Here is a 60,948-nt window from a genome sequence, read left to right on the forward strand (position 1 = left end):
TCTATCTTTATCTACTTATATTTTTACGCTTACATCTATATCATCACGAAAATAAATAGTCGTCTGTTGTGTTACCTATTATTCCTTGTCAGTAAGTGCTAAAATTATTTTGGTGTCGACTTCCGTTTACCTCTACAATCCGAACACCTGTGAAAACCGAACAAAACGCAAAGTCCCGTGGGTGTTCGGTTTGGACAGGTTTCACTGTATATCAAACAAAATGATATAATAGTTTTAAAAGTGCAGATAAATTCAAGTGAGATGACGCTTGCAAAGTATCTGAAGTAGCATATTATGATGATGCGTCATATCTAGAGATTACAGAGTTTTGTATGTCGGTGTTTGTTTTTGTTGCCTTTCAGCGTGTCTGTTGTTCCGTTTTTCCTCATATAGTTGATATGTTTCCTTCGGTTTTATTTTGTAACCGAAATTTGGTTTTCTCTCAATCGATTCAAGATTTTTGAACAATGGTATACTACTGTTGCCTTTATTGACTTGCAGTCAAGCTAACGTTTTTATATTGTTATTCTTCTGCTGATAACCAAAAGAAATTTACTTTTCTTGATTTTCTCTCACTTGACGTCAGGGTAACTGATAACTTATTTTTAAGGTAATACTCCCACTGGTCGTCAGGTTAATTTGTTTTCAAGAGAGATGTTTAGCTAGCTTTAAAACCAGGTTTAATCCACCATTTTCTACATAAGTCAGGAATATGACAGTTTTAATCCATTCCTTTGATGTGTTTGAGCTTTTGATTGTTCCTTGAAGTTCAGTATTTTTGTGATTTAACTTTTTCATGGTAATCCTCCAACTTGTCGTCTCTCACTTGCGGTCAGTTTCACTTGTTTTTCATGGGTATTATCTGTCTTGACGTCAGGGTAACTTGATTTTTATTGGGATTCTCTTATCTTTCGTCAGGGTAATTTGATGTTACGGTGAAATTTTCACTAGTCGTCAGGGTTACATTGCTTTGTAAAAAGAAATAACTAAATTATCGACTAAGAGGAAGTAAACGTCTGATACATCAAATCAGTTAAAGTTTACAAATCAAGCTGCTTGCTAAATATGGAAGTCTGTTCTGAGGGTCCTGAGATATTGGTAACCCAAATGTGTGATGGACAGAAATATGATGTGTTTACAGTATAACTCCCTCTCTTAAGTAGGGGTATAAAAACATACTTTAAAAAAAGGCTACAATAATATACCGCTGTTCGAAAGTCATAAATTGATTGAGAGAAAACAAATCCGAGTTAATAACTTAAACCGAGGGTAACACCAACAATAAGAGAAAAACAACGAAACTACAGAAACACTGAAGTGCAACAAAATACAAACGACAATGCAACACACACAGAAACGAACAATAAGATAACAACTGTCATTTTCCTGACTTGTACAGGACATTTTAAGAAAAAAATGGTGAGTCGAACCTAGTTTTGTTGCTAGCCAAACCTCGAACTTTTATGGCAATGTTAAATATACAAATATATCACTAATATGGCAACATTACATGACAGGAACAAGTAAATGCAAGAACATCCAGGACAGTAAAATAAACAAACAAGAGTACACACGCTGAAATGTCTCGCCTTTTTTTTTTTTTTTTACTAATTATTGATATTATGTTGATAGTCCTAACTATAGAGCTTATTACAACTGTCACATAAACTAAACATTAACCAAGAAAACTAAACATTGACCAATGAACCATGAAAATGAAAATGAGGTAAAGGTCGGATGAACCATGCCAGGCAGGCATGTACAGCTAACAATTCTTCCAAACAATAAATATAGTTGACCTATTGCTTATAGTTTCAGAAAAACAGACCAAAACACAAAAACTTAACATTGAGCAACGAACCGTGAAAATGAGGTCAAGGTCAAATAGAACCTGCGCGACTGACATATAGATCATAAAATATTTCCATACACCAAATATAGTTGACCTATTGCATATAGTATTAGAAAAAACGATCAAAACTCAAAAACTTAACTTTGATCACTGACCCATGAAAAAGAGGTCAAGGTCAGATGACACCTACAAGCTAGACATGTAGACCTTACAATCATTCCATACACCAAATATAGTAGACATATTGCACACAGTATAGGAAAAACAGACAAAACAAAAAACCTGAACTGTAACCACTGAACCATGAAAATGGGTCAAGGTCAGATGACACCTGTCAGTTGGACATGTACACCTTACAGTCCTTCCTATACACCGAATATACTAGACCTATTGCTCATAGTATCTGAGATATGGACTTGAACACCAAAAATTTAACCTTGTTCACTGATCCATGATATGAGGTCGAGGTCAAGTGAAAACTGTATGACGGGCATGAGATTCTTTCAAGGTATGCATATACCAAATATAGTTATCCTATTACTTATAATAAGAAAGAATTTAACATCACACAAAATCTTAACTTTTTCTTCAAGTAGTCACTGAACCATATTGAACATGTGACTGACGGAAACTTCGTAGCATGAGGCATTCATATACAAAGAATGAAGTATCCAGGTCATCTACCTTCTAAAATATAAAGCTTTTAAGAAGTAAGCTAACGCCGCCGCAGGATCACTATCCCTATGTCGAGCTTTCTGCGACAAAAGTCGCAGTCTCGACAAAAAACAATGCAACTGCACATTTAAACTTGATACTCTAAGGTCATACTGTTTATACATATGAAAATGCCTGTACCAAGTCCGGAATATGACAGTTGTGTTATGTTCGCTTAAGGGAGCTACCATTTGATTTTTATGGGGGGGCTAGGATGAAAAATGTTGTCCTGCTTTTTTTTTAGTTGTAATCCCTGTCCTGCCTTTTAATTTTTTACTCTATTCGGTCCTGCCTTTTTTTTTACTAGTTTATCCTGACTTTTTTTACACAAATTGTCATCCTGCCTTTTTTTTACCAAGTTGCTCATCCTGCCTTTTTTTCCCCCTCAAAACTCCTGTCATGCCTATTTTTTTCAAATTTCATCCTAGACTTTTACAGATGGCTCAAACTATATATGTAAAAGAATATAAAAAAAAAGAAAAATGGGGGTTAATGAGCAAAATTAAGGCATTCAAATGGATAAAAAAAAAATCTGTTGTCTTTTCATAGCTTTACCACATACATCGCATGGACGATCAGGCTGGTTAAAAAAGAGGCTGTAAAACGGCGTGTAAAATATTACTCAAAATATTTCAGTTAGAAACTCCCCTGTCAATTTGGACCTAAACGTGTTAAGTACGTTCTATTTTGATTGTATTAGTGAAAATTGTTTGCAAGATTTGGCTTAATTTGATCACTGGTAGGGACATTAACTTAGTTCAGACCGTTGAAATCATTACATTAACCAACATTGCTGCTCCGTCTGTTAACTTTTGCTTGTTCCTTTTTATAAGACACACTCCATAAAATTACTTCTAAAAGATTTAAAAAAAAACAACGTATCATTATAACACCGAGTCTTCTATTAAAAAGTGTGTCAACTAGAACGAAACATATACTACACCTGGAAGATATCAGTATACACTTATGAACGCACCCGAACATCCGGCATCAATTCTCCACAATGTACACATTAAAGTCATCATGGTCATGACAAAGACAATTTCCATAACCTTTTCTTAAGGATGTACTTAGGTGAGGTTTTGGAATTTGTGTCAAATGTTCAGACTCCTTGGTGTTTTTCCATACAATACAATGTAAAATATCTTGCCCAATAACACCCATTTATTTTTTCATATAAGACTTTTAAATAGCTCATGAAATGTCATTTACCAAAATTTTAGAAGATTCTTGATTTTCTTTCTTTTGTTTGAGACCCAATTGATACCAATGCAAATATAAGGTAAAAGTCCGAGTCAGCCTTTTCCCGCCATATTTTAAATCTCAAATATCTCGAAAAGGAGGTCCATGACATATCAATATTTTTAGCTAATCTTTATCCTTAATTGATGCTCTACCAGCTTATAGTATCAATTTTAATTTCTTAATTTAATCATTTTTACCTAACCTCACCTAAGTACATCCTTAAGGAAGTTCGCTTGTCATGTTTTGGAATTTGTCAGATTTTCGGAATCCTCTGATTTTATCCATTTGAATGCCTTAAAAATTTGTCCATTGACGCCCATTTTTCTTTTTATAAATCTTTAACATGTATAATGAAAAGCCATCTGTAAAAGTCTTATAAAATTTTAATTATTTTTTAATAGTTTTTGAGAACTTAAACTTGTCAATGATAAAGCTATGAAAAGTCAAGAGAGAATATTTCCCCGCAAAAATGACTATGGCTAATATCTCACCAAAAATCACATTGACCTTTTTTTTTTTGCTCTTTTGATACCTTTATCCATCCCCTGTCAATATAAACTAGTGTTTTGAAAAGTTAATTATTTTGAAAATGATAAGCGAACTCCCTTGATCCACAGGATAGTTTAGCCGATAATCCAAACTCCTTGTGCAAGTCAAAACATATTGATATATGTACCAACAGTTAGACCAATACATGCAAGCATAAAGAGTAAGGGTGCAGAAAAATTTGGTTTCATAATAACAGACTAACGAAATAAAAACATTACGGTCATTATAAACATTCTATACATTTGCGTATACTTCTGGCCCCCAAGGAGCCTATATCGCTCGCTTGACATTTTTTTCAAATTATGATACAATACAACAGTATCATTTTTGTTGGAACCTGTTTTTTAACAACAAAAACTCTTATAATGAGTCAAGTGATGGTCATTTAATTAACTTGTGTTGCTCATGATGTTGTTGTTCGATGTTTCAGTCTATTCATTTCATTATTATCAAGTATGTATCTGTATACCCCACAAGGGCTCAGAATGAAAATTATATATGTCTTTAATGTTTTTTTAATTCATTTTGTTCAAATCGGCTTTAACTAACCACAAAAATGGGTATCAAAACTCTTAGGCATTATTTTTTTAATTGGAAAGAACATATATGTTGAAATTCTAAATATTGAGCATCTGCTTTATTATTTTTTATTTTATTATTTTTATAGACGATATTTGACATTTTACCCTAATTTTTAGTTGTGTAGGCATGTGTTGTGGGCGGGCACAATCAACACAATTTTAAATTAAACATCAAAAGTATAATTGTTACCAATTTCGGTCTAGTGGCTTCGGAAATAAATAAAACCTTAATGACGACAACGAGGGATGCCAAGTGATCGCATAGCTCACATGGCCCTAAAGTGTAAAGTTGGCTTATTAAGGAGCTAGCATTATTTTGCTTTATATCTTGATTTTTATCTAAAATTGAAAAGTTGGGAACAATGAGCTGTTGAACTCATGCTCCCTGTCCCCATTTCACTATTTATGAGAGCCTCAAGATACAAAAAGAAAATTAACACTCATAAACCGACAACGATCTGACATTGCCATGGCAGAATGCGCAAAGCGACCAAAAGACAATCAACATCCGTCCAAATCATTTTGCAAAGAACTCGGCTCAAACCGGAGGGCTAAGGGCCGTCTTAGACTTGCAGTGAGGTGATTTTTTTTGTTCCATGTTTAAGGCTTTAATGTGACCGAGATTAAATTCAAAAATAAAAGCGTCGTTCCTTTTCTACTTGTGATTTTTTTGTTCTGCATGTACTGATTTAGCCATGCATGTAATGGATTAATACCCATAACCATGATAACCTTTGTTTTTCTAATTCTTTAATATTAATTGTGGGGAACTAAGGTTTCAATGTTAACTCCCTCAAGCAAGGTTATATGGATTAGGCTATTTTTTATGTCCTTTTTCGTTAAATCACTCTTCAACTGTATATGTACTTGTACATCCTTGGCTGTTAAATATTCAGCTTTGAGCGTTTCTTGATGAAGGTTAATCCAGAAGAGCGCTTCTAACACATGAACATCAAAATGTGCTGTTTTCGTTTTTTTCTATAACAGTATATACGAACACATCATTGAGAACTGAAGACTGTACATCACGAGCTCCAACTAAAACTAGAGATTAACTTTGGTGCAACAGAAAAATAATCAGATTCTCCTCCACATGTGGCACTTCATTAAATTGACAATACAACATTACTATTTAATAGGCTAAAATTTGTCATGCTATTTTTTTTTTAATTGGCTCTTACAGTTTTTATAAATTATAAATAGTTTTCAACATATTCAAGATAAAAATAGTATCCTATCATGAAATGATTTTTTGTAATGGGTCAAAGGCCCATTAAAGGCTAGGAGAGTTAAAAAGACATTTGAACCATTATTGTGTGATGTCTTATAACCAGCTGTTGTTTCATATCAATTTGTTATTAAAAAATCACCAAACAGATGTCAATAGTTGAATATGTACTAATACTGATCCTTTAAGATTATCATGAATTCATGTCTAGTTCTTGTTTTGTGTTAAAGTTTTTCAAAATTTACTTCTCTGTGTAGTGTTTTGCATACGGTTACATGCAAGTGCATTGTCAATTATTGTTTACCTTTGGTGTCTTTTAGTTTATACAATAATTGATTCTCAACTTATAAGGTCTGAACTACTTCAGTTCAACATGAGATAATCCTTGAGGGTTATACAAAAAAGAAGATGTAGTATGATTGTCAGTGGTGACCAAGGAAGAGCACTATGACTTTAAGGGAGCTACCATTTGATTTTAATGGGGGGAGGGCTAGGATGAAATTTGAAAAAAAAGGCAGGACAGGATTTTGAGTAAAAAAAAAGGCAGGATGAGTAACTTGGCAAAAAAAAAGGCAGGATGACAATTTTTGTAAAAAAATCAGGATAAGCTAAGAAAAAAAAAGGCAGGACCGAATAGACTGAAAAATAAAAAGGCAGGACAGAGATTACAACTAAAAAAAAGGCAGGACACAATTTTTCATCCTAGCCCCCCCCCCCCCCCCCCCCCCCCCCCCCCCCCCCCCCCATAAAAATCAAATGGTATCTCACTAAGATGAAGAACAGCAATTAAAGCATTGTTGCTTTTTGTGAGTTTTTTTTTTTGCTGTGCATAATTCTTCTCATGGATGGGTACCCAATATCCTTTGTTTTTATTTTTCTATTATGTGTATAACAGTAATACCTTGACTACACTACAGTTTCAGTGAACTTATAAAGTATTATCATACAACTTGACAGCATTATAATGTCAACATATACACAGACTTTATCACTTTATGTTTATTTTCAACATTTACATCTGATTTACTACATGTACTAACTAAGGCCATTTCCAGCCATGGACATCACAACCAAAATTGACCTTTTACTATTCAGGTATCTGCAATATTTTACCTATTCATTGACTTTATATAAAATAATCACTTTAACATTGTTGTGTCACCCATTTTCTCTTTTGGTATTTATTACATGAATCTCTGTGATTTCGGTTGACAAACGACCATAATAAGTACGGTTTGAATACCTTGATGACCATATTCGTATCTATAAATATAATTTGGTATATTTAATGATGAGATTATGTCCAATACTTTTCATCTAGTGCATCCAACCTTTCTTTCATTCTTCTGGTATGTTCAGAGTTCCAAAGGTGATATGCAGTTCCTTTAACATTTTGATTTTCTTTCTCACTTTCGTTCTTTAGCAAGGGACTCGTCAGCTCACTTTGATATATAGAAAGAATTTCATCTGGCAGTCTTTCTTGAAAACCAGATTTTTCAAATCTGATAGCTTCAAATTCATTTTCTAAATCTTTTTGCTGAAAATCCATAAAGTTTAAGGCCATCCATATACAGATCACAGTTCCATTATTCAAACCATTATCACTTGTATCACTGAAGAGTTCCATATCCTGAGACTTCAACATTCTGTCATTTTCTACATTATACATAAGAATCTGTACCTTTTTATCTGTGGCCAGGAATGATGGCATAAATAGATTTTTTAGCTCAGGATTATCCTTTGCTTGATAGAATGCATTTGTTATAGTTTGAGCAAATACTTGATCCAATGTATTTTCAACATCGTGTTTCCTCATATGTATTTCATTGTATACATTACCATTAAACTCTGAACCGTCATCCCAATCTCTTGTTTCTGTAACATTGTCGTCTATTTTGACCCTTTTAGCAACTGGATCTGTTAACTCATATTCAAATTTATCCTCTCCACATTCATCAACTTCAGTTCCTATTTTAACAAGGCATCTGTCTACTCTAATATCTGGATGACCATGCCACACATTATAATTACCTTTAGAAGTAAAATGAAAGAAACTTTAATCATGTTAATATAGGACTAGTACATTTGTTCGAGAGGTTTGTGGCTTAAGGTAGCACTCCACAGTTAGAAAATAAAATTAAAAATGAGCCACAAAATGTTTTATCATCTCCTATTCCTGGATTTCTAATACATTAACCTTACTGTTTGTGTTGTACATGTGCATATGTATGTAATCAGTATATTCCATAGATTTGATTTCCAAAAATTAAAAGAGTGAAAATTAATTCCTTGTATGTGTATCCATGGCAACATTCTGCATTTATTTACCATAAAATATTGCAAAAAGGGGGGTGGACATGTCACATATTCCCCCAAAATTTGGATCAAACTAGAATTTCAATGACATTGAGTGATACCTTTTTAGAAACTGTTTTCATAAATCTTCCTAATGATCAAATAAAAAATGGGGGTCTTTCGCCTCATTTTTTTGAAAATCCAATCACAAAGTTTGTGCGATAAAAAGTTGGAAAAAAACATTACAATAATTGCCGGACCAATGTATGGTAGGGACATGCAAATACCGACTGTCATACAGAAAACAGCCTATATTACATACATTACATAATCTTGATGTTCATATAAACCCAATACAAAGGCTATTTTAATACTCAGCTATCCAAAAATGAATTTTATTGCACACTAGCTCTCATATTTGAAAAATCCACAGGGGCCAAAATGCGAAACTACACACCTAACTGTGGAGTGCTACCTTAAGGTGAAATTTTTCCCCTCCTGCCTCAATTTTTATTATATTTTCTATGTTCTACTAGCTGTTACGATGAAAATGGTACCTTAGTTTTTAAAATTGGTTCAGTAATAAAGATTTTATGAAGGTTAGCAGTTGATGTTGAAACGCGACAAAAAGTGATTTAAAAAAAAATGCTGGATCATAGTGAAAAAACTTTAAGTCTGTCTCATTTTTGGGGTAAATTCCTAAAACTTTTCCCATTATCTTATTTAAAATCATAAAATTACCTTAAAAGAGGACAAATTGTACAATTTTTAGGTATTTGAAAGCACTTATAGGTCAATTTTGCTGTAAATAGCATACCTAACCTTGGTTTAGAAGCTCTCAAGCAGGGTATAAATTTCTAGCAGTACTGGCATCATTAAATTTAATTAATGCCAAATTATAATATAAAATCCTGCTAAAAATGTTTATTTGACTTATTCGCATTCAAAAATATAAAGTGATACATTCTGAGGATATCATATAAAGCGCAATCTTTGGTTACATTGGCGAAGCTAATGGAGTACAAATTTAAGACCGCAACATGTCTAAGTGTCAAAATGTGTATATTTGGTTGCTAAGGACAGTTAACAATAAAATAAACATAAATTGCATTCCTAGCAGATTTTTTACCTTCAGAACTAAAACAAGAACATAAAAGACTAAAGATTTGTGGTAAATTTTATCTTAAAAAGTGCATTTCTGTGCTTTCTGATGTGCCATAAGGTAGCACTCCACAGTTAGAAAATAAAATTAAAAATGAGCCACAAAATGTTTTATCATCTCCTATTCCTGGATTTCTAATACATTAACCTTACTGTTTGTGTTGTACATGTGAATATGTATGTAATCAGTATATTCCATAGATTTGATTTCCAAAAGTTAAAAGAGTGAAAATTAATTCCTTGTATGTGTATCCATGGCAACATTCTGCATTTATTTACCATAAAATATTGCAAAAAGGGGGGTGGACATGTCACATATCCCCCCAAAATTTGGATCAAACTAGAATTTCAATGCCATTGAGTGATACCTTTTTAGAAACTGTTTTCATAAATCTTCCTAATGATCAAATAAAAAATGGGGGTCCATACCTGCCAACTTTTGAAAGTGCCCATGGGGGTTTTAGCCTCATTTTTTCATATAAACCCAATACAAAGGCTATTTTAATACTCAGCTATCCGAAAATGAATTTTATTGCACACTAGCTCTCATATTTGAAAAATCCACAGGGGCCAAAATGCGAAACTACACACCTAACTGTGGAGTGCTACCTAAACTGAAACTGATCAACTCACCAAATGCAGCAACTGAGAGATCACAATTTTGTTTCTATAGCAGCATATTTTTAAAATAAAATTTACCTTATACATACAAGGGTTTAAATTTGGTACCCAAATATGAGTTTCACCTACAAAAGACTCATCAGTGACAATCTAATCATGAAAGTTAGACCAAATAAAGTACAAAGTTGAAGACCATTTAGGATAAAAGTTCATAAATGTTTTGCCAAATTGAGCTTAGGTGATCTAATATAAATTTTATAAGATGTTGCTATAATTTTGCAGTCATTCAAAGGCAGTGCATGCATAAAAATGTATGTATACCCTCATATTTTTTGTTGGACCTATTCAGTGCATTTTTATATAATTATATAAATATGTTGAAAAAGAATGAGTACAATGATTACAATAGAAATAGACCTGAATGTTGCCATTTCTGTCTTACAATTTTTGTTGAGTGATCACCTGAATACTGATGTTTAGACAATCAAATAAAACAGACTGATAGAAATGAACAAGTTGTTTTAGTAATAAAATGAAACTCTGCTTATATTTTTTGAGAAAAATGCCTCAAAACATCCAATTAAAATTTTAATCAATTTCAAAAAGTTGCTTTCTAATTTATCATCCAAAAGCCACAAAACATAAGCAATCATAAAATCTATATTATCATTTAAGGTGGTACCTAACACTCCAGGGAGATAACTCTGTAATATCAGCTAAACCTTTTAATTACGTTGCCTTGTGAAGGCAATATAAAGCTTCACAATGATCAAAATTAGTGTTTGTCAAACTGCTATATAACCAGTGTAATTTTTCTGATAAAACGCTTGGTTCAAATTTTTTTATTTTTTGATATTTTTGTAAAAGGGTCAAAGTAAATAATTTGTCAAAATTTTATGAAAATTAAACGAGCCAAATTAATTTAACATGTTTAAGTCAAAGTGTTGGGTACCACCTTAAATGCAGGTTTTTGATTGAAGCATTGAGAAAACAATTTTTTTAAGAATCCCTACGTTGTACATGCAACAATATATAGTGAAGATGACAGTGAGCAAAATATAACCCTATCAGACAATGAAAACAAATTCTATGCTTCAGGGATATAGAAAATTTAAGGTATTCATGTATTGTCAAAAATGCAGCAATTGCCCAACAGATTAAATCTTCCATAGGAATTATCATAATAAAATTACAGAGTGACTCTGTAATTATTTGAAATTTGGTCTGAGACCAAATTTCAAATAATTACTTAAACATGTAAAAGCTGGAATCTTCATCTAGGAAATAAGAAATGTATGCTAAGTAGGTATTAAATGTCATTTTGGTTAACTTTTGTGTCACTTGGTCTCTTGTGGAGAGTTGTATCATTGGCACCAAATTTCAAATAATTACTTAAACATGTAAAAGCTGGAATCTTCATCTAGGAAATAAGAAATGTATGCTAAGTAGGTATTAAATGTCATTTTGGTTAACTTTTGTGTCACTTGGTCTCTTGTGGAGAGTTGTATCATTGGCAATCAAACCACATCTTCTCTTTTATATTAAATTTAAAAAAAACAATATATGGTTAAACAAGAAGAGAATGCTGGGAGATATGAAAATAGTTATGATACAATATAACATTTAAAAATTCAATACCAAATATCATACTGGTATTCAATATACCAAAATTCCAAGCTGTGTACTAATAATATGCAACAAAAGTTTTGGATGGTTGAATGGATAAACAGAAGGACAAAGAGATGAATTGAAGAACAAAAAGACAGACAAGGCAAAAAAACACCCTTCCGTGATATATACATGTATTGCACATATTGAACAAAATACATACATATATTATAAATATGTTGATAAATCAAGTACATATGTACATTGTATATCATTTCTTACCAAAAGCTGTATCTCCCAGTTTAAGATCTTTACCACATGCTGGACATTTTCCTAAATGGTTTGGAAACTGTTTATCATTCATATAACCTGAAGAAGTTAATGGTCCAAACAAATGATGGCTAAGAATTGCCTGTATTTCTGTCACAGTGTTTGCCTTTTTAACTTTTAACAATAGACTACTGTTGTTTTCTGAAAAAGAATGAATGAACATGATGAATGAATAAATCTTTATTGCAAAAGCATAAACATGCTATGGCAAAATTAACAACATGTATCACATAATATAAAACATGTCATGAATAGACAGCAAATAAAGAGCTGCGCTATAATCCAATGATACGCCTGTTGCCCTTTTAGTACGTCTTTATGCTTTAATTGATTTTTTTTTTGTACATTAATTAGGCTGTTAGTTTTCTCATTTGAATTGTTTTACATTTGTCAAATAGGATCTCACATCAATAGATATAAACAATTCACCAAAGTTTCATAAAAGTTGTTGAAAGTGTTTATGAGTGATTGTCCCAAAACAGGAAAATCCCTCTTTTTTAAGCATAAGCAATGATAAGAGGCGTCAAGAAAAGAATTTAGTAACAAGGAGTATAATTGAAATTAGTATCAAGAAAGTAAATCTTTAGTATATATAATCAGATGTTTAAATTGTAAATAAACTTTCTCGCAGCTCTCTTTTCTTCTTGTCACTAATATTTTGCTTCATGTGGATTCTTGATGCTTCTTCAAGTTCTTGTTCATTTGTTGTTGCTAAAATACTTCTTGTTGCTACATGTAATTAGAGAGACCAAGAAATATGTGACACTTGACGCTTGACTTGACTGCTGTTACACTAATATGGCTTATATTTTACAGGAACAGCTGAGATGTCTAGCAATGCCAATGGTAGAAAAAGAAAGTAATTAAACTAGAGGCTCCAAGGAGCCTGTGCCGCTCACCTGATATTGTTATTTACAATTGATGCATGAAATGATGCAAACGTTATACTTTTGCTTTAGTTTCACAAAATATCAGTCAAAAACTGCATTTTCCCCCTTTTTGAAACAAAATACCCTCATGCTTAATGTGGCCAAGTTTGGTTTAATTTGGCCCAGTAGTTTCAGAGGAGAACACAGAAGATTTTTGTAAAAGTTAACGATGAGGACGACAGACGACAAGGGACGACAGACGCCAAGTGATAAGAAAAGCTCACTAGGCCCTTCGGGCCAGGTCAGCCAAAAATAAGATCTAATTTATGAACGAGGTTATACATGTACAAGATGTACAATACTAAATAAAAACGGTCAGGGGTAGTACTTAAACAAGTGATTTCAAAATCACTTCTTTGAGTGGTTTCAGCTGTGAAATATTAAAAAATTTCACACAGACACAGACAAAATCACTGAAACAAGTAATTTGAGAAGTTAAAATGTAATCACTTCAACAAGTGTTTATAACATTTTTTGGATATATTTTTCCCACAAGCTTGATTTTTTTATTGTTAAAATAAACAGCTGCGCCATGAGCGCATGATACGCCCAACGTCGTGTGGAGGTTTTATGCAATAATCATAAATAGTTTCTGAGAAAGTTTAAAGCAATAACCACATATTGTTTTTGAGACACGGCAGGACATGTGAAACCCCCCACCCTGTTTTTATTTACAAAAAACTTAATATTACCAAAATAAAATTTTGAATAAAATCCAAAAAGTATACAGATCTTTAGATTAATATAACAAAGAAGTGTGTTAAGTTTTAAGCAATAATCATAAATTATTTTTGAGATACGGCGCAACATGTAAAAATAACCTCCCCTGTTTTACAAAATACTCAATAACTCAAAAAACAAATTTTGAATCATCACCAAAAAGTATACAGATCTTTAGACTAATATAACAAAGAAGTGTGTAAAGTTTTAAGCAATAATCATAAATCGTTTTTGAGATACGGCACAACAAGTAAAATCAAAGAGCTGAATAGCTCTGAGGGGAAAGACGGCCCTTGTTTCTATTTTATTATGTTTTTGGAAAAGGGGGGGGGGGGGGTATCTTTTGATAGTTTACATATGAAGAATGAAAAAGAGAACCGCTAGAACATGTAGAAAGGTTGACAATATTGAAATCAATTGTTGTTTATGTAATTTCATTTCCTTAGTTTAGGATTCAATTTGGACCAATGGAAGTGATCTGCATCTTCTAAATCTAAACATTTGATTAAAGTTGATAGCTAATTATCTAAAACTCAACTGAATTCTGTCATTTCACAACAACTACAATATTTTTTGAAATCTTGATTGTGTACCACTGAACTGCAGGCTAGGGCCATTTTCCATTTTTTGTGACAGTACTCTTGGATTTTAAAGTTTTTTCTTTAGAAAGTGTGGACTGAAAAATCTATTCAGTTTTAAATTTCCATTGTTAAAGTTCTTAGTTACAACTCTCATCACAGGGAAACAGGTACTAATAACAAAAAACAATATGAGTGATGTAAACTGTGTGAAGCTTGTTTCGAAATCATAATTTTGAAATATTTGTAAATATAAATATGTTAAAACTATTAAAATGCAATTTTTTTTAATTTTTTTTACCATTACAATGATTATGTAGGTACACAAAAATTTAGTTTTAATAGAAGACTACTAATCCAATGAAATGTCACATTTGAAGTGTTTAAATACTTTAACTTTTATTTTAGTGGATAATTACTCATCAATTGAGGTGCTCCTGAATTGGAGGAAGATTCTCAGAATTTTTACAGAAACAAGTGGTCTCACTAATTAACAACAAAAAGAATTTTAGCGACAAGAAGCGACAAGAAGAATATGTTTTTCTTGTCGCTAAATAGTCTTCTTGACGCTTCTTGTCGCTTTTTGACGCTTCTTGTCTCTAATTAGTGAGACCCGAAAAAAGTAATAAAATCGTTTCTTTCCCCTGTGTCATGTAACCCCACGATCTTTGTTTATTTTGAAAGTTGTTGACCTACAAATTAAAGTATTGCATGTTGATGTTTAAATCATCTACAGTAAACAATATTATGTTTAGATTTAACAAATACAAATTTGTGATTAGTGCACGATCTCTAAGAATGATTTAAATAACCAGTGAACTGGTGAAGGATATCCCTGCTTCTTCCAAGAATGACGTCACTATAAAATACAATGTAGGTTGGATATATTTAGAATATCTCGTCATACTAATTTTTCCGGATTGTTAAATAAACGTAAATAGTGTAAAGGAGAGTTCAAGATACGATAATTTCGTGAGAAACAGAAGGGAAATGTGTAAAAAAAAGTGTTTAAAGTCAAACTATTCATTTCTGGGTCTCCTTCTCTTCAATCTAAGTAAGATTTGTTGGGGGTTTTCCCACACTATAACATGTATAAAAACAAAATGAATGATGTGAGGGAGTGTCACTCTGGTCAACCCCATAGGGGATTGACGGCTTGAAGCCGTCTTTCCCCAAAAAACCCTCCCCCTTTTTTGAATTTTGAAGCATCACCACAAAGTATACAGATATTGAGATTAATATAACTAAGAAGTGTTTAAAGTTTTAAGCCATAATCAAGAATCGTTTTTGAGATACAGTGCGACATGTGAAAAAAACACACACCTGTTTTAGTTAAAAAGTGCCGTAACTCAAAAAGTTTAATTCTTATTTTCACCAAAAAGTATAAAGATCATTTGACCATCATAAGAAACAACCATATTAAGTTTCATAAAATTTGAATAAGTTGTTCTCAAGTTATGATGCTTATGCCGGACAGACAGACGGACAGATGGACGGACAGACGGACATTTGTATAACATAATACGTCCCGTCAAAATTTTTACGGGCATATAAAAACAAGAATCCCATTGAAAAAAACAACTAGGTACATGCAGACATTGTCTTTTGTTTGATAAGCCTGTCAGTTTTTCAGTTTATTTAAATATGCAAAAACTGGAATTATTTGTAGATCAGGACATAAACTTAAAACAAATCATTCTAATTCTAAAGAAAACCAATCACGTCACCTAATATTGTTGAGCTTTGTCTGAAAGTAAGAGTAGTTTAAGAATATTTGATAACAAAACAATTCCCAAGGGTACTTTTACATTATTATCTTTATTTGCAAAACAAACAAAAACCAATTTTGGTTATAGCAAATACATAGACAAAACAAACATAATGAAAACTCGACAAAATTATAATAGATATGATAAAAACAGTTATTGGTCTCCTTTCCTCAGTTCTAATGACTCTTTAATAAAAGTAACAACTACTTTTACATCAATTGGTGTTGATGGATTTACTATAATCACAAGTTTATCAGTAAAATTAAGTGTATGAAAATTTACATATTTTTGTATAAATATATAATATTTTAGAAAGATTTCTCTTTTAACATGTTTAATTTTATTAATTTTACAGTTAAAGAAAATTGAAATTCATCGTCTAAAATATTACATATTTAAAAGCTTTAGCGCACTAACTTACTACCCAAGAGCACTGGTGAAATTGATATCCAAAGATAAAGGGATAATTGATTTATGTAGGGAAATTATAGAAAGGTTTGTGAAAATATGGAAAATCAATGAAATTAGCATTTGAAGATCAAAAGGAAACACCAAAATTGCTTAAATAGGTGATAACTGAATTTAAAAAAATCACTGAAATACAAAATGTAGGTGATATCCCCGAGGAACCAGTAATGACGCACCTAACGTTGTGTTTGTCTCTGCATTTAATCTACCATTTAAAAGAAAAAGAAACACGGAATAGAATGAAAGATTGATCACTTGTTAATGTATTTCAATCATTAAACAGTTGATTTTTGAAACAGTAAAAGCAATAAAAAACATGTTTGCTAACATTACAAACGGACTGTCAACTTATGATGGGTACCAGTAATGACGCACTATAAACAAACCAGTAAAAACCACTTGCAGTGTACCTGATGTTCGAAAAATTGCTTCAATCCGGATAATTTAAAGTTAACACTATTCAACAAATTTAATTTTAATAACAAATTTTGACATTTACAGTCACTTTTATGATCATGTTGATAGCAACACAATTTTTTTCATTAATTTAATTGTAACCTATATTTTATTTCAAATTTTATATAAAATTGTTCAAAATTTATCAAAGTGACATATGTATTCCATATACTTGAAAATAAGAAGTAATTGCATTCATAAAACAACATTGACATTAAAACATTTATCAATGTATACTTCGTACAATGAATGAAAAAAATCGATAAACAATAGAAAATTATATAAGCGACGATCATTTGTTCTACAGTGATTCCCGCTTAAATGTAAAACCATGTCACATGACAGTCATATGATTTGAAAAACACAAACTGGGGCAGCATGTGCATACATACTTTTGCCGGCCAAAGTGGATTTAGGACTGATAATCATTCTGGGAAGGGTAAACTGTTTTTGACCTTAATAAAATGGCAGAAATTGCATTATCTTTACTAATTCAAGCAATAATAACATTTCTGGACAGAGTTTGAGGCATCTATGTTGTAGTCATATGACCTTCACCATCATGTTATGAATAGTAATTATCGATGACGTCACATCTTTTGTTTAGAAATATAAAACCCAAAACTAAATTGGTGCGTCATTTCTGGTCCGCGTCAAAACAGGTACCAAGACGATAATAAAAAAACAAAACGGACTTGTTTAAGTAGCACCCCTGACTGAAAAAATGCTCTTTTGGGAAACTTGACATACCATCTTGTAAAAATTTAAACAGCCTAAAAACGCAATCTCTTAAAGTTTCTTTGTTTTCTCCACAGTAACTTTCTGTAATTTCTTCAATAGCTTTCGCCCAAAACCAGTAACACGGTAAACCTTCTCCGACACAGTACTCAACGCTCGAATTTAAAAATGATTTCTTGTCTTGTGCATTTGTATCTAATATCTTTATGTTATGAAAAAGTCTATTGTTAATGAATAAATCATTTTCAACTGAATAATCACTAAAGCACTGCCTAAAAATATTTTCAATATTTCTATTTTCCATAATCTTCGAACTTTTTAGTACTGGGGAATGAAACTAGTGACTGCAACTCAAAATCAAACCCCCTCCGATGAAGGAGCACCTCATTTGACGAGTAATCCTAGGTGGTATATACGCAAGTTAAATCCTTTATGTATCCCAACTCGTACCGTCTAATTATAGATATTTATTTATGATCGCAACTTGGAACTCGAGATACCGGTGCCATTGACGGAACTCAGAACTTTTAGCCACTCGATGCATTTGAAGGGGGACATATAGTTGGAACCCCCTCCCCCCTTTATCCTGGGTTGGGAACCCCCCCCCCCCCCCCCCAATTTTTTAAATGGCTGGATCCGCCCCTGGGTGCTAGTATTGGCATGCATTTGTCTGACTATTGTTGTAGATTGAATGACGCTCATTAGATTTCTTAGAAAGGTCTAGGAACACCATGCAATCATTGATGCATGTCTTAAAGAATTAATAGCCTCAAAATCAGAATTGAAAAACGACTGAATTATCTTCTACATGCTTACGTGATTTCTACAGTCGAAATTTCCAAGATATCGCATATATACAACTAATCCGGATAATTTAAAGTTAACACTATTCAACAAATTTAATTTTAATAACAAATTTTGACATTTACAGTCACTTTTATGATCATGTTGATAGCAACACAATTTTTTTCATTAATTTAATTGTAACCTATATTTTATTTCAAATTTTATATAAAATTGTTCAAAATTTATCAAAGTGACATATGTATTCCATATACTTGAAAATAAGAAGTAATTGCATTCATAAAACAACATTGACATTAAAACATTTATCAATGTATACTTCGTACAATGAATGAAAAAAATCGATAAACAATAGAAAATTATATAAGCGACGATCATTTGTTCTACAGTGATTCCCGCTTAAATGTAAAACCATGTCACATGACAGTCATATGATTTGAAAAACACAAACTGGGGCAGCATGTGCATACATACTTTTGCCGGCCAAAGTGGATTTAGGACTGATAATCATTCTGGGAAGGGTAAACTGTTTTTGACCTTAATAAAATGGCAGAAATTGCATTATCTTTACTAATTCAAGCAATAATAACATTTCTGGACAGAGTTTGAGGCATCTATGTTGTAGTCATATGACCTTCACCATCATGTTATAAATAGTAATTATCGATGACGTCACATCTTTTGTTTAGAAATATAAAACCCAAAACTAAATTGGTGCGTCATTTCTGGTCCGCGTCAAAACAGGTACCAAGACGATAATAAAAAAACAAAACGGACTTTTGTTTCAGAAAAAGGGAGAAGGTTTGGATCCATTAAAACGTTTAATCCCGCTGCAAATGTTTGCACCTGTCCTAAGTCAGGAATCTGATGTACAGTAGTTGTCGTTTGTTTATGTAATATATACGTGTTTCTCGTTTCTCGTTTTGTTTATATAGATTAGACCGTTGGTTTTCCCGTTTGAATGGTTTTACACTAGTAATTTTGGGGCCCTTTATAGCTTGTTGTTCGGTGTGAGCTAAGGCTCCGTGTTGAAGGCCGTACTTTAACCTATAATGGTTTACTTTTTAAATTGTTATTTGTATGGAGAGTTGTCTCATTGGCACTCACACCACATCTTCCTATATCTATTGTTTAAGTAGCACCCCTGACTGAAAAAATGCTCTTTTGGGAAACTTGACATACCATCTTGTAAAAATTTAAACAGCCTAAAAACGCAATCTCTTAAAGTTTCTTTGTTTTCTCCACAGTAACTTTCTGTAATTTCTTCAATAGCTTTCGCCCAAAACCAGTAACACGGTAAACCTTCTCCGACACAGTACTCAACGCTCGCATTTAAAAATGATTTCTTGTCTTGTGCATTTGTATCTAATATCTTTATGTTATGAAAAAGTCTATTGTTAATGAATAAATCATTTTCAACTGAATAATCACTAAAGCACTGCCTAAAAATATTTTCAATATTTCTATTTTCCATAATCTTCGAACTTTTTAGTACTGGGGAATGAAACTAGTGACTGCAACTCAAAATCAAACCCCCTCCGATGAAGGAGCACCTCATTTGACGAGTAATCCTAGGTGGTATATATACGCAAGTTAAATCCTTTATGTATCCCAACTCGTACCGTCTAATTATAGATATTTATTTATGATCGCAACTTGGAACTCGAGATACCGGTGCCATTGACGGAACTCAGAACTTTTAGCCACTCGATGCATTTGAAGGGGGACATATAGTTGGAACCCCCTCCCCCCTTTATCCTGGGTTGGGAACCCCCCCCCCCAATTTTTTAAATGGCTGGATCCGCCCCTGGGTGCTAGTATTGGCATGCATTTGTCTGACTATTGTTGTAGATTGAATGACGCTCATTAGATTTCTTAGAAAGGTCTAGGAACACCATGCAATCATTGATGCATGTCTTAAAGAATTAATAGCCTCAAAATCAGAATTGAAAAACGACTGAATTATCTTCTACATGCTTACGTGATTTCTACAGTCGAAATTTCCAAGATATCGCATATATACAACTAAGAATTATTGGGCGCACTACATAAACCGACATATCGCGGAACAACGAAAATGACAAATTAAAGAACAATGGCATTAAAACTGAGTAAATGCTGATTTTTTTAAATTTCAAAATGAAACTTATTCATTCAGAAGATGTCGCTTTGGAAAACCGTTTAAAAAAGTTGACTGTTTTGGATTGTTATCTGAATCATTATAACAATATTTTTTTTCACGTATCGAAGGTAATATGCTGTTAACGTTAATTCAAGATCATTCAAAGCCAAAGGCCCTCATCCTCCCCAAAAAAATTAGCACTGCCTCCCTACCCAAATGTTTAATAAAGCCTCCAGTGGCGGATCCAGAAATTTTCATAATTTTCATAAGCCCACTGACTGACCTAAGAGGGGGCTCGCTGCAGTCACGCTTCAGTGATTCCCTATATAAGCAACCAAATTTTTTTCCAAAAAGGGGGGGCCCGGGCCCCCTGCCCCCCCTAACTTAAATTAGTCTATGTAAAATAATTTTCCAAAATAAAATTATTTTACCTATAAAAAAGAAGGTGTGGTATGATTGCCAATGAGACAACTGTAGGTCATCGTACGGCTTTCAACAATAAGCAAAGCCCATACCGCATAGTCAGCTTTTAACTAACTTAATGATACTAACCGATATCTACCTCAATTAATCCTTATGGTTTATGTGACGTTTCTTATTAGGGTAACGTCACAGTGTTTGAATGGCCGCCTAACAACAACGTCAACAAGAAGGCTTCATCGGGGGAGAGGGTCGGACGCGTTATACAGCATGGGGATTCTAGAAAACAGTAAGTATTATGTAGCAAATAATTCAAGTATTCATTATCTATCACATGTTATTATATATTATGTACAATATATTATATCAAACAATGTATACGTACCTAGAACAAGTCTAAATTCTGTGTGACAGTGGCGGATCCAGGGGGTTGGGCGGCGGTTAGACCCTCCTGTTTGGACGATCAATGCGTTTGAATGGGAACATATAGTTGGAACCCCCATTTACTCTGGTTGGGAACCCCCTTTTAAAATAGCTGGATCCGCCCCTGTGTGAAGACTGTGAAGTCCTACAGTTTACTGAATTTTGATATAAGTTGAACTTTGGGTAAACATAGTTTTAAATCATGTAAAAAGCTCATTCATTATACTGTAAGCTTTGACATTTTTCAATAGAACTTTAAACTTACTGTTTTTTTTTTTTAAATTTACATTATCTTGGATCATCTTGGTGAGCTAAATCTGGTCTTGTCTCAAAATAAATCTTAGAGTTCGTCGTATGTAATGGTGCTTTTCAGTCGTTGTGGCTTATGTTATCTAAATATTTTGGTAGGGGTTTAGTGCATTTGTTATTGGATTACTGTCACACTGGCATGTGTGCTTAAACTTTTTTAAGGGCTCCAACCCGTATAGATGTATTACTTACCTTATCCTAACCAATACCTAACGATAGCCTAACCCTTATATTTCGTTTTCAGGCGATATATCGGAAGACGATTTTGTGGTCCTGCTAGAAGACCGTGCATTTGTGGATTATTTCAACATATATTTAAGTCTACCGGTATGTATTGAATGCAATGAAAAGAAATTATTCAACTAAGTAAATTATAAACATAGGATATGATGCATAAATTCATTACACATAATATCTGCATGCACTTACCAAACTGATGCAATGAATAATGTATAGCATACGTACATCCTGATCGTCGGATAGAACTCGATCTTATATAAAGTTCTGTCAAATTGTGATTTTGGTCTATCTTTTCTGTTCATTATTTGGCTTTCTGTGTTGAAAAAAGACAAACAACTGTTAGAACATAGTTAAACAAACTTTTGAATGTGATTGTATGAATTTATAAGTATAGATTAAAATACTGTGTCGGTATTAAACGCATATTTATCGTCGATTTTTTCACGGAAACGAGACGGGGACAGGAGAAAGGATATGCCATATGGTGTTTTAATTTAAGATAAAACCAAAAAGTATGTCAACGAGCTTTTTATTCATAATGATGTAATTTTTGTATTTTTTTTTTGGTTTTATTTGTTAAAGATAACTCTCAATCATACATCAGTCAAGTTTCCTTCAAATTTCGCAAATATAACAAATATGACGTGCGATACAAGAAATCAAATTATCTGAAATTCTGTTGCAGATATTTGGACAACATGTGATCTACAATTTCATTGAAAGAGCGTTCTCTTATGAACCACCAATTAGAAAGAAGAAAAATGTAAGTACGTACTACTAGATAGAAGAATAAAGTCATGTTTTGATTTAAAGACATTTGATAAAGAAAAATCTTCCATTTATCTAAATTTTAGTTGTTTCCAGAAAAAAATAACATCACATTCAAACAAAAACAATTATATTGTAACCTATAAAATGAAATAAAAAATGTATATACAGTTTTGCAAAGAAAACCTTCAAGTAAAATTTTCTCTCAATATCATAAAAAAGAACACAAAAACCAAACTTAAAGCTTGCATTAATTTATGGTACTGCTAAGCAATCATACCTTTTTGGGATGATTGAAATTGTATCATCATCGAACCTTCAATAAAAATGTATAAAAGGAGAAAAATAAAATATTTCAAGGCAAACTGATAATTCAGTCATTATATCACGTGTACTTTCAGCTTGTGGACCGGAGAGAAGTAGTACATTGGTTGTACACAAAGAGATACCCAGGCTTTTCCAAATCGACCTTATGTACAGAGTATATGTTAAGCAGTAGAATTCGTGATGTTAACTTAAATCTACCAGGTAAAAGTAAGTACGTGTTTTATCCAAATCTTTGATACTTTCATTTTTTTTATTCATAAATATTTAAATTGGGAATGTACCAAGAGAGACAACAAACAGACAAAATTAAGAGTAAACAAAACAACAGCAGACGGCCACCAATAGATCTTCAACACAGCGCGAAAATACCGCTTCCGGAGGTGGACTTCGATTCGAGTCCAGGGTCACCCCTTAACAAAATTGTGTACAATTTCAGTGAAAATGGACGTTATACAAAACTCCAAAACATATGAATTAACTAAAATTCAAAATAATACAAGACTAACAAAGGCCAGCTAGAGGCTCCTGACTTGGGACAGGCGCAAAAACGCGGAGGGGATAAACGTGACATGTTTGCAATTCAATGCCGGAGTCAGTTTCATATTTATAAAAAGTTCTAGAACTCTAGCACTGCCCCTTCAGGAGGAATTTATATATACACGAAGCACCCCCCGCTCCCCACTTGATAATTTATTAAATCCCGTTTGGACGATTGATATTGTAATTTTATTTGTAATACCATCTCATTTTGTTTGTAGATGTCGACGAGGCTGATGATCAGGCTACACTTACCAGAAACATTTTAGGAAATGCAGTCGGGTTGCAGTTATTTCGAGAATCCCTAATCGGCACTCCGGGTGAAAAATGCTATCGATGCTGGCTTGACCTCGAAAGACATCGGCGCATGCCTCCCGGGGAACAACGCCAAAGACTGATGCTATACATAAGGAATATTTACTTGGCAGATGGCGCTATACATGAACTTAAGACTGCTGGAAGACACGCTGCGTTTGAAGGTTATACACTTTTTCGTATCTTTTTGATCTCATGCTTGATTTATAATTAAAGGCGTATATTATGATGGATGATTTTCAGAAGCAATTTTTACCAAAAACTCTAGTAAATTGAAGGGTAACAAAAAGTACACATAACAATCGATACTGGCCTGAGGGTCAATTTATGGCTATAGAAAAATTGCTTACTCTCCAAAGAATACAATTTTATTTATAGTTTTTTTAGCGGTATAAATGGAATAAAATCTCTTTGTTCTTATTTCAGGAAAACTAAATTTTGAACTTATCCCGGAAACAGAAATACAGAATCAGCTTATTGAAGATTTTGGAAGCGGAAATGTTATCTATCGTAAAAATTCAGACGATGCCTTCCAACAACTTCAACGTTTGATATTAGCAGCACTGAGAATGTATTGGGTGCCAAGATACCTACTGAATCTTCTTAAGACTGTACCAAAGCAATATCTGGCCGTTTTAAAGCGAGGAACTCCGTATGATCAACGCGCACTACAGGAACAGCGGCAGATGACTTGTAATTTAATGTTTCCAAAAATATATCACCCGGATTCATCACCGACGAAATTAATCGAGTCGAACATCGACGGTGAAATGAAGGATATACGGATAAAACCTGTTTCAGCAAGATCCGACAAACCTAGGACACAATATACTGGTTCCAGTCCTTTAGACAGGATGTCATTAGAGTCCTGTAGTATACCAGATGGTGGAGAAGATGTTAAAATTAGTGATTTTCTTTCAATAGCTGGAGGTATTATAATTGCTTTGAACTTGAAATGTTTTCAGATATTTCTTTCAATAGCTAGAGGTATTATGCTAACTTTGATTGGAAATGTTTTCAGAGTTCCTTTTATTCACTGAGAGTCAGTATAATATACCCATCAAGGCCTCAAGTTTTTGCTGTCCAATCTCTTAATCACGAACCTACCAGATGAGGGTCATTCCAGAAACATGTTATGCGCACACTGCAATTATATCAACCAGTACTTGTGAACATGCTAAGCCATGCGAGTAAATTTGACTTTAGACGGGTTTTAATGTTCTATTTAGGAAATTCGAGAACTTATCCTAAAAATGTGTAAACTTATCCCTAAATCACGAGCGTTCCTGTTTAAATTTAGTGTCCAGTGGCGAATATTTCAGGGATGTTTAAGACGATGTTGACCTTTATATCATTAGCTTTATAGTTTCTTTTGTTACATATTTAGATATCGGACTCGGACTTCTTTTAAACTTACTGTGCGTATCGCTGTATTTTTGTTTATTCTACATTGGCTAGAGGTATATTGGAGGGCTGAGATTTGACATAACATGTTTAACCCCGCAGCATTTTACGCCTGTCCCACATGTCTAGAGCCTCTGGCTTTTAATTTTAGTTCATTTATATGGTGTGTTCTTTAGTGTGGCGTCAATATTCATTACAACAATACACATTTTTGTTTAGGGGCCAGCTAAAGCCCGCCTCCGGTCGTGGGATTTTCTCGCTGTGTTGAAAACACATAGATGGAATTCGGCTGTTTTCTGTTGTATCTTTCACATATTGGACGTCATACTTAACTCCGAAATATACACAAGAAACTAAAATTTAAAAATCATACAAGACTATCAAAGGCCAGCGGCTCCTGACTTTGGACAGGCGCAAAAATGTGGCGGGGTTAAACATGTTTTTTTTAGATCTCAAACCTCCCCCTATACCTCTAGCCAATGTAGTAATAACAAACACACAAAAAGGCCGATACAAGGACAAGGAAGGTATTAAGTAGGATCACAAAAGGATTCCGTACTCTAGATATGAATAATCACTATGATAACTTTTCTTGTGAAAGAAACCACCTTTTGATATTATAAGGTGTTTGGTAGATTCTTCAATTCCTAATAATTTTTCCGATGTTTAGGTCTTTCCACTTTTCCGTGGAAAGACCTATTGGTTTTCTTCTGATTATTATTTTTTTTTTCTTCCGCCTAATTTTTTCCTTCGCTGTGTTTTTGTTTCGCAGTATGTTGGGCCATAAAAAAAGAATAGGTTTGTTGTCCCAAACGCTACCTACCCAGAAAAAAGCTGCCTACTCAAATTCTTTTATTGTCCTGATTTGAAGAAGTTTTTTTTTAATACGACAGGCATGAAGACTAATAAACACACGATACTTCAATTTCTCTTCTTGAAAAAAAAAGAAAATGCCTACCTACCTACCCACTATCTCAACCTTTGGGTAGGGTTTGGGCAAACCAAATTTTTTTTAATTGTGGCCTGGCTTAGATATTTGGAATATAATATGTTATCGAACAGTTTATACGCTTTTTTTTAATATGGTTTCTTATATGGTTGCGAAGCCATAGGAATCACAAGAAAAACAGTGTTTGGGGATATCTCCTCCCCGAACACTGTTTTTCTTGTGATTCCTAAGGCTTCGCAACCGTATAAGAAACCAACAAATTTATTTTTCCAAATTGCTCGATACATATCGTCAGGATGTTCTGTTTTATTTTAACCGAAGCCGTATAGAGATTCCATATGAGAGTTTTCCCCCTTTTATGTTTGATATAAGTAATATGCATTTCTAACTGGTAAACCATAAGTGATAGAGACCTAGGGTCTTTTGATTTGTGATCCTTGGTCCAAAAAAATGAAAATTAGGTCAAGATCAAAGGTCAAGGTCATATTCTAAATTTTGATTTTGGCTTATTTTTACTCATTTCCAGAAACCATATAAGATATCAACAAATTATTTTTCCTAAATTGTTAGTTGCGACATGTTGTAACACGTACATTTTAGTCGAAAGGGTACGTAAACATTTGATGCAAGATTTTCTCCCTTTTATATCTAATATCAGTTGTATGGTAATATAACTCATTAACAATATAAAGTAGAGACCTAGAGTCTTGATTTGAGGTCCTTGGTTTATGACATTGAAATTGAGCCCAAGGTCATGTGTTAAATTAACGTTCTTGATTTTGACCTTTGCTTTTACCTCATATGTATTCACGATAAAGGTATAACACTGTTTGCATTAGGTTGCAAGCAATGTGACCTTGAAAAAACTAACCGGAAGTAGCTATGTTTTGTAATAAATACTTGTAAAAGTATGTAAAACCATATATTTTTGGAATCAGTGTCCAAGTAAACTATAAACCAATACCGGAAATAACACCTTTTGAACCGGAAGTAGAAAATTATCTCCCTTATTTATATTCTTTTGTATAGAAACCTTACATTTTTTGAATCAGCGTACATAAGCTGTCATTTGAAGCTGAATAAAGGCAACAGTAGTATACCGCTGTTCAAAACTCATAAATCCATGGACAAAAAACAAAATCGGGATATTGACCTTTAAAACCGAATTAAAATATTTACATATCAAAATGGCTCCTTACTGGTGGAAAGACCTTCAATTGTTCTCTGAACAATTGGTTTTTAATTTTTTCTATGTTTCTACATGGACTACAAGATGACGTCTCACAGCCACTAATCAACCCCAAAACGAACGTTAAACTTTGTGACTTCTATTCGTGAAGTACTACATTATGTATTTGAACTTGCATGTGGGGGCATTACGACTTTTTCTTTCTTTAATTTACAACGATTTTTTTTTTATATAAATATGTTGGGTTTTGTTTTGTCATGCTAATGTTTGTCCTTCAGCTAGATAGCGTCCCCCTTTGTATTGTAATAATAGCTCTTCCAAAAGTTAGGATAAATACAGAACTTTATTGCTTAAAGAGGACAGATAGTTAACGATAATTTTATGTATTGTAGGTGGAAGACTAGAATATGTCGAACCTAAAGAATCAAAATCAAATATTTCATCGCAAGCATCTGATTCGTTGGATTTTGGCAGTGCTGAACCTAGGATATATTCTTCTGAAACCGTAGTATTACGAACGACAACTCCTTCGTTTACTCTAATTCGTCCAACCCTAAGTATACCCCCATCCTTAGCTACATACATCAGTGGTAAAAACCGTATCAAGAAAGACCAAAAAACTAACAGTAAGGTGATGTTTGCTCTCGCCGCGGACAATTTGGCGGGAAATCCATTACAGTCGTTCTTGAACCGTTCAGGAAAGACGAGAGACGAAAAATTGCTCAAATTGTGGACCGATGTTCGACAGTATCTAGATGCCGACGACTCACACCGAGACGAGTTTGGCCATTCTATAAAACAACATTTGGCACAGGTCATCTTCAACCAATATCTTGTAAACGGCAGTGACGATTTGTTGCCTGAAAGCGTGAAAATGTCGATATATACCAGTTTATCGCGACAAGATGATGCAACTTTGTTATGTTTTGTCCAGGACTTTGTCACAGGGGTAAATACTGAAGAATTAAATGCATCTGTTATTTTTTTTATAATTCCTTCATGTCATTGCTCATTTTAACATGGGTAGACATTATATTTGTCAATATCTTACACTGAGCTTTAGCAATGGTTCAATGCAGAAAGGCGAGTCAAGTAGAAGAAGTTGGAGTTTGAATGAAAGTTCATATACACCTCTTTTGAATTACTTACCATCCAGTTCAGGATGAGAAATTGGAGGAGACCTAATGCAAAGCACGACGATGACAAACTGTAACAAACTCGATTTTCCATTGCTTTTTCTTTAGAAAAAAATAGAATATTTAGAATATTTATAGTATAACTAATCGCCGTATTTGAATATCAAAAATAAGACAACGCGTGACCGAACGACGCATGGATTAACCCTTTCAGCGCCGAGACGTTGTTTTTTTCACATGATTACGTTGCCATACATATTTCAATGACGTTACTAAAATGATACGTAACGTAACATCAACACATTACCGTACAAGCACATGCACGATATCCTCCGTAATCGATTAATTGGACATCTCATATATTCGCGGAAATTTCCCATATCTCCGGCCATCTTTGAATTAACTTGAGTTCACGTAGCGAATGCGTATTTCCAGTGATTTTTGTTTAATTTTCAGGCTAGAATTCGAAGTTGTTTTTTTTTTATTCTTTTCTAGAATACTATTTGAAACACCCGACAATATGGAAATAAATGAAGATTCTTATAGCATGATGAATATCATTATCAATGAAGATATATTGATGAAAATATTATAGCTCAATTTATGTATTTTGATATAAAGAGGGTGGTACATGTAAAGGGTTATTTTCGTGCAACATGTTTTGACATTTTTTTTCCACGTGCAGCCGTGAAAAAGGTTGTCGTTATTCATCGTAATTTGTGAAATCGGTAAAAAGATCAATGTGCAAGAAAGTTTTGATTGTTCGTTCATCGTTAAATGGCATTTTATTTCGCCTTCTTTCGTGTAGTTAGGGGAATATGGTGTAACTCGCACCATAAGAACTATTCAAGCTGATGCATTTTCCCCTCACAACTTTCGTGAAACTTTTTCTTGCGATACTTAAGTGTATACAGTGTTCTAAAAATACCAAAATCAATTGTTTGTTTATACTCTATGATAAGAGCCTACCCCCTCTCTTTACGCCCTCTATAAAGCATCATCAAATGTAAGATTTGATATCATCGAATGATTAAAAAAAAACGATCAGTGTTCTCAGTTTCTTCATACTTGGCGCGGGTCTGTTTTTTTCTTAACCCTCTTGCTGCCGGAGGGACACATATGTTCAAACCGGCAGTGCCGGAGGGACACATATGTCCATGGATAAATTTATGCAAGCTTCTTATCAATGCTGTATCTCTTTCAATTAAAATACAGAAGAATAAACAGGGTCATGTTTTTCTCCAATTGGTCCCAAATGTAGTGGTCATTTTGTCGTGACGTCATATATCGAATGACGTCGTTGTTTGGCATGTTACGTCACAGACGTTGAGCTGTCGTATTTTCCGGCATATGAAATGCAACCTTGAAAAACGGTCGGCAGCAAGAGGGTTAAGCACCATCGATGAAGAGTTCGACTGAACACTTTGCAGATCTTTGCATATCACCACAAAATTAGGGATACCAGTATATAGCATTGTTATAATTCAACAATCATATAAGTCTCAACAATCATATAAGTCTCAACTTATTGAGTAATAGATAGTTCAGCGGCAAATATTTCACGAATATACAACACTAACTTATCTTTTTTCTGATGTATAATCTGAAATAAGTTTGCTTTAACATTACAATTGTGTGACTTATCTTTCATTTTGATTTTCCGGTTTGGTTTTGAAGAATGTCACTTTTCTGACTAGACCAGTGCATGTAGTTGAAAATATTTAGCATTCATTTTGCCTCTTTTTTTATATAACCTATGCGCAGCACGAGTTTAATCCATAGCGGCGTTCCACAAGTTGTCTTATTTTTTATATTCAAATACGGCGATTAGTTATTCTTTTTATTACATTGGCAAATCGCTTTTTTTTTATGAAATTAATGTAGAAAATGTAAGGAACTATATCTTTTTCCTGCGCATTGACAATTTGTTTTTATCTGACGTTATCGACGTCTTGACAACGCCTATTGTTGTATGACGTCAGAGAGTGAAATAACCACGTTTATTTCACATGTGAAATTGTCGGATTTTATCTAACTGGGAAATCAATGTAATTCATTGCAACCAATGTAATAAATAGTTATATTGTATTTTTAAAAAGAGGCGTTCCGCTAATTGAATACATATTACTTCTGAGCCCTCTTTTTTTGGGCCTAGGTTATCGATATCATCATGTCTTTCCGATGGAATCAAGTTGTAATGTTCTCCAGATAGTTACATTTTTATTATATTTTCAACGTAGTAGCTCCAATATTAAAACATAAGATGGAGCTACTGGGTGTGGAGGTCTAACAGAACTTATTAGCAAACAGATGGTGAATTTAAGCTTCCCACATGTCATTCAAAATTTCAAGGATAGGACCACAATGGCAATGTTACAACCAAAGCCACACACATGCATAACGAAAAAGCAACAAATCATCGCATTGAACATACTTTTTTTAACGCACGAAAGAATTTAACACGTATGTGATATAAAGCAATTCAATTACCAGTCATTGCATTTGTGGATCGTTTAGGTGTTGACATGAACATCAATTATATGGTCATTTTGACTGTCCCTCTGGTATCTTTCGTCCCTCTTTTATAAATTTCCTGGTGACAAAACTTTGAATTTTTCGAAAAACTAAGGATATTCTTATCCCAGGATTAGAGTACCTAGCCGTATTTGGCACAACATTTCGGAATTTTGGATTCTCAACACTCTTCAACTTTTTACTTGTTTGGCTTTATAACTATTTTGATCTGAGCGTCACTGCTGAGTCTTATGTAGACGAAACGCGCGTCTGGCGTATGAGATTATAATCCTGGTATCTGTCATAAATATTAACGGAAAAACTAACTTTTTACGATTTGAAAGAAAATAAGATCTTTTTCGATTTGCAAGTATTCCCATTACACTACTAAATGATATTACATCACATTTACAATATTTTATACATATTGCATACACATTGCTGATTCATCGAGACAGCTCAATATTTCTTAATTTAAATTGAGTCAAATATTTGAAATTTATATGATGTATACTCCTGATTTTACAGAGTTTAAAGGACACGTGGAAAATATTCATGCTGGCAGAAAGGAGAGCTTTCAGGAAAAAAGTGGTGAGTAGATTGGTTTGAACCGATTTAAGTGCCCCTTTCATTAGTGTGTGTTGTTATTTCTCGATAAGTTATTACATACATCTATATAATTTGTTGTGCTGTATAGCAGCTAGCTATATAATTTAGGTTTAAAGTACGTCACTGATACTACAGTGTCCGCTGATCATCTGATAAATCCATCAACACCAAATGATGTAAAAGCAGTTGTTTCTTTTATTAAAGAGTCATTAGAACTGAGGAAATGAGAACAATAACTGTTTTTATCATATATATCTCTTATAATATTGTGGAGTTTTCATTATGTTTGATCATGTTTGTTTTGTCAAAGCATTTGCCATAACCAAAATTGGTTTTTGTCTGTTTTGCAAATAAAGAATTATTAATAAGCATTTAAACCATGTGTATCGCACAGAGTTTAGTTACCAACAATCGAATAAAATAGTGTGAGGAATGAGGATGCATCTAAAATAATATGGCAGTATACAACAAATGATTGTCACTCGTATCTATTCAACTCTTAGTTTCATTTAAATGCAGAGATTGCAAAACATTAATGTCACACGTTTATGATATATACTACTGAAATAAAATGTAAATTTTGCATAAAGTAGTCGTATATATTTGAAACAATGCAAACCAATTGAACTTTTGGGGATTTTATTCAACACAAAACATTTACAGCATAGTCAGGTGTTAGCCAATCTTGAATGCACCAAATTCTGATAGCTGGAACTTACGTTGCTTGGCGATACAAATAACTTATACCTACAAAAAGGCAAATACATTAACCTGTCAAATGGTTATGTTCTTTTGTTTGTACACTTTTTCTCAATATGTCTTTTCAAATTTATACACGTACATGTATTTTATTTACTTTTAGGTTGGTAATCGCCATTTTGACAGAAACGTATTGGAATATCCACCAAATATGGACAAAGACCCGGACGACCCACTACTGTTTATCAATACATCACAAGGTATCAGTCCAGAGATGTTGTCAAAAGATTACCGTCCTAAGAGTGGGTCCATGTCAGACGAAAGACCATGGAGTCGAATGTCCGATAACTTACCAGTGGCGATAACGGATGAACAGATTATGAAAGCCTTCGAGTTTACCGTTATATTGGCTGAGTACGGTAAGACATGAAAAGGCGGGAGAGACAATTAGTGGAAATCACAAATTATTTCGAGGGTAAATTGGGATTTTGGCTACCTACCACAAGTGAAACATATTCATTTTCACCAAACACTCAGATATTCCTTAGTGGTCGAGATAATCTCGATGCCGTCAATAAACATTCAAAAGGGTAAATACGATTTTACCACAGGGAACCTGTATTTCAATAGATTCCTTTTAAGGTAGATCAAAAGTAAATGTTTTTTGAGACAGAATTTTCTTATAATTTAACAAAATGAAGATTTTCCTATGCTTTTTTCAAAAATATAATAAAAAGTATGGGTCACCGTGCTATTTTTCAAGCTATGAGTCGTTGAAAATTGCCTAAATTTGGTTAGTTTATTCATGAAAAAACACATAACAGTACATAAAAAAAATTTTATGAGATAGAATTTTGAAATAAATTGTGAGAAGATAGGTTTTATAATATGTTTTAAGAAAATAAAAAGAAAACATGGTGTCACCGAACTTGTTTTCTTGCCACAAGTAAAAATAAAAAAATTCCCTATTAGCCCAGTATAAATTTTGTGCTAAAAGAGTTATCTCCCCTTAAATGGCTCATTTGAAAAAAATGATTTTAAAAACCAAAATGGTTGATATTTGTTAAAATATTTTGAATAATACAATAAATTAGCAAGTTTTCTTTATATAAATAAACAGTCTAACAAATAAATTGCAAATCTGTTTCCAAATTTGCTGATTTGGGCAAATAACTAGACCGATTTTGTACTGTTGTTGTACAAACCAAGATGGCGGTATACCATGAATCTACCTTAAGGGGAAAATCTTTATTTATGAACAAATTTAAAAATCAATCATTCATTTAATCTAGTAATAATTATAACGTAAATTTTTTTAAATAGGAGCTACATAAATTTCTTTTCATGCGCTGCTGAAATGCGGCTACAATAAAACGGACAACTTAAAACGGGTACATGAATTAAGTATCGCAAATAACATTATCTTTTGGATCTGAAAAAATATACTTCGAATTTCTAAAAGTCGTGTCCACTTTATATGGATAAAACATGAAAATTTGTCTTGCACACCACTTAATGACAGCGTAATTAAAAAAAACAAAACATTCAACAAAGAACGTCTGCATGTGACTTATATGTTGAACAATTAACATTATTTCAATTGAATGTTTAAAACTTTTTATAACGCAAAATTACCGACGATATCTGCAAGGGGGAGTCCGCAAAAAATTTGATGAAGTTAAAAACGTAGTATAAAGCATCATGTGTGCGTAGATTAATTGTTCCCATTGATAAGAACAAAACCTATTTCTACCAATTTTTATTATACTGTATATGCACATGTGTGTATCACACCGGATCAAATACAGAATGAAACTGCCTTCAAAAACTGTGAACTTGGTGGTACACAATAGTCTCATGCCATGAAATGTAATGTTTTGACATTGTCAGGTCGGAATTGGCGTTTACAGATGTATTTTATTATTTTCAGGGAGACCCGGGATGTTTACTTACAAAAAACCGACGATAGCTGATATCATAGATGTGCTCTACAGTGATTACGGCAGTTTACACATCAACAAAGTACATCCTAAAAGACATCGTAAGTATAGATTATCTGGGTTTCTATACATTGATATCGTTAAATATTAGCCGCGAGACACATTGTGAACCTTTTGGCAAGCTCGCGCAGCGAACGATCTAAAATGCTTCATGTTTTGTCGAACGGCTGATATTAAACGATATCTATACGAGGAAACACGATTATCTGTTTATCGATCAATCATAGGTCTTTTTCCACCTTCATAAGACAGTTTACGGCAGACGACAGCAAACTTGATATTGTCTCCTCATACATTGCGACCTTCCTGATAACTTCTCCTCAGACATTGTTACGACGCTGATAATGCCTGGACTGTGATAAGCTATTTTATTTATTTAACTATAGTGAAAAATCTACCAACTCTCGTGTAATTTTATTTGAACCTTTCTCTGTATTTATATCGTTACTAGTAAACAAATGACGAACTTGCTATGCGGTAAGGGTTGAACTTTCGTTGCGTTTTTGTGAAGGTCGTACTGTGAAAGAATGGTTGCAACTTCTATGTCGTTTGTTCTCTATTTAAAAAATTTCTCATTTTCAATCATACCACATCTATTATATAAATTTATAAATATCAAACATTAATTTTGAACATGTGCCCATCATTTTGATGCGTATTATACTAAAAAAAATAAGTATAAACGAATTTTTGATACATGTTTGAATATTTTTATACGTCTTCTTTCAATTAGCATTCCTTTACAATCTTCTGAACAAACCAAAGATAGATATAGAAAACCTAAAGGTATCACGACAGGTATTATTAGACAGACCAACGATACTTGAGAACGAACCACCACGGAACAATAGACTCGTTCACAGAAGAGACGGCCTCTTAATTGAAAGGCCAACCAAACCAAGGTAAACTTATAAGTTATTATAATAACTCGTAATTATCATACAACTAACACATAGCTGCATGAGAGGGTGATATATCAGATTGTTATCCCGAGGAAACCTTGTCAATTGAGGCGATGCCGAGGGTGGCCTTGTTCTTTATCACTTATCTATTTCATCACCCTCTCAGCTATGTTCTATTTGATTTAGTATACTTTTAAAATGTTCCATCATTGTTGTCTTTCAATTTAAGATTTGAAAGTACTTTTGAAATTATGTGACGTCACGTACAGAACAACATTACCGTTAGAAAAATGCAACTGCCATATGTAAAGCAAAATGTACTTTTTTTTATTTTGACAGTCTATGAAAAACTTAGAACCTGAGCATTGTCTTTGATTTATTGGTGTTAATTCAATCAATTGTTCTTTAAATTATCAATTTGGTTGGTCTGGAATACGAGAGGGTAATATTCAAAAATTGTTTCCCGCTGAGCCATAGCATAGAATAAATTATCATCCCCGTATTAGCCAATCAAAATCTTGCATTTTAACGTGAAGTTTTATACTAGTAATTCATATCCTTTTTCTTTGTGCTGTTTATGTGATTAATAGCACATAACACAAATGTATATTGTTGACAACTAATAAAACAATGTGTTATTCACTAATACGCCTTTTCAAAATCCAAAAGCTATGGGTAATCTCATTGTTCGTACACAAAAATGAAAATAGCGATACGTCATTGGTTGTATTTCCATATTGTTTGGAACGTTTTAACCAATCAAAACTTTTTAGTGTACACTATAGAAAATATTACCTATAAAAAAATATTACCGAGAATGCATTAATTCACGAACGTCGAACTGATACGTTACACAGGTTTCGCCATACTACGTAGTTTCTATCAATAGATTTTTAAATAAAAATGATATAAAATATCAAGTGAAGATTACATATTTCTATATTTTACAATAATTGATCAGCAATGACTGCTTTAAATTATAGAATACAAAATCTTGCTATTATTTGAAATCACTTCATTATTTATATATTATTTTAAAAAAACCATTAACAGTCTTAGGAAGACATTTACAAGTGAAGTTTACCTATTGCCTTTTCTAACAATTGATCAGCAATGATTGCTTAAAACTATAAAATACAAAATCTTAGATCGTACATTGCTATTTTATTTAAAATCACTTCTTCACTTTAAAAAAATGCTAGGCTAGAAAGCGCACTCATATATGACCATGCTCTGCCCCCTTCACTTCCGGAGATGACAAGTAAAAAATCCAGACTTTTTTAGTCATCATGACGCTAACATTCCAAAAATCATGCAACATCTGGTCATACCATGTTGACCTTATTCAGTCATAATTCCGTTACCATGAATCATCAGAAGGTGAGTCTTCCCAAGTTCCCACATCAGAGTATCATTCCGTTTTTAATCAACGATTGAAGACTAAGCCTCCAATACTATGAGTCATCGCGCGGCTTATGATGTCACAATCCAATACCATGAGTTATCCAGCGCAGGTCAAATAGCGTTACGTCATAGGTTGAAACAAATCTTTGACCAAATATTTGGATTGACATGCGCTGGATGATACATGGTGTTGTGAACGTAGAATTCCGAGCGTTCATAATTTACAAGTTAAAGTCATATGAAACCTCAAATTAAAAAAAAATATGCATCTGTTTTTTATAACTAAATGGATAGTTTTCATTATAAAACTTTTGTACATATACTTTTTTCTGAGGAAAATTCTTTAATTTGTCCACATTTAGAAGAAGTTTACTTATTTTTAATTGCTTGCTTCCAGGAAGCAATTCGCCGACATATTTTCCGTATGCATAGTGACCTGAGCGTAACCCTCCTCGTAAAAATCCGGTGATCGCAATACGCATGAATCTGTCATTAAAATAAACAATTATCTGATTGTACATGTTAAACACGTGCTCAATACCCATGCTTTTTGTTATTTATTTACTATAAGGTGACAATCGGTAAACTTCGGCTTCAAAACACGGCATTTAATGAGCAGCCATATTTGTTAAATCATAACAGACAGAGAGAAAAAAAATTGACGATTATACGATATATTTGCGTAAATAATGATAAAATCGTGCACAGAGGACTTAGTTTGTGATATATACATGCATTGGTTCAAGAATTGGAAAAACATTATTTTTCACCACTCACTCGTTTCATATGACTTTAACACCATCTTTGTAGAAAATAACAGTGATTAACAGTCACGATTTATTCACACTACATCTATTATACAGACGTTACATAAACTACAAATTGCACAGCATACACTCTGACAGTACAAACATTTAACCATCTTGTTTTTCCGGCAACACATCTCTCTCTCCCACGTCACTATCACACAACGTCAAAAATACAGGAAAAAACTTTAACACTGTTTTGCGATAATATGGACATGACGACAAAGTCGCATTCACAACACATGGTATATATTGGACTGTGACATCATATAATGCCCCAATCTCATAAATCAAATCTTAGCTAGACATAAAACTAGGTTCAACCCAACATTTTTTTCTTTAAATGTCTTGTACAAAGTCAGGAATACGACAGTATGTTATCTAAAAGTTCGTTTCTATAGCATTGTCGTTTGTTTTTGTTGCACTTCACTATTACTGTTGTTACGTTGTTTTTCTCTTATATTCGATGTATTTCTCTCGGTTTAGTTGGTAAATAGGATTTCTTTTCTCTCAATCGATTTATGACTTTAAACAGCGGTATACTATTGTTGCCTTTATTTGCAAACGCACATAATCTGAAGAAATCGCTAGTCGCATGAACACTAAAAGTTGCGAGGTTTGGGCTGACGCATTGTAGTAAATTTCCTAAACGGATTCAGAAATTAACCATTCAAATTATTGGGTTTGCTGTTCCGATCACATTTTTATGTACTCCGAGTAAAGGATGAAGTTGTATGACTGAAAGACCGGTGTGCTGACAGGTTAGGCGTCTCCTGCTAAGCGTGCACCAACGACTTCACACTTTGTCAAATGCCACAATCGTGAAATTACACAATTGGTAAAATAATATAATTCAATTAACTATCTTCCTCTCATGAGGCTTAATCACTTGATATAATTTATCACCAAATTATATTTGAGTGACACGACGGGTGCCATGTAACTATATCGACGACGTAGCATATTAGATTATCTCAGGGGTTTTTTTGGGGTGTTTTATTTTGGTATTTGCAATTGTCTTGCTAAGTCTTTTGGTCTTCTATTAAGTGTATTGTGAATTTGTTTGTCTTTTCATCTTCTTATTAGTCTTCCCATGACGTTATAAATATGTTGTCTACTTAATTTGTCCATGGTATCTTCAATCTCATTGTTTTCTATATATATATCCTTTAAAATTTGCAATCGCTCACTTTTGACGTAGAATTATATTCTGTTGACAAAATAAACTACGCATCCGGAAAAAAATGCACTAATTATTGTACATAATAGATTTAGGCACGATTCTTCAGCACAAAAACATTTGTTGTGTTAGTGTTTTATGTGATAAGGGGTAAATATTTGTAATCCAGTTTTAACTTGGAAAACATTTTATTGAGTGACCCCTTTTCGCACAGCCAAGAATTAATGAAAATAAATATAAATAGTCTCACAGAGATCTTATGGATAGTGTTGCGTAGATATTTACTGACATGCACTGCTGACAGCACGTTATTCTTGCTTCGTGAAAATGTGCTCTTAAAGAGGGGCGAAAGATACTAGAGGGAGAGTCAAACTCATAAATCGAAAATAAACTGACAACACCATGGCTAAAAATAAAAAAAGACAAACAGACGATTAACAGTACACATGACACCACAAAGAAAACTAAAGACTAAGCAACACGAACCCCACCAACAAACTGGTTTTGATTATTACAAATTCGGTAAATAGTCGAATCCGGTAGGTCACATACATGAAAGGGAAGGGGATTGTTGTTACGACGTAAGGAACATATCCGATATCATCTGTGAGACGGTTATTCTATAACGGTCAACAAACTCGTGATGGCGTCCTTAATATTTACGAAGTTTGTATTATCAGATACCATTTTTTTTAATACTATACTATTGTGACGTAAATAAACGTTTAGTCTGAAGTAAGTGAACCGATAGCTGAAACTAATCTGATATCGCTTAATGTCACAATAAATCTCGCATGAGATGCAAACATATATCTTATCCGAAAACGTCAACATAGTAGCCAGATTTTTCATTTAATTAATATTCAATTGACCTCTTTTGTAGGTCTTTTATGGAAGTGCTGAATTCAGCCTTGCATTTAGATTTCTTTAGAAGATTTATGGCAAGTTTTAAAACGATATATCCTCTTGCCTTTTGGAAAAATATTGAGGAACTCCGTGAAATGCCACCAGGTCGCCTGCGTAATAATATGATCAGTAACATTATCAGGAAATATTTCAGCAAAAGTGCAAAGCAAGGTATGTTTGTTATATGTACGAGCATATGAGTTGCACTATACTTATATTATATATATTAAATCCCGCGATGAATGGCATTATTTGTGCAATACCATGGTCTTTCTCTTCGTATTTAAATTTTTAATTTTTAATCCAATTTGATAAGGGTTTTTTTTTTTGCTACTTGTGAACCATAATAAAATTATAGGGTCACCGGCCCGTATTTAAACACCAGGGTTTGCAAAATTGACAAGTATTTTACAGCAGAGACTTTATTAAGGGAATAAAAAGTGAGCAAAATTATGATATTTTTCTAAGACATTTGAATAAACTCATCATAGATACATGTACCAGGACTAAAATTTTACACTTACGCCAGACGCGTGTTTCGTCTACAAAAGACTCATCAGTGACGCTTGAATCAAAAAAATGCCAATTAAAGTACGAAGTTGACAGTTAATTTATTAGTTATGAACATATCAATGATATCTCAAGTCAACACAGAAGTGTTGACTACTGGGCTGGTGATACCCTCGGGGAAATAAATCTCTACCAGCAGTGGCATCGACCCAGTGGTTGTAAATAAACTCTTGATTGATACCAGGACTAAAATTTTACACTTACTCCAGACGCCCGTTTCTTCTATTAAAGACTCATCAGTGACGCTCGAATCAAAATATGTTGAAGAGCATTGAGGATCAAAAATTCCTAAAAGTTTTGCCAAATACAGCTAAGGTAATCTATTCCTCAGGTAGAAAAGCCTTAGAATTTCAAAAATAAAGGGAATAAAAAGTGAGCAAAATGACGGTATTTTTCAATGACATTTGAAAAAGATAGTTCTTAAAAATTTGTCTAATATTAAGAAGATTTTGCAAAAAAATGTTCAGTACACATAACTTCTTCCCTTTAAATATAAAACCAAATGTATGCTATTGCGTGTTCCAGGAGATTATATTTCCACTACATTAAATGATAAATATAGGATTCCTTACCGTCTTGAGTAACTATTGATATTTTATGAAGGAGGCATTGGTATCTTTCAGAAGTAATCCAATCTAGCAATTTAAAACTATTAATTATTCATTCCATTGTGATTTCCTCAAGGTGCTTGGTTAGACTGTAGCGACGATATTATCAAACAGATTCCTGCCATGGAAAAAGTTCCGTTAAGTGTTTTAGTATGTGCTCAAGCTAGTGTGTTCAGAGCCATGGAACGAAAATGGTAAGTTGTTGTATAGTAGACAATTCTCCAAAAATTATTGAACTACATTGTGTAAAGGACTTCATCCTGTTATATATGTAGCTAATACATACAGTGTTTATCGATATTAGTTGAAAGAAAGTATGATAAAGGAGTGGAAACAGTCGCAATTGCATTGCATTAATTTAATTCTGAATGGACCAGATTTGATCATAGTTTGTCACGTCATGCACTAATCTCATTTAACGTATACTTTTTTTCACTGTTTTAAACCTTTAGGTTCACCATTACCTATATTATTTGCTCATGTGGCCATATTTACATCCCAAATTTATTCCGAGTACTATCAAACATGTGCACCTGGAAAAGGTTTAAGGCATGACAGGAACTTGATACTTAAATTTATATGCATTTTATGATTCACAAAAAACTTTTCTGGATTTTGCTATTCATTTTTTCATTCCCACGGAAAATGCCAAAACAAACAAATTTGGGAAATAGATTTGAGAAGCTCCCCTCATATAATAAATGTTATGAGTAATATTGATTTAACTTGACAATAGATTAAAAACAGACATCTGCAAACAAGTGTGATTTAAACTGTGTAATTGAGTGGACCGTATCAAATGAAACTCATGTGTTAGTTTATTTTGTCATCTTCTGCAGACTTGAAAAAATGCATACATCAATCCAAGTAAGTTTTTCATTTTCTGAAACAGTCTAAATAATATTTAGATATCTAGGCTCTGCCATGCCTTAAAACTTGTCTAGATGCATCTGTATGTCTGTACTCATACTTAAATTTGGTGTAAACACGTCCATATTTGTCAATTCCTTTTGATGAAACTTCCCAGGTAGCACAAAAACATTTTATTGATATTTTTAAAATATATTGCAAAATATCACCAAAATATCATTCAAAAACATGTTTTTGACGTGATTTGTCTGGCTGTACTCATATGAATAGCATATTTTCTGGAAATATTTGTTCTTAATGTTTAAAGAGCATTATTTTTAAATATCTTGATTTTATATTGAAATAACATAATTTTGATATAATTCAGTTTCAATTGAAAATATCCAGACAACATCTTTCAAACATCTGGACAAAATATTCTTCTAATGTCTAGGATATGTTTTATTGATGTCTACCTAATGTTTTTTTTTTAAATACAGTCTGTCAACTATTGTCATTTTAATAAAAAGTTGAGGCATTGAATTGAATGATTATAAGTCAATTCATACATTCTACTGGTTCATATTATAATATATATATTCAGTAGATTAACAACTATCAATTGGAGAGTAAGAAAATTCACTCGTGTCAATGATGTGTTGATATACAAGAAAATGAAAAAAATGAAAGTATATTCAAATTGTATTTGCTGTTTTGGGCTGGTTTTAAATATTTTTTGTTTGTGCATAAAATTATTCAATCATTTAGGTAAATACATTTAAATGAGTCCTGACTACACAGATTTGAAAATGTTAGATAAAGAGAAGGAAGAGCACATTTTTTGTTAGAACATTGGAATAATATAATTTTCAAGTATGTGGTATAAAGGGGGAGATTTAGACAATATACGTATAGTGTCTTGAAATATGAAATTTATTTGTATGAGGCTTAGAAACGGGAAAATGCGAGGTTCTACCGAGCATTTTCCCGTTTCGTGCCGAATACAAATAAATTTCATATTTCAAGACACTATACGTATATTGTTTTTATACTGAAATCGATAAAAAAAAATTAAAAAATAATAAAAATATGAAACAAATATTATTAAAAAAAGTGTTTGGAATTTCCCCCTTGGGGTACCATTTTGAGGTATTTCCCTATGAGCGTAGTCAGGGCGGTAAGCATTGACAATTTAAGGAATTAGAAAGGGAAAATGAATTTAATTAATAACATTTGATAAACATGGTATATAAATTACCAATTTGAAGACATAACAGGTTTAAATTCATAAAAGTTTGACCATTGTTACTACACGTTGTCATGGTTGTGACGTGACGTTGTAAGTAGGCGGGGCTTATAGGTGAGTTGAGGTCATTGACGTATAAAGCTAACGTTTATACGTATAGCTTTATCTGTATAGTAAAATAGCTGATTGCAGTATAAAAGTACCTAATACATTGGCATATTGTTGGCACAATGTTGGCATATATTTCTTTATTGGCATGAAATATCAATGACATTTTTTTATAAACACTGTTTAAAAAACTTTGAATTAGGCAAAATACAAAGAATTTTCTAGTTCTAGGCACGGATTATCGTAGTCCTATAGAGTCCTATTTGGTATGACTTTATCATTTTGATTTTTTACTGGGTCCTCAATGCTCTTAGAACACAATCGTTATTCGCTAGATAATTTTTCTTTTGACTTGATTTGAATTTTCATTTAAGTTAGATTAGAATTGTTAAGACTTTTCTATCAAAAATGAGGAGACATTCATGTTAATCTGATTAAAAACTTATATAAAAAAAAATTCTTTTTCATATCAAACATCATGGACTTCACACAAATATCACTAACAAGCACAAGAAAAACATTTGTCGTACATCTTACAAATATCAATTAAAAATACTATGTAAAAATGTTTATAAAATATTTCTTTTTTCATATCAAACATGTGCCTCACTCAAATATCACTGACAAACATTTGGAGAACATTTCTAGCATACATCTTACTAATATCTATTAAACATATTATCTTAAAACTATTATGAAACAGTCTTTAACTAATATTTTCTAAATAAAATCGAAAAAATATATTGTTATGATGTTATTGAAATATTCATTAGTTATTACCATTTTTATTTTTTTGATTAGGACAAGAAAAGTATATTGATGTTACATCAAAAAGATATTTTATTATACATCAAACCTATGCTTTTCATAGATGTAAATCAAAAATGTTTTATAAATATTACTTTTACACATCTAAAAATTATATTATATATATTAAATGTTATATAAAAATGTCCATCAGATATTGATTGAATATTGCAAAGAAATATATCCTCGACATACAATTGTTCTCATTCATAAAACTGTCTATTTAACGTTTTAAAAACATCAGCAAAGAATATTTATTATTCATTATAAAAAAATATTTCCAAAAAATGTGTTTATTTTAGCAATCAAACATTAGGACGAAATATTATTGTTAAAATATCATTAATGCATAATTTCTGATGTAAAAAAATGTCTTTAAAATATTTTTTGGTAAATATTTTTGAAAAACATATATATAACCAGTCAATAATATCATGAAAATATTATGTGTTAGCTGGGTTAACTCTCGGTTACAAATATAATGCAAATACTATGCAAACCTTTGTTAAAATAAGACAACACATACATTAATTTTAAGGCAAAACGGACCAATAAGTCCCGTTATAGAGACAACCATCTTGTTTGATGAAGCAAAATCCGTTTTTCAAAATTCAAGTTTACACGATTTAATCCTTTGATTGCGACATTATTAAACATGGAAGTTACGTTGTAAGCGGTATCTTTTTTATATCGTGCGAAGAATAACATGCATAATACGTCCCCAAAAAGGATTTTCCTGACTCCAGATCTAAACTTCAGACTTTTTACTGTGAAGGGTTTATTTGAACTAAACGGGTGTTAATAATATGTTTTAAAATAGAATATAAGTAGCACACATATGCTGCTTCTATGGACACATATTTTTCTAGAGTTGGTGTAGAGGGATAGAGTGTACAGATACTGACTTTAAGGTTTTAAGAATCGCATAGTGAGAAACTCCCACACAATACAATGTCGTTCAAAAGTAATTCTGGTGTTTATTTGTGATATTTTATAAAGGAAGTAAGTAATTTATTTAGTATAGTGACACGTGTAAATATGTACAGATTATAAACATATAAAAATGATAAATATTAATATATCCGGCCAAATTGACCTATAAGCCACATAAAAATTAATAAAATAAACAAGAATATCACCTTCTAATCTTTTGTTGACGTAAGTAAATTTCAAAAATATATAAACATAAAAATATTTGTAAACAAGCATTTGAGCTTTAAATATGCAAAAAAAAAATGTGTTATCAGCAACTGACGTCTTAAATGAAATGCACGAACTATATATTTTGCTAATTTCCTTATGTGGAAAGTCATTAAAAATTTCAATTTGTCACCATGATTCAAATCTGTGAAGTTTTCCTCAATTAAAAGATTACCAAAAAAGTTAATTCGACATTCAATATACACATAAAATGGAATTCAGTTTCAGTTTCTTGATTTTTACAAAATTTACATAGTCTTTCTTCTACACTTTCGTTCGAGTATCCTCCTATTTTCCACTCTTCATGGTAAGATTCCTCTTCTAAATTGGGCTAAGTATGACCGCTCAATTTTACTCAAGTTCAAATTTACGTAATTTTCAGTTTCAAAGACTGTTTTAAAGTTCCTATATGTTCGTAGTTTTGAAACGTTTTGGACGGAATTCCTCCAGATATCTGAGGACAGACGAAAAATGTTAGTGTCAACCAATGATAAGTCGACCGCCGTCAAAATGTCCTAGTTCAAGCTGGTCTAGTGTGTACTTAACTCCACTACACGTATTACTTTTACAGCGATCATAGTCAATGTTGAATGATAATTTGGTGATGCGATTGTTGTCAAGTCGAATGAGTCTATTCCAGTATCTCACCATATTGATCCAACGCCGATACTGACTCGGGATCCAGTCGATATATCCGTGTATAGCAAGGATAGGTGCAAATCTGTGTACTTCTAAATAGTAACGAATAACTCTGTTCTGAATATTGTCTATTGACTGATATTTTCGATATCCCATACACCAGTCGAATAATCAAGTATAGGAACGATACAAGAGTCAAATATTTTTTTGTATGATTTATATCCAAAGTCTTTAATATTATGAATTTTAGCAATTATATTCCCAAGTGCTCGTCCGCCACCTTTCGCAAGAAGATCCACATTCGACAAAAAACTGCCGTTGTAGCTAAATGTTACACCTAACTATTTGTACTGGTAACTAATTCCAACTGAGTCCTGCCAACGGTGAAATGAAACTCAGTTTGTTTGGATTTCCCTTTCCTAAAATGAATACATTTCGACTTTTCAGTGTTAATCAATACTCACCACCGCTTACACCATTGGTGAAGTTTATCTAGCATACATTGAAGGTCGAATTCCGATTTCGCTAATACAACTATGTCGTCCGCATACAATAAAACTGACATTTTCTCATTATCTAAATCTATGCCTACGTTTAAATCGTTCAATTCCTTTACTAGATCATTAATAAATATTGAGAAAAGTGTAGGGGATCAATTATCCCCCTGTTTCACTCCGGATTTACAGTTAAACCAGTTTGTAAGTTTGCCTTTTAATCAGACACACGGTTCAGAATTCTGATAGATGCTTTTCACAGAGTTGTACAGTTTGCCATCAATGTTGTGTATGAGTAGTTTGTACAGCATCATATCCCTGTCTATGAAGTCAAAACATTAGATCAATAAACGCAACAAAGAGAGACTGATTACGGATAATACAGTTCAGCGTGTAAATGTGATCCTCACAAGATCGATATTTTCTGAAGCCGTTCTGTTCGTGTGCGAGTATATCCTGATTTTCTAAATAATGCGTATTTCGCTTGTTAATGAAAGCACTATACAGTTTGCTTATACACGATAGCAGACTAACACCTCTGTAGTTCATAGGCAGCCGTGTATTGGAAGAGGTATCCTTTAGTATAGGACAAATAACAGCTTTCCTACAAATTGATGGTATAAGGCTAGGGTCCAAAATGAGCTGAAACAGCTGTAATAATGTCTCAATCACTATAGGGAATTTCAGAACACTATATGGAATTTCATCGAAACCACTCGCAGGCTTGATTTGGCGTGCATAACGATACTGTTAATTTCATCTAAAGTAATGATGCGGTTCAAATATTCATTCGGAGCAAATAGCGGGTCCTCCATATTAGATTCTAATTGGCACTTATGAGACTTTACACGATCGTAATGTTCATCATCAAACTCGTCACTGTTGCTTCCGTTGTATAAATTTTCAAAGTATATTCGCCACTTATCCAACACCGATTGTTCATCTTTTACAATATTTCCCATTTCATCGACAATTTCAACTGGTATAGACTTTTCTCCCAAAAGTTATTAGGATTCTTCGTAGTCATCGATTCAATATCTACAGTTTCATATATTTATGTTATATACTTTGAAATATTTTATTTAGGACCGGCTTTATAGCTTTTTGGTGTTTATTTTGGATCAGTTATTCAACTTGTTGATTTCTCTTTGTTATCTGTTATTTAACTTATAAATGTTTCTTTTGATTAGTTACATAACCTGAATGGTACGTTACTTATATAGAATTGTAACTGCTATATCGAATGGTTTTGTAGAATTTTACGAGCACTATCAGAAGTCCTTATGAACCCAAAATACATTTTATCTGTAACCTATTGAATAAGCATATGTACAGTTGTCAAGTAAAAAAGAATCATTTAAATTGACACAAAAACGGTGTTAACAAAAAGTTAGTTAATTGTGCTCAAACTAGTATTGCATCTCTCACAGACAAGGTTTACCGTACGGACTTGGCAATTATTAAATAAATCGTTAGAGACTAAACTAAAACAATTAATAAACATTTGTTTCTATAGATTTTTGGACAGGACTATTTAAAAACAAAATATTGTGCAAAAGGAAATCGTATCATATGAATTTATTGTAAGCTACAAGAAGCAGACCACCAAATCACATTGTCGAGTCACGCATAACGTTATGAGAAGTAAAATGACAAAGACATCGAACTCCGAGGTGTAATTTAAATCGAGCAAAATATAGTGACAAACATAGATCGATAGAAATATTGGATGAAACACCTTGTGACAATTCACGATACTTACATCAAAGGTATAGGCAAAATACAAGAGGGTTTTTATTTGGTGTTACTGTATTCATTAATCGAAAAATTATAATTATTTTTTTTTTGTATTACGTAATTGCAGGTATCCTAAATATCTGGAAACTTTTCCACCTGATGCAGATTATGAACCAGAATTCATCGCCCCTACCGTTAAAGAAGAACCTAAGCCAAGGGTTAGAAGAGTTAAGCAAAAACAAACGGTAATTCGCATTATATGTGTGTTTCATGTGCAGCTTTTGAAATCAACTTCATGTTATATTTTGGAGGAGTTGTTTGTGTGTGTTTAATGTGTTCATCTGTCGATCTATCAATTGTTTTCGCCAATTTATATATTGAAATTAAACGTCAAAATTCAAAAAATTGTTTGCGCTTTTTCAACAAATAATGTCTTTTCAGTGATGCCCAGGATATTTAAGAATTATGCACTTTTTTTTGGCATTATAGTGTAACAAGCTAGTGCATCTCGTCAAAAATTTAGACAACAGTATTTTGCCGATATTTAAATTTCATAAATCGAATACGATGATACAAATCAAGGTAAAAAACAAAAAAAATCAAGGTAAAAAAAAATCAAAAACTGAGACTCCACAGGAGGGAGACCGGGACTTGCGGTCATAAAACTTTCGAGCACGATTTTTGTACTCAGACTCAAGAATCAACCAATCAAAATGCTGGATTTCATGTTTCGAGCATGATTTTTGTGCTCCAAGCACTGAGCAAAGTTTTATGCCTTCAAGGCCTGGTGTGTAGGCATGGTACATTGAAACTGTCTCACGCAATGCACGAATCACCTTCCAAACACACTCAGTAAAAATGTAACAATCAGGAATAAGACGAAATATATAATATAAAGTTAAGACGACTATTATGATATTCAAAGATCTTGAGACCTAAAAAAAATACCGTTTGTGAGTTGAGACACAGACACATCGTATCGGACAACCGTGATGGACCCGTTCAACTAACTTTTGAATTTGAATAAAATATGATAGACAAAGAAAAATATATTTGTCTACTAGTTCTCTAAAGATCTTGACAAAGCCTGTTGTTGTATGACGTCAGAGAAGTAAAATTACAGCTTTATTATTTTTATGTTAAAAACTTTTTTATCTGGAAAATCATGGTATTTTATTATTCCTATGTAATACTTTAAAAGAATTGACATTTGACACACATTCTCAATACTTAGAAATAACAAGAACTCGATGACACTGAATTTAAAAAAAGCTATTGAAACATGTCAGATTAATCATCTGTGATTTTCTAATCTTAACATTTCAGTGCAAACCTGAGATAAGTTTGTCTTTCCGTGCTGATTAAAAATTGATACCTTGATATATTGTTTCCTATTGCTTTCCATCATTCCTTAAGACTAATATATTTCTACCTTTAGCGCATATCAGCAAAAAAAATTCTGACATTTTAATAACACTTTTAATTTTTTCGCCAATTTCACCGCTCTTGGTGTATTATTTTGGTCTTATGTTTACAACCCGAATTTCGAATGAAAAAATAAGACGACATCAAAATAGCAACCAAACGATGATATACCGAATACTTGTAGGGGTCATCATACATTATTAGGGTCATATTATTTATACAAACTTCTATCATACAAGTGGTATGTTTAGCTAGCTATACACTATCTTATATCCACCATTTTCTTCGAAACAGTCCGGTACCAAGGTTGGATTATAACAGCTGTTTGCCTTCATTCCGCCGGTTCATATAGCCTTACCGTGTGATTTTGTCAGGTTTAATGGGCATCGTTTTGAATTTACAATAACAATTCCATCATATCTTTAACAGAATTTTCATTCGTTTTATAAATCTTTTATAAAACTATAACATACACGAGATAATATGCAGATTATGTCATTAAATATATTCAGAATATGCACTTTAGTTTTGGTGAAAATGGCATCTGTCGTAAACATTACTTGCAAAAACAGGTTCGAAAGATACCAGAGGGACCTCAAACTCTTGAATCGAAAATAAACTGACATCGCCATGGCTTTAAAAGAAAAGTCAAACAATGGTACACAAAACAAAATATAGAAAGAAAAAGACTAAGCAACACGAACCCACAAAAATATTCTGCAGACGCGTCGGGAAAATAACACCATTTTCATTCATCGTTATTGCCATACAATATATGAACTTATCAGATTATTAAAAGAATGTTTATGTATTCGACAAGAAACATTTGTAACCATTGTCACCGTTCAATAACAACAACAAAATACCAGTTTATTATCATTCTCTTTGTTGTACCAATACATTTATTTAGTCTGACTTTTTAAACTGATTTTGTTTTAGCTGTATCTATGGACAAGCTTTCTTACTACGATTTGTACTTTCCTGAAGTCAATGAAAGACCAAAGAGAGGTTCAACTCCTAGAGTTATATATGAGGAAAGAAATTCGCCGAGAATTCAAAAAACAAATCGGCAAGCTAAATAATAACCCATCAAGTAAGATATTGTCGTAGTAATATTGCAGTTCATTTGTGGTAAATGGTTATGTGTTAATTTTTCACATCTGTTATTTCTGTTCCTACAATGAGAAAAAATCTGTTATTTTTTATTTCAAATTTATAAAGGGTTATGAACATGACGCATAAAGATACGAAAGAGGCCACTAGTTTTATTGAATCATTTGCCCATCTCTTATATCTGCATTCCTATTTATCAATTAATGTGAAATTCAGGACACCAAAAAAATAATTTGCTCACATGTCGCAAGATTTTTATTTCATTAAAACTTATGACCAATAAAATCTTATAGAAAGACTCATCAAAGAAAATGCTAGTGCTTTTCGTTTTCACTTTATTCTGATTTCACTTCGTTGACAACGTCTTAAAATCACTTTGTGACTGACATCAGGGGATTGAAAGTACTGGATCTTTTAAAAGTGAAACATTTGTTTTTATTACGTTGGACAAATGTTGCTGACGTTAAATAATTGACGAACCATGAGACACCGATACTATTGAATTTTGTTTTACAGATAAAACTGTCACTACTGGATCAAATACTCAGTTCCAAACGAGAATTGTGTTGAAAAATCGGCTTGTATATATGGACAAATTACCAATGGATCTGAAATTTTGGTGTGAAGTTGCAAGGTTAGATCTTAACTATACTTTTAAATCAGAAGACCTCGTTTTGTGTGTCGCTTCTCTTCCTTCCACAATAAATTAGTCATTATGCCTCTGTGTCCTATAAATACCATGCATAGTCGCAGAATTTTGTCATCCTCGCTTATGATTATTCAGTTTGGGTTATTTTGAAAGGAAAACGGAAAAAAGGCGTCCGGATATTGTTTCCGTCATTTGACGGACTTTTAAGTTATAGACAGGACTTCCGTTTATGACCGTTTTAAAATTACACATACATGTACTTGGTAAAAGGACAATTTATTTTCGCGTTTTTATGTATACTATGATCATACATTTACTCTAGATAAAGTGTATTTGCTATTTACTATCAATTTCAAGTTTACTATCCACGGCGATAGATTAGAGAGTCTCTATATAATATATTAGTGACCGCCGTGGATAGTTAACTTAAAATTGTTTGTAAAAAGCAAATACACCTTGTTCATAGTATATAAAAAAGAGAAAATGACAAATAAATAAACTCATCATAGATACCAGGACTTAATTAGAGGGATTAAAAATGTCCTGTCACCACGGTACCCGCAGGCTTAGACATTTGATACCTTTCCTGAAATTCTCCACTCATAAAATCTTACGAAAATTCATTCTATGTACAACCCCGGCCTACAACAATCTATATACTTTCAACTACGCTTTAAATGCCCGCGATTTCGCGGGTGTGTTCTGGTTGACATTTGCTTTACGTGTAAAGTTGGAGAAATGTGTGAAATCGGCATTTGTAATAACTAGCGTATAATCAAAACTCTCGTGTAATGCTGTGTTATTTATAAACTTAATTTGTATATATATATTTCTCCGTTATGTGTTTGGGCTTTTGGTTTTGCTATTTGATTAGGGACTTTCCGTTTTGAATTTTCCTCGGGAGTTCACACTTTTTGTGATTTTACTTTTTTTTTAATTACATGTTATGTTTTCAAGTGCTAGTACATGTACCTATCAATATTTGTTAAGTCAACTTATAAGAATCAAATACATCCTTAAATGTTACTGTAGTCTTGGAAAACAGGTTTATTTGATCATTTGTAATTTACTTTGAAACAGTTGTTTCTTTTTGTTCTTCATTCCAATCTTAGAAGCGAGTCTATTTCCAACGGGTTTGTACAGAGTGTTGTTACCCCGATTTTGTTTTTTGTCCATGGATTTATGAGTTTTGAACAGCGGTATACTACTGTTGCCTCTATTGTTATACAACTGTCCGAGGTTGGCTAATCTGTGTCTGTTTTTGGTACGTGTAGAATCCTGTGAAGGCTTTTATACACGGTTGAGAAGAACGCCGTTGTTATGGGCGGTGTTCTAGTAGGGCGGTCTTAAATACCTCTACAGAACCTGCATGCACAACTTTATCTGATAGTTGGTTCCAGTGAATAGTTTTTTTCTACGAAAAATCATTATGAATGTTTATACTGGGGCTTGTTGCTGTTTGGTACTTTAAGCCCTCTGGTGTTATTGATCACTTGTAATTCAATAATATTGTCAGTTTCACAGTTTGAATATACCTTGGATTTAATAGTTCGTTAAGGTCGTACTGGTGTGACAAATTTGTCGGCTGGTAGAGCCTTGCAAATCAGGATAAGACGGAGGCTGTGTCTTCTTTCCTCTAGAGTCTCCATTTCAAGCTGGCGTCTCATATTGGTAATGAACCCTGTTTATCGATTCCTGTAATTTATTTTTCTTTAGGAATCGTATGCCTCTGTTTTGGATACGATCCAGTTTGTGTATATCCCCTTTTATATATGGGTTCCAGATTCTTGTTCCATATTCCATTGTCGATCTTACTAGGGATATGTATGCTACTTTTCTCATGCCTATGGTACATTGCTCAAGTTCCCCATACGAAAGCCCAATGTGGCGTTGGTTTTCTTGCTGATGTTGTTTATGTGTATACTCCATTTCATATCGCTTGACATTTGTAGTCCTAAGTATGGGTTCACTTGTACCTATTGTAGGATATGCTTATTAAGCGTATAAAATTCGTCTGCTTTTTTGTTTATGGATAAGACATAGCACTTTTTGACATTGAATCGCATCCTCCATTTGTTGGCCCAGATTTCTAGTTGTTCCAAATCTGTTTGTAGTTTTTGTTGGTCTTGGCCATTTTATTGTTCTGTACAGTAGGCAATCGTCGGCAAAAAGTCTCCCTGGTGATGTTACGCTGTTTGGAAGGTCATTTATGTGGCACAGAAACAGGATATTTACTAAGACGGTGCTCTGGGGAACCCCAGAGTACACTGTTGTTTCGACAGATGATTCGCCTTCCACGATGGTCCGCATTGGTCTGGCCGTTAGGAAGTTTTTGAGCCATTTGTGTGTGTTTCCTATAATTCCATATTGATCTAGCTTATGTAATAATTTGTTGTGTGGTACTGTATCGAAAGCTGTTGAGAAATCTAATATGCATACGTCGATTTGATTTCCCTTGTCATGTTCTTGTAGGAAGTCGTCGATGGTAGTTATGAGTTGGGTTTCGTATGAGTATCCTGACCTGAAGCCGTTGTTTTAGTTGGTTAGGATCTTGTTTTTTCCAGATGTTTTAGAATATGCCTGCATACTATATGTTCTAGAATTTTGCTTATGACAGATGTTAAGGATACAGGCCTGTAGTTCTGTAGTTTGTCTCCTTTTTTTAAAGATATTGGATATGTCCGTGTCTCTCCAGTCTTTTTGGTAGTTCACCTGTGTCTAGCGATAATTACATTATAACCTGCAGAATGGGTGCTTCTTGTTCAGCACATTTCATTACTATGCGGTTTAGGATGTTGTCTGGTCCAGAGGCTTTGTTTGGGTCGGTGTTTTTAATAGTTTTTCAAGTCCCTTTTGGTCAATCGTTATTGGTGTTATGTTGATTTTAGCTCGTATTCTCGTTGTTAGTAGGTTAGTGTCTGATGTTGTCGTGAATACGGACTTGAATTGTTCTAGTAGAAGTTTGGCTTTCCCTTTACTATCACTGACAAGATTGGTCCTCTTTTTTAATGGTGATATTCCTCCTGAGTCATGTCGTTTGTATTTAATATACTTCCAAAACGGCTCTGTGTCATTGTCTTGTCGTATTCTTCATGTGTTTATCTGGTCTCAGCCAGGAGTTTGTTTTTAGTGTAAACTGTTGGTGGCTGTCTGAGACATTTGTTTTTCCGTTATTGTATTGTCATGAATTAGACGGTTTGTTTTTACGTTTGAACTATTTTGCGTTTTGTCATGTTGAGGCCTTTTATAGCCGACAAAAAAATGTGGGTTTAGTATATAAAGACATTACGTGTAATCTGTCTCTTTTATATCTTAATTAATTTTTATACTTTTTAACAGATATGTTGAAATGGTGGATTACATGCGTAGTCTTAGCCACGTTTCCCGTGAAAACCAGGACTTTTTATACGAGAAAGCAAGAACAATTGTAAATTATTATGTATCTTCTGATATACTTCCAAAAAATCAGGTAAGGTTACATTTAAAGAACAATTTTGTTAATCTCCAATATGTTCGACAACTAAGTTTTTTTATATGAATCCAGGGTTTGTAAATTGATACATATAAAATAGTATCGCCATTATGATAGATTTAAATGCTATGTTCAGTACCGACTTTGTTTATGCTCATCATTGCAACAAAACAAGCGTGTACTGTTTTAGTCACTTGGCGTTCATCGGGATTTGTCGTTCATTAATTTTACTCATATAATCTTTGTTTAAACTACTATGCCATTTTTAATAAAACTAAACAACAATCATTTTAGGTTATCTAGCTGAATCCACGAGTCAGCCAACATAAACAAATCAGTTTAGTGTTGGTGGTCATGTAATGGTAGAATATATGGCATTATGTTATTATACCACGACAACTATACTAGAAAGAGAAATCTTACAGAGCAAATTTGTCCCAAGAGAAGTTATTGGACTAAAATGACGATTTTAACCAATTTCTTTTTTTTTTTCAATTTGTAATGTAAATGCTACATCGATCATTTTATATTTTCGTTTTGTAATCTTTATCACGCAAATGTTAATTCCAGATACCAAAACATGAATTTGGCAGTTGTTATCATATAGTCTGGTTTTTATTGCCCTTCAGTGTTTCTGTTGTCCCTTTATTTTCCTCTTATAGTTGATGTGTTTTCCTGGGTTTTAGTTTGTAACCCTGATTTTTTTCCTCTCAATCGATTTATTACTTTTGAATAGCGGCGTACAATTTTTGCCCTAAATCGACAATTGAGAGAGAAGAAATACTTCAACGAGCAGCAGACTTGGAATTTGTTACTCTCGTTTGTTTTTATCCTTTTTGTAAAAACAACAGACACATGACTTTACGTTATAACGAATTTGAATTACATGGGTGGTTTTTTTCCCACTGAGATCGAATAAGGAAATAAAACATCATATATAATCAAGCTGTCCGTAGTGAACATCAAGCTGTACTCATTTAATGTATTTTTAGCTGAATATTTCCACTGACTTAGCATCACATATGTCTTACTCACTAGAAAAAGATGGACCGACCAGGGGACTGTTTCATGATGCACTCCTCATAATATTCCCGCTAATCTATCATTACTGGAGACAGTGAGTATTCATTTATGCGATCATGCGCACATTGTAAACAAAGACAGTCTTCTCTCTATAGCTAGGCATTAAGGGTTTTTACGCACGCACTTTTGTATGTGGTGGCTAAACTTGACCCAACTTGCATTTCCTCTGCAACATTTAGATACGGCAAACATTCTTCCAAAAGACATTTTACCAACAACAAAAAAAAACATCAAACATCAAACAATGCGGTTGTCACAAGAAATGAAGCAATGACAAACAATATAAAATTAGAAGATGTGGTTAGATAGAAATAAATAGAAGACTCTCCTCCAGAGACCAAACGACATTCAAATTAAATACTTTATGTCACATTATTGTCCACAAATCATTAATTAGTCGTTATACTGACAACTAAATCAAAGTTGTCCTTCTTGAACCTTTTATGTCATATTATATAAATACAATTTGAAACGGGTGTGTGTGTAAGGATAAGATTGATTTATCTGTTTATATTTAACTTTTTTATCTGTTTTAAATATATTTAAAAATTTTATCTGTTTATATTTAACTTTTTATCTGTTTATATTTAACTTTTTATCTGTTTATATTTAACTTTTTATCTGTTTATATTTTTTATATTTAATTTTTTATCTGTTTATATTTACATTACCCTAAGATGTCAGAAGGATTGGATGAAAAATCATACTGCAGCCGAATTAATGGAAATGATAGAAGAAGAAGAAAAATCAAGGGAAAGACCACACACCCCACACAAATATGAAGAGGTTCCGGACTATCTTCGAGTTAGAGCATCTCAAATAAAAGTCGCCACACAGTTTGTCTCCGGTTATATTATTGGTAAATCTTATTATAAATAAATAAGGGGATATGTCGAGAGAGGGGGACTTCCGATGTTCTATATATATCCTATCTATATACACTCCTAGAATATTAGAATTGGTTTATTTGTTGATCAGGTAAAGTTTCATTTTGTTTTTCTTGATCGTCAGGTAAAGTTACATTATGGCAGATATGTCCCTTTTTTAATTGATTTTTTCATGTCGAATCTTGCACAATTAAAACAATGTCATGTTGAAATTGTTGAAAGATGTAAGAGACAAATTTGAAAGGCTATTCAATTTATATCTATGTTTGCTTATTCAATTAACAGTATTTTAGGGTTATGATTAAATCCGTTTGAACTTCCATTACATATTGTGCTTACGCCAGTAATTTCCCCTGATGTGAACCACTGCGTATTATTATACTTCACGGACAATTGTAACATTTTTATTGGCTAATACGAGGGAAACAATTTTCTCTATCCCATGGCTGAGCGGGAAACATTTTTTTGAATGTCACCCTCTAATGCAGACTAATCAAAAATCGATAATTTAAAGGACAATATATTGAATTTACACCAAACAAATAAAGACAATGTTTAAATTCCATGTTTCGGTCCAAAAAAATTTCATTGGCTCAAAATAAAATAGAAAAAAAACCTTGCTTGACTTTAATATGTTGATTTTTTTAACGTTATGTACGCGACGTCGTAGTAAAATACTAAAAATAAATTTAAAATTAAACAGTAAAAGACAATAATGATAGGATATTCAGTATAATAAATTATATAACACATGGCTGAGAGGGTGATATAGGGCAGATTGGCACCCCTCGAAAAAACATTGTTAACCTTGGCTTCGCCTCGGTAGACAGTGTTTTCTCGGGTTACAAATCTGCTCTATCACTCTGTTATTTATATAATGAAATCAGACGTGGAAGTTTTATTCAAGAATTGGTAAATAATAAACCTTCATGTCCTACGGTTATGCCACGTAATGACTCATTTTGGTCACATGGGTAGAAGAGTTTAGGCGTTTGTTGATCGACCTGCATCCTGGTACTAGTATTTGTTCAGTAAATTTCCTAATAAAGCTTAATCCACTCAAACCTCTTAGCAAATGCGAACACACATGGACAAAATCTTCAACCTGGCATCTAGTTGCAAACCTGCAGTGTGTGAGATGTTTCCATCGAATAACAAAAGTAACTGTCGTACCTTAAGTAAAGCATTAAGAGTTAAAACACGGAATTTTACTTTTCCTGTTATTGGTATACTTATTTTAAGTGTAATTTGGTGTCGTAATTACAGATTACGCATGATTTCGTACATGTTTCCGTTTCTTAAGCCTATTATGATTCTGTAATATGACTGTGATAACAAAGTTCTGTTAATATAAGAAATATATCACTTCAATTCAAGTTGTTCGTAAAAGACAGAGTTTAAAAAGCACCATTGTCTATTTGTAGATGACGATCAGTGGATAATAAATTTTTCACTTGTTGATGGCATGCGAATTTTACTTCCTCAACCTAAAAACGTACCAAGACGAGACCGAAAAGGAAGCATAGCATCAAGACGAACGAGTCTAATGGAAAAAGGTTCCCATAAAACTGTTACCGGAAGTGATTCTAAAATGAGTGATTCTTCACACAAGAAAGAAAAAACAAAGGATAAGGAAAAAAATAAACTGAAAACAAAATCAAGGAAGAAAATGGATGCACTAACAGAGGAAACTGATTCAAGACTGTCGTCACAAAACGTTAAGCCAAGCAAGTCACGGGGCTCGCTTTCACCACCGGAAGGCAAAGAGAAACTTGTAGATGAACTGGTGGAGCGATCGTCCAAATCACCGAGTCGACTAAGAAAAATAGATGACCTTGTGTCTGCAGCAGTACAAGAGGACATGGATCAACACTTATTTGGAACCGAATGAATATACATCCAACATAATAAACATACTTTTTTTATTCTTTTTTTTGATTCACCGTCACATACCTATTTTGAATTATAAGCCCGATGAGTCTTTAACTACAGCCGTAGATATTCCAAAAGTAATTTTAACAAACAGTCTGATATTCTACACACATTTATTGAAATAAGTCTAAAATGTCTGTTATTAGACTAAAGTCCATTTACACCACACACTTGAGTAAACAAACATTCTTCTGGGTCTTTATGTGCCCTTCCCATGTCAGGAGCCTGTTGATCAGAGATTTTCGCTGGTTAACGTCTGCCATATTTGTTTTTCGTAAATTGTTTTGTTATAAATAAGGCCATTGGTTTTCTAAATTGAATGGTTTTATTTTTCATGTCGGCTATACGGTATGGTTTTATTTTACGGTATGGTTGCCTATTATTAATTGCTTACATTCACGTTTTGTCTCATTGACATTCGTACCACATCTTCTTATATCTAAATATATAATAACAATTTGATATAAAAAAAAATTGTTGTGGAGGAGAACGGAAACATTTTTTACAAAATTAATTTTTTTTGTATTCACAGTACACGACACGTACAGAATGAAAATATATCGTCATACTTAATACTTATCAAAGCTGGTACTGTACATATCATAAATAGTGAGACGAGATATAACACAAAAAATTAAAAAAAACATTGAATTACACAAATGCATTACAAATTGTGTCAACAGGTCAAATTAACACGAAAGTACGATTTGAGAGTCTGGCAATACTGAGAAATTCTGCTATTTCTTTTCTATCAACTATCAACAATTGTAAACGTGTGACGTAGTCGTCATATAATAGTATGGCATGTGAATATTTGGTATGAATGCCAATAAAACATTTTTTTTCATCAGAGACAAAATGACGTACAACTATACTGATGCTAACACAATTGACATGATACTATCTTAATATCACGAGACAGTCGACAGAGAACTTAACTTGACGACAAAAATATGATTTCAGTTTCACGAGATTTTTTATTTCCGTGTTGTAACAAACTACCAACCTTTAAAGTCATATGAAACGAGTTACTGGTGAAAAATAATGCTTATCCAATTCTTGAACCAATGCATGTATATGTTACAGGCATTTTCTAAATTTAGGCATTTTCTAAAATGACTGAATGTTTGGGCATTTTCTAAAATGCCTAAAGTTGACAGGCATTTTGTAAAATGCCTAAAAAACCCTAGTCATTTTGTAAAATGCCTGAAATTTTTAATGAAAATTACACAAAATGCCTGGTCTGTTTCAGGCAAATTGTGTAAATATGCAATACATGAATTAGATGATAGAAATATATTGTAAACCTACAAAAAAGTGTTGATTAAAATAAATTTAAGATTATTCTTTATAAATCTAGCCTGCAGGTTAAGTTTTTATGTTTTACTAGTTTTAGTATCTATAATTAGACACTCCATAGAGCAACAATTTTGAGTAAGTATTCACTCTGTATTTCATTAATGATCTTTTTTTCATCATGGCAGAAGGGTATGCTGTTCTTACACCAGAACAAAGATTTTAACTCATTTTAACAAATGGTCAAGTAAAAAAGTACATGCTCACATATAAAAATTGAGTTGACAACTTCTAATAACATTAATAAGAAATAAGAAGATGCGGTATGATTGCCAATGAGACAAATCTCATTAAGTTGCCTCATAGGCCTATTAAATATGAATGAAATATTTGCCACTTGAAATTTAGCATGCACCAATTCATTGACAAAACATTGAGCCTTTTTGTTTTTCTGTCTTTTTTTCTGCTACTAATATAAAAAAAAAAAAGATGTGGTATGATTGCCAATGAGACAACTATCCACAAAAGACCAAAATCACACAGACATTAACAACTATAGGTCACCGTACGGCCTTCAACAATGAGCAAAGCCCATACCGCATAGTCAGCTATAATAGGCCCCGATATTTCTAGTCGTTTAATTTTGAGTACATTCCATTCAGTTTTAGTCTTTTAGGCATTTTGTAAAATGCCTAACAATTTTTTCAGGCATTTTATAAAATGCCTGAAAATAATAGTCAATTTGTAAAATGCCTAAATCATCCAGGCATTTTAGAAAATGCCTAAAAATTTCAGTCATTTTACAAAATGCCTAAATTTAGAAAATGCCTGTAACATATATATATCATAAACTTAGTCTTCTGTGAACGATTTTTTCATTTTTTTTACGCAAATATATCATATAATCGTCAATTTTTTTTTCTCTCTGTTATGATTTAACAAATATGGCAGCTCATTAAATGTTGTGTTTTGACTCCGACGTTTACCGATTGTCACCTTATAGTAAACAATCAACAAAAAAGCATGGC

General features: G+C 32.9%; 2 protein-coding genes across 2 annotated transcripts; one reads left to right on the plus strand and one right to left on the minus strand.

The window, feature by feature from the left end:
• Positions 1 to 7,115: 7,115 nt before the first annotated feature.
• LOC139523231 (uncharacterized) lies at positions 7,116 to 18,178 on the minus strand. The gene is made up of 3 exons (XM_071317077.1): positions 17,855 to 18,178; positions 12,137 to 12,325; positions 7,116 to 8,200 (listed from the first exon to the last, which is right to left on the minus strand). The coding sequence occupies exons 1-3, from the start codon at positions 18,144 to 18,146 to the stop codon at positions 7,467 to 7,469; spliced, it is 1,215 nt and encodes a 404-aa protein (XP_071173178.1). The 5' UTR covers positions 18,147 to 18,178; the 3' UTR covers positions 7,116 to 7,466.
• A 3,175-nt stretch (positions 18,179 to 21,353) lies between these two features.
• LOC139523232 (regulator of G-protein signaling protein-like) lies at positions 21,354 to 58,617 on the plus strand. The gene is made up of 20 exons (XM_071317078.1): positions 21,354 to 21,477; positions 22,165 to 22,247; positions 22,846 to 22,923; positions 23,330 to 23,462; positions 24,014 to 24,271; positions 24,534 to 25,037; positions 28,042 to 28,598; positions 31,828 to 31,890; positions 32,771 to 33,026; positions 34,538 to 34,648; positions 35,341 to 35,509; positions 39,783 to 39,976; positions 41,060 to 41,177; positions 48,191 to 48,308; positions 50,428 to 50,581; positions 51,118 to 51,235; positions 54,590 to 54,719; positions 55,715 to 55,839; positions 56,483 to 56,664; positions 58,117 to 58,617. Exons 1-20 carry the CDS (start codon positions 21,459 to 21,461, stop codon positions 58,581 to 58,583), a joined length of 3,837 nt encoding a protein of 1,278 aa, XP_071173179.1. The 5' UTR covers positions 21,354 to 21,458; the 3' UTR covers positions 58,584 to 58,617.
• Positions 58,618 to 60,948: the final 2,331 nt, after the last annotated feature.

Source organism: Mytilus edulis, chromosome 5 (assembly GCF_963676685.1).
Source record: "Mytilus edulis chromosome 5, xbMytEdul2.2, whole genome shotgun sequence".
Taxonomy (NCBI): Eukaryota; Metazoa; Mollusca; class Bivalvia; order Mytilida; family Mytilidae; genus Mytilus; species Mytilus edulis.

Coding starts and splice junctions, on each gene's coding strand:
- LOC139523231 (XM_071317077.1), bottom strand. CDS start 18,146: ATGGAAAATAGAAATATTGAAAATATTTTTAGGCAGTGCTTTAGTGAT. Junction 12,326..17,854: donor GTTTAAATTTTTACAAGATG/GTATGTCAAGTT, acceptor ATTCTTTTTCAG/AAAACAACAGTAGTCTATTG. Junction 8,201..12,136: donor ACTGGGAGATACAGCTTTTG/GTAAGAAATGAT, acceptor TTACTTCTAAAG/GTAATTATAATGTGTGGCAT.
- LOC139523232 (XM_071317078.1), top strand. Junction 24,272..24,533: donor AAGACACGCTGCGTTTGAAG/GTTATACACTTT, acceptor TTCTTATTTCAG/GAAAACTAAATTTTGAACTT. Junction 25,038..28,041: donor TTTTCTTTCAATAGCTGGAG/GTATTATAATTG, acceptor TATGTATTGTAG/GTGGAAGACTAGAATATGTC.